This window comes from Arachis hypogaea, chromosome 1 (genome assembly GCF_003086295.3).
Source record: "Arachis hypogaea cultivar Tifrunner chromosome 1, arahy.Tifrunner.gnm2.J5K5, whole genome shotgun sequence".
NCBI classification, from domain to species: Eukaryota; Viridiplantae; Streptophyta; class Magnoliopsida; order Fabales; family Fabaceae; genus Arachis; species Arachis hypogaea.
In genome coordinates this window covers 2,893,772-2,965,860 of record NC_092036.1, presented here as the reverse complement: position 1 = coordinate 2,965,860, position 72,089 = coordinate 2,893,772, and the positions used below count along the sequence as shown (strand labels likewise).

The 72,089-nt window shown below is 27.8% G+C and overlaps 7 protein-coding genes across 8 annotated transcripts; 3 read left to right on the top strand and 4 right to left on the bottom strand.

The window, feature by feature from the left end:
• Positions 1-20,959: 20,959 nt before the first annotated feature.
• Positions 20,960-27,500, top strand: LOC112790358 (indole-3-acetate O-methyltransferase 1). Its single transcript, XM_025832715.3, has 4 exons — positions 20,960-21,115; positions 21,836-22,255; positions 24,745-25,020; positions 26,963-27,500. The coding sequence occupies exons 1-4, from the start codon at positions 21,002-21,004 to the stop codon at positions 27,320-27,322; spliced, it is 1,170 nt and encodes a 389-aa protein (XP_025688500.1). The 5' UTR covers positions 20,960-21,001; the 3' UTR covers positions 27,323-27,500.
• Positions 27,501-27,825: 325 nt separating this feature from the next.
• LOC112790350 (65-kDa microtubule-associated protein 1) lies at positions 27,826-32,826 on the bottom strand. Its single transcript, XM_025832703.3, has 10 exons — positions 32,631-32,826; positions 31,688-31,781; positions 31,401-31,604; positions 31,019-31,276; positions 30,725-30,940; positions 30,398-30,553; positions 30,007-30,318; positions 29,256-29,343; positions 28,498-28,646; positions 27,826-28,315 (listed from the first exon to the last, which is right to left on the bottom strand). Exons 2-10 carry the CDS (start codon positions 31,757-31,759, stop codon positions 28,019-28,021), a joined length of 1,752 nt encoding a protein of 583 aa, XP_025688488.1. The 5' UTR covers positions 31,760-31,781; positions 32,631-32,826; the 3' UTR covers positions 27,826-28,018.
• A 7,763-nt stretch (positions 32,827-40,589) lies between these two features.
• Positions 40,590-42,972, top strand: LOC112790344 (uncharacterized). Its single transcript, XM_025832691.3, has 3 exons — positions 40,590-41,140; positions 41,910-42,059; positions 42,582-42,972. Exons 1-3 carry the CDS (start codon positions 40,823-40,825, stop codon positions 42,645-42,647), a joined length of 534 nt encoding a protein of 177 aa, XP_025688476.1. The 5' UTR covers positions 40,590-40,822; the 3' UTR covers positions 42,648-42,972.
• Positions 42,973-43,584: 612 nt separating this feature from the next.
• LOC112790337 (grpE protein homolog 2, mitochondrial) lies at positions 43,585-47,112 on the bottom strand. Its single transcript, XM_025832680.2, has 6 exons — positions 46,738-47,112; positions 45,987-46,170; positions 45,714-45,907; positions 45,471-45,638; positions 44,835-44,963; positions 43,585-44,117 (listed from the first exon to the last, which is right to left on the bottom strand). Exons 1-6 carry the CDS (start codon positions 46,879-46,881, stop codon positions 44,046-44,048), a joined length of 891 nt encoding a protein of 296 aa, XP_025688465.1. The 5' UTR covers positions 46,882-47,112; the 3' UTR covers positions 43,585-44,045.
• A 960-nt stretch (positions 47,113-48,072) lies between these two features.
• LOC112790324 (protein transport protein SEC13 homolog B) lies at positions 48,073-62,040 on the top strand. 2 transcript variants are annotated; one of them, XM_025832666.3, is made up of 2 exons: positions 48,073-48,325; positions 60,674-62,040. In XM_025832666.3, exon 2 carries the CDS (start codon positions 60,678-60,680, stop codon positions 61,581-61,583), a length of 906 nt encoding a protein of 301 aa, XP_025688451.1. In that variant the 5' UTR covers positions 48,073-48,325; positions 60,674-60,677; the 3' UTR covers positions 61,584-62,040. The 2 variants fall into 2 exon arrangements, with proteins under 2 accessions (XP_025688451.1, XP_025688447.1); XM_025832662.3 differs by lacking the exon at positions 48,073-48,325 and adding an exon at positions 58,604-59,998.
• Positions 49,416-56,174, bottom strand: LOC112790315 (EH domain-containing protein 1). Its single transcript, XM_025832652.3, has 16 exons — positions 55,905-56,174; positions 55,633-55,712; positions 55,341-55,409; positions 54,601-54,658; positions 54,385-54,443; positions 54,248-54,290; positions 54,101-54,162; positions 53,272-53,385; positions 52,294-52,396; positions 52,134-52,183; positions 51,457-51,585; positions 51,106-51,357; positions 50,915-50,994; positions 50,550-50,676; positions 50,222-50,365; positions 49,416-49,732 (listed from the first exon to the last, which is right to left on the bottom strand). The coding sequence occupies exons 1-16, from the start codon at positions 55,987-55,989 to the stop codon at positions 49,547-49,549; spliced, it is 1,641 nt and encodes a 546-aa protein (XP_025688437.1). The 5' UTR covers positions 55,990-56,174; the 3' UTR covers positions 49,416-49,546.
• Positions 62,041-63,398: 1,358 nt separating the features above from the next.
• LOC112790310 (uncharacterized) lies at positions 63,399-70,127 on the bottom strand. The gene is made up of 4 exons (XM_025832644.3): positions 69,463-70,127; positions 67,676-68,125; positions 65,683-66,007; positions 63,399-63,792 (listed from the first exon to the last, which is right to left on the bottom strand). The coding sequence occupies exons 1-4, from the start codon at positions 69,901-69,903 to the stop codon at positions 63,659-63,661; spliced, it is 1,350 nt and encodes a 449-aa protein (XP_025688429.1). The 5' UTR covers positions 69,904-70,127; the 3' UTR covers positions 63,399-63,658.
• Between the last annotated feature and the right edge of the window lie 1,962 nt (positions 70,128-72,089).

The window sequence follows — 72,089 nt, the reverse complement described above, 5'->3', positions numbered from 1 at the left end:
AAAAAAATATATGAATATAAATTATTCGTTATTTTAAGAGTTCTCTCAAAAACAAATTTTTGAATATCTTTATAAATACTTTTGAATTTTTTTATCTATTATATTTAATATTTTTTATTTTTTAATTTCAAGTTCTAATAATTCAACCACTATTTGAAATTTATCTGAACTTTTATTTATAAAAATATAAATTTTGAGATTTGATTTTTAATAAAATCTTATTATTAGAGTGCACATAATACATAATAGAGTAAAACAAACATGGTATTAATTTGGTGTCCTTTAAATTTTTTATTAAGTCTTTATTTTTATATGATATATACATTCTTAATTTATCATTTTGAATGAGAGTAGATAATAGAAGAAATTTATATAAACGTGAGTGAATATTACTATTAAAACTATCTCTAAAGAAGCTACTAGAGTTGGCAATCTATACCCTATCCGCGCAGGTACTAAATTCGGACTAATCCGTTTGGGTAGGATTGTCTACCCGACCCGTTGCGAGTAGGATAGGGTGCAATGCGATTTACCCGCGGGTAGGGTAAGGTACCGGTTCAGGTATACCCTACCCGCACCCTCTAATATATTATAATATATATGTAAAAGTTATGTATGTAGTAAAGAAAGTGAATATTGAACCCACAATCTTCCTCTTATAAAAACTTGAAATAACCACTAAATTAGTTGATGATCATATTATTTGTAATTTTATGTTAAATTTCTATAAGATTTTTAATTTTAATTTGAACTTAATTTTTTTTATTTTATTAATATCTATGAAATTTGAAATGATTGAATTTTATATTTGCTTAATTTTTTTTATTTTTTGCAGATAGATTCGGGCAGGATCGGGTTTAGAACTTTAGGGTGCACGTAGGATTAGGGTTGATAAATTCTCAACCCGCGGACAGAATATAGTAGAATTTTAAAATATTTTTTAACCCGCAAATAGGATTGGAGTAGAACCCAAACCTTACCCTATTCTATCTATTGCAAACCCTAGAAGCCACACTTGAGATTATTTTTTTTTTAATTTAAGAAAAATTAATTAATTAGCTCTTAATTGATTCTGATAAACTTTTCGGATAATCGATCTAAAACCCAAAAAAACTAAGTATACTCAATTATAAATATTTATACTCCAACTAATAATTCAAGAAAATAAAAGATATATATATATATATATATATATATATATATATATATATATATATATATATATGAATATGAATATTAGTTATTCATTATTGTAAGAGTTCTCAGTAAGTGACATAAGCACTCAAAAACAGAGATTTTCAGTAATGTATTTATTAATCAATTGAAATAGTATTTTAGTATAAATGCGCAAATAAGTTCATACACATATTTTTGTATAGTCTTTTGAAAATTTCATTTGTATAAAAGGATTCTTTTCTTCGCGCAAAAGAAAAGGTCGTCAACTCCATTTATTAAAACAGCTTTCATTGAATCTCTGCACCTATTCCTTTTAATTTTTATTCTCGCTTTATTTCTTAATGATTATTTACTTTTCGAAATTATTCGTGAGTATCTTTATAAATACTTTTAAATTTTTTAATCTATTATATTTAACATCTTTCTGATTTTTAAATTCAAGTTCCAACATTCCAATCACTGCATGAAATTTATCTGAACTTTTATTTACAAGAATTATAAATTTTGTGGTTAATTTCTATGACTATGAAATAAAAAAAAATAAAATTATGAAATATTATCGTTACAGCACAGATGATAGAGTAACGCAAAAATATTGTATTATTGTGCTACCTTTGGGTTTTAAAGTTTTTTTAATAGGTCTTCACTTTTACATGACGTATTACACTCTTATTTTATCATTTAAAATGGGAATAGAGAAAAAAAAAGAAATTTATATAAAAATTGATTAATATTACTATTATATCAGAGCCATAATTAAGATTATTATTTTTTTATTTAAGATAAATTAATTAGCTCTTAATTTATTATAATAAATTTTTTGAATAAGCTACCTAAAATTTGAGAAAACTAAGCATACTTAGTTATAAATATTTACATTCTAAATAATAATTTAAAACGATAAAAAAACATATGAATATAAATTATTCATTAAATTTGAGAAAACTAAGCATACTTAGTTATAAATATTTACACTCTAAATAGTAAGTCAAGACAATAAAAAAATATATGAATATAAATTATTCATTATTTTAAGAGTTCTCTCAAAAACTAATTTTTGAGTAATTTTATAAAATATTTTTGAATTTTTTTATCTATTATATTTTTTATTTTTTATTTTTAAATCCCAAGTTTCAATAATTCAACCACCATTTGAAGTTTATCTGAACTTTTATTTATAAAAATATAATTTTAAGATTTGGTTTTCAATGGAATTTTAACATTAGTGCACATGATAGAATAACATAAACATTGTACTATCTTTGATATTCTTTGAATTTTTTATTAGGCCTTTATTTTTATATGATATATACATTCTTAATTTATTATTTAGAATGAGAGTAAATAATAGAAAAAATTTATATAGATATGAGTAAATATTACTATTGAAACTATCTGTGGAGAAGCCACACTTAATATTATTATATTTTTTTTAATCTAAAAAAACTTAATTAATTAGCTCTTAATTAATTCTGATAAAGGTCTCAATTAACCAATTTAAAACCCAAGAAACTAAGTATACTTAATTATAAATATTTACATTCTAAATAATAATTCAAGAAAATAAAAGAGATATATATAAATATTAGTTATTTATTATTGTAAGAGTTTGTTAGTAAGTAATATAAAGATTCAAAAATAAAGATTTCGAGTAGTATATTTATTAATCAATTGAAATAATATTTTAATATAGATACATAAATAAATCTATATACATATTTCTGTATAATTTTTTGAGAATTTTATTTGTACAAAAGAATTCGTTTTTCGCCCAAAAAAGGTCGTCAACTCTATTTATTATAACAGCTCTCACTGAGTTTCTGCATCTATCCCTTTTTTATTCTCGCTTTCTTAATGATTATTTTCTTTCCGAAATTATTAGCGAGTATCTTATAAATATTTTTAAATTTTTTTATCTATTATATTTAATATCTCCTTGGTTTTTAAATTCAAGTCCCAACATTTCAACCGCTACATGAAGTTTATTTGAACTTTTATTTAAAAAAATTATAAGTTTTGAGGTTTAATTTCCATGACTATGAGATAAGAGAGAACAAAATTATGAAATATTATCGTCAGAGTACACATGATAGAGTAACACAAAAGTACTGGGTTACCATTGAATTTTTAAAGTTTTTTACTAGTCTTCATTTCTATATGAGATATACATTCTTATTTTATCATTTAGAATGAGAATAAACAATAAAAGAAATTCATATGAGAATGGATGAATATTACTATTGGATCCACCAGTATCAGTATCAATATCAGAGCCATAATCAATATTATTATCTTTTTCTATTTAAGTTAAATTAATTAGCTCCTAATTGGTTCTAATAAATATTTTGAATAACCGATCTAAAACGTGAGAAAGCTAAGTATATTTAGTTATAAATATTTACACTCTAAATAATAATTCAAGACAATAAAAAAATATGAATATAAATTATTCATTATTTTAAGAGTTTTCTCAAAAAATAATTTTTGAACATCTTTATAAATACTTTTGAATTTTTTTATCTATTATATTTAATATTTTTCTGATTTTTAAATCCCAATTTTCAATAATTCAACCACTATTTGAAGTTTATATGAACTTTTATTTATAAAAATATAAATTTTGAGATTTGATTTTCAATGTAATCTTATGGTTAGAGTGCATATGATAGAGTAACACAAACATTGTATTATCTTTGGTGTCCTTTAAATTTTTTATTAGGGCTTTATTTTTACATGATATATACATTCTTAATTTATCATTTAAAATGGAAATAAATTATAAAACAAATTTATATAAACGTGAGTAAATATTACTGTTGAAACTATCCGTAAAAAAGCTACACTTGAGATACATGATATATACATTCTTAATTTATCATTTAAAATGGAAATAAATTATAAAACAAATTTATATAAACGTGAGTAAATATTACTGTTGAAACTATCCGTAAAAAAGCTACACTTGAGATACATGATATATACATTCTTAATTTATCATTTAAAATGGAAATAAATTATAAAACAAATTTATATAAACGTTAGTAAATATTACTGTTGAAACTATCCGTAAAAAAGCTACACTTGAGATACTATCAGTATCAGAGCCATAATCAAGATTATTTTTTTTCGTTTAAGTTAAATTAATTAGTTCTTAATTGATTCTAATAAATTTTTTGAATAAGCTATCTAAAATTTGAGAAAACTAAGCATACTTAATTATAATTATTTACACTCTAAATAATAATTCAAGACAATAAAAAAATATATGAATATAAATTATTCATTAAATTTGAGAAAACTAATTATACTTAGTTATAAATATTTACACTCTAAATAATAATTCAAGACAATAAAAAATATGAATATAAATTATTTATTATTTTAAGAGTTCTCTCAAAAATTAATTTTTGAGTAATTTTATAAAATATTTTTGAATTTTTTTATCTATTATATTTAATATTTTTTATTTTTAAATTTCAAATTTCAATAATTTTGAAGTATAAAAATATAATTTTAAGATTTGATTTTCAATAGGATTTTAACGTTAATTCACATGATAAAGTAACACAAACATTGTACTACCTTTGATACCCTTTAAATTTTTTATTAGGTTTTTATTTTTATATGATATATACATTCTTAATTTATTATTTAGAATGAGAGTAGATAATAGAAAAAATTTATATAGATACGAATAAATATTACTATTGAAACTAAGTGTGAGAAGCCACACTTGGTATTATTATATTTTTTTAATTCAAAAAAAGTTAATTAATTAGCTCTTAATTGATTCTGGTAAAGGTCTCAGATATATAAATATTTATAAACTAAATAATAATTCAAGAAAATAAAAGAGATATATATGAATATTACTTATTCATTATTGTAAGAGTTTGTTAGTAAGTGATATAAAGATCCAAAAATAAAGATTTTGAGTAGTGTATTTATTAATCAATTGAAATAATATTTCATTATAAATACATAAATAAATCTATATACATATTTTTGTATTATTTTTTGAGAAATTTATTTGTACAGAAGAATTCTTTTCCTCACCCAAAAGAAAAAGTCGTCAACTCTATTTATTATAACAGCTCTCTCACTAAGTCTCTGCATCTATTCCTTTTTTATTCTTGCTTTTTTAATGATTATTTTCTTTTCGAAATTATTCGCAATTATCTTTATAAATATTTTTGAATTTTTTATTTATTATTTAATATCTTCCTGATTTTTAAATTCAAGTCCCAACATTTCAATCGCTACATAAAATTTATCAGAACTTTTATTTAAAAATTTATAAGTTTTGAGGTTTAATTTTCATGATTATGAGATAAGAGAGAACAAAATTATGAAATATTATCGTCAGAGTACACATGATAGAGTGATGCAAAAATATTGGGTTACCATTGGATTTTTAAAGTTTTTTACTAGGTCTTCATTTCTATATGAGGTATACATTCTTATTTTATTATTTAGAATGAGAATAAACAATAAAAGAAATTCATATGAGAATGGATGAATATTACTATTGGATCATCAGTATCAGTATCAGAACCATAATCAAGATTATTATATTTTTTTATTTAAGTTAAATTAATTAGCTCCTAATTTGTTCTAATAAATATTTTGGATAACTGATCTAAAACGTGAAAAAGCTGAGTATACTTAGTTATAAATATTTAAACTCTAAATAATAATTCAAGACAAAAAAATATATGAATATAAATTATTCATGATTTTAAGAGTTTTTTCAAAAAATAATTTTTGAGCATCTTTATAAATACTTTTGAATTTTTTTTATCTATTATATTTAATATTTTTTTGACTTTTAAATCATAATTTTCAATAATTCAACCACTATTTAAAGTTTATCTGAACTTTTATTTATAAAAATATGAATTTGAGATTTGATTTTCAATAGAATTTTATCGGTAGAGTGCACATGACAGAATAACGCAAATATTGTACTACCTTTAGTGCCTTTTAAATTTTTTATTAGATCTTTATTTTTATACAATATATAAACTCTTAATTTATCATTTAAAATGAGAATAGATAATAGAAGAAATTTATATAAATGTGAGTAAATATTACTGTTAAAACTATCTGTAAAAAAGCCACATTTGAGATTATGATATATTTTTTTAATTTAAAAAAAATTAATTAATTATCTCTTAATTGATTCTGATAAATTTTAACTTTCAGATAACGACCTAAAATCCAAGATAACTTAGTATACTCCATTATAAATATTTACACTCCAAATAATAATTTAAGAAAATAATAGAGAGATATATGGATCTTAGTTATTCATTGTTGTAATAGTTCTGTCAGTAAATGATATAAAAATTTAAAAATAAAAATTTTGAGTAGTATATTTATTAATCAATTGAAATAGTATTTCAGTACAAATACATAAAAAAGTTTATATACATATTTTTATATAGCCTTTTGAAAATTTCATTTATATAAAAGAATTCTTTTCCTAGCATGAAAGAAAAGATCGTCAACTCTATTTATTAGAACAACTTCCATTAAATCTCTCTACCTATCCCTTTTTTATCCTCGCTTTGTTAATGATTATTTTCTTTCCTAAATCATTCGTGAGTATTTTTGTAAATACTTTTGAATTTTTTTAATTTATTATATTTAATATCTTTCTGATTTTTAAATTCAAGTCCCAACATTCTAACTCTTACATAAATTTTTTAATGATTACTTGATTTTAAAAATTTACACTTGAAACAATAATTCAGGATAATAAAAAAGATATATATAGATATAAAATTATTTATTATTTAAAGAGTTCTGTCCGTAAATAATTTTTGAATATTTTAAAATTTTTAATCTATTATATTTAATATTTTTTTAAAATTTCAAGTTCCAACCGTCTAATTACTCTTTGAAGTTATCTGAATTCTTATTTGCATAACAATATAAATTTTGAAGTTTGATTTCCTTGACTAAAGATAAAAGAGAATAAAATTATGAAATCTTATAATTAGAATACACATAATAGAATAACACAAAAAATATTATACTACTTTTAAAATTTTTAAAATTTTTTATTAGATCTTTATTTTTATATGACATATACACTCTTAATTTATCACTTAAAATAAAAATAAACAATAAAAAAATTCAATATAAAAATTGATGAATATTACTATTGAAAGCATCAGTATGTAGAAAAATTTCAATCAAAATTATTATATTTCTTTTTATTTAAAGGAAGTTAATTAGCTCTTAGTTGGTTCTAATAATTTGTTTGGATAACCACTTATAACTCAAGAAAACTAAATATACTTAGTTTTAAAAATTTACATTCCAAATAATAATTATTCAAGAAAACAAAGAAGATATATATGAATTTAAAATTATGCATTATTTTTAAGAGTTTTATCAATAAATAATTTATGAGTATTTTTATATATATTTTTAATTTTTGAATTTATTATATTTAATATTTTTATTTTTAAATTTCAAGTTCCAAGTTTCAACAATACAACTACTTTGTGAAGTTTATCTAAACTTTTACTTTTTAAAAATTATAAATTTTAAGATTTAATTTTCTTGACCAGAAGATAAAAGAAAAAAAATCATCAAATCTTATCGCTACTAGAGTGAGCACATGATAGAGTAATATAAAAATATTGTATTATTTTTGTGCTCTTTAAAATTTTCATTAAGTCTTTACTTTTATATGACATACACACTCAGTTTATTATTTAGAATGAGAATAGACAATAAAAAAAATTCATATAAGCGTGGGTGAATATTACTATTAGAATCATTCAAAAAAAATTCACAATTAAGATTACTATGTTTTTTTAATTAAAAAAAGTTAATTAATTAACTCTTAATTAGTTCTAATAAATTTGTTCGACCTAAAACTCAAGAATACTAAGTACAGCCAATTATAAATATTTACACTTTAAGTAATAATACAAAAAAAAATAAAATAGACACAAATTTTAGTTATTTGTTATGATAAGAATTTTGTCGGTAAATTATCAGTGTGTATTTTTATAAATATTTTTAAATTTTTTAATCTATTATATTTAACATCTTTTCGTTAAATAAAGTTTAAGAGTTTAAGAGTAGTTTTAAATGGGACTGCTCCTCTATTTAAGCAGTTCTTTATTTTGTTTGTTTTATTTTTTTTTGTTTAATTTATTTCAGTCACTAAAAAAAAATTATCTTAACTTTTATTTGAAAAAAATATAAGTTTTGAAGTTTGATTTTCATGGCTAAAAAATAAAAGAGAATAAAATCATGAATCTTATGATTAAAGTACACGTTATAAAATAATACAAAAATATTGTACTACGTTTGGAACTTTTAAAATTTTTTATTAGATCTTTATTTTTATATGATATATATACTCTTAATTTATTATTTAAAATGAAAATAGACAATAAAAAAATTCATACAATAATGAATGAATATTATTATTGGGACTTTTTGTATCAGCGTATGTAGAGAAGCCACAAATCCATGATCAAGATTATTATGTTTTTTTATTTAAAAGAAATCAATGAACTGTAATAATTTTTTTGAATAACCGACTTATAACTCAAAAAATTAAGTATAGTTAGTTCTAGATATTTGCGCTCCAAATAATAATTCAAAAAACGAAAGAAGATATATATGAATCTAAAATTATTTATTATTTTGAGGTTCTATAAGTGAATGATTTGTGAATATCTTTATAAATATTTTTAAATTTTTTAATTTGTTATATTTAATATTTTTTATTTTTAAATTTCAAGTTCTAACCATCCAACTACTTTGTGAAGTTTATCTGAACCTTTGTTTTTAAAAAATATAAATGTTGAAATTTCATTTTCATGATTAAAAAATAAAAAAAGAACAAAATCATAAAATTTTAGTTAGAATATACATGATAGAGTAACGTAAAAATATGTACAATCTTTGTATTTTTTAATGTTTTTTACAAGGTCTTTATTTTTATATGACACATAAATTCTTAATTTATCATTTAAAATCAGAGTAGACAATAGAAGAAATTCATATGAACGTAGGTTGAAATTATTAGTGAAAAAGCCACAATTAAGATTATTATATTTTTTATTAGGTCTTTATTTTTATATGATATATATACTCTTAATTTATTATTTAAAATAGAAATAGACAATAAAAAAATACATACAATAATGAATGAATATTATTATTGGGACTTTTTGTATCAGCGTATGTAGAGAAGCCACAAATTCACGATCAAGATTATTATGTTTTTTTATTTAAAAGAAATCAATGAACTGTAATAATTTTTTTGAATAACCAACTTATAACTCAACAAATTAAGTATAGTTAGTTCTAGATATTTGCGCTCCAAATAATAATTCAAAAAACCAAAGAAGATATATATGAATCTAAAATTATTCATTATTTTGAACTTCTATAAGTGAATGATTTGTGAATATCTTTATAAATATTTTTAAATTTTTTAATTTGTTATATTTAATATTTTTTTATTTTTAAATTTCAAGTTCCAACCATCCAACTACTTTGTGAAGTTTATCTGAACCTTTGTTTTTAAAAAATATAAATGTTGAGATTTCATTTTCATGATTAAAAAATAAAAAAAGAACAAAATCATAAAATTTTATTGTTAGAATATACATGATATAGAGTAACGTAAAAATATGTACTATCTTTGTGTTCTTTAATGTTTTTTACAAGGTCTTTATTTTTATATGACACATAAACTCTTAATTTATCATTTAAAATCAGAGTTTTAATTATCAGTGAAAAAGCCACAATCAAGATTATTATATTTTTTATTAGGTCTTTATTTTTATATGATATATATACTCTTAATTTATTATTTAAAATGGAAATAGACAATAAAAAAAATTCATACAATAATGAATGAATATTACTATTGGACTTTTTGTATCAGCGTATGTAGAGAAGTCACAAATCCACGATCAAGATTATTATATTTTTTTATTTAAAAGAAATCAATAAACTGTAATAATTTTTTTGAATAACCGACTTATAACTCAAAAAATTAAGTATAGTTAGTTCTAGATATTTGCGCTCCAAATAATAATTCAAAAAACCAAAGAAGATATATATGAATCTAAAATTATTCATTATTTTGAGGTTCTATGAGTGAATGATTTGTGAATATCTTTATAAATATTTTTAAATTTTTTAATTTGTTATATTTAATATTTTTTATTTTTAATTCAAGTTCCAACCATCCAACTACTTTGTGAAGTTTATCTGAACCTTTGTTTTTAAAAAATATAAATGTTGAGATTTCATTTTCATGATTAAAAAATAAAAAAAGAACAAAATCATAAAATTTTATTGTTAGAATATATATGATAGAGTAACGTAAAAATATGTACTATCTTTTTATTCTTTAATATTTTTTACAAGGTCTTTATTTTTATATGACACATAAACTCTTAATTTATCATTTAAAATTAGAGTAGACAATAGAAGAAATCCATATGAGCGTAAGTTGAAATTATCAGTGAAAAAAACCACAATCAAGATTATTATATTTTTTAGTTTAAGGAAAGTTAATTAATTAGCACTTAATTGGTTCTAATAATCTTTTTCAATATTCCACCTAAAATTAAAAAAAAAACTAAGTATACTCAATTATAAATATTTACACTCCAAATAATAATTTTAAAAAAATAAAAGATATATATTAATCTTAGTTATTTATTATTGTAAGAGTTCTATCCCCAAGTGATTAGTGATATTTTTATAAATATTTTTGAATTTATTTATTTATTATATTTAACATCTTTTTTATTTTTAAATTCAAGTTTCGACAGTCTAACAGCTATATGAAGTTTATCTAAACTTTTATTTATAAAAGATATAAGTTTTAAGGTTTGATTTCTATGACTAAGAGATACAAAAAAATCATAAAATTTTATCGTTAGACTTAATTAGAGTACACATGATAGAATAACAAAAAAATATTATGCTATCTTCGTGGCCTTTAAATTTTTTTTATTAAATTTTTATTTCTATATGATATATACATTCTTAATTTATTATTTAAAATAAGAGTAAACAATAAAAGAAAAGAAAAGTATAGGGTACCAACATATTATCTGTCAATTTCTGCCAACTCTTATTTATATTTGTGTTTTATAAAAGTGTGTTCGTAGATGTGTCTAATAATTAATATATTTTAAATATATATCTAAAGAGACACATCCAGAAAATATATCTATAAAGACACTTCTATTAAACACAATTATAAAAAGATATTTTTATTAGACACATCCACAAACACACTTCCATAAAACACAATTATAAATAAGAGTTGGCAGAAGTTAGCTGTTGATAACATAGCTGAATCGAGAAAAAAAATTCATATGAGCATAGATGAATATTACTCGTGAAATTATCTCTGTCACCCTATGTGGAGAAGCCACATATTACTCAGTTATAAATATTTTCACTCTAAATAATAATTTAAGAAAATAAATGATATATATAGATTTTAATTATTTATTATTGTAAGAATTCTATTGATAAATCATCTGTAAGTATCTTTATAAATACTTTTGAATCTTTTATTTTATTATAGTTAACATCTTTCTAATTTTTTAAATTCCAAATTTCAACCGTTTAACTATTAGTTGAAGTTTATTTGAACTTTTATTTATAGAAAACATAAATTTTGAGGTTAGATTCGTGCCATGACTAGGTACTCAACACTAACCTAATAATTTATATTCTCGAAAGACAAGATAAAAGAGAACAAAATCATAAAATTGTACATATGATAGAGTAATACAAAAATAGTATGTTATTTTTGTGGCCTTTAAATTTTTTTACTAAAAGTTTTAATTTTTAGTTGACATATACATTCTTAGTTTATCATTTAAAGTGGAAGTAAATAAAAAAAAATTCATTTAAAATGGAGAAGTTAGTGTTCAAGGGATTAAATTGGAAAAAAAAATTTACTATGTCACTCAAATAAAATAATTATTAAATTTAGATAATAATTGAGTTAGTTGAATTTGTCATCTCAATACTTTTTATTATCAGATCAGTATTTTTTATTTTATGTGATGTCATGCTTTTACGTTTGAATACTTGGTCAAATTTTAAAATTTGTTAGATTATTTGTCTTTTGTGTTTTTTAGGATTCTTTTCGCATCAAAATTTTTCAAGTATCATATTAATAGTTCACTCTTTAAGTAAAAATTTTGCTTATGTTTGTTAGACAAATTCATATTCATCATTTCCATATATAAATTCATAATATATATATAGTTTTCAAAATTATTTTGTACACAACAAATTAGTCTTATATTAATCACAATATATTTGTATATAAATATATATATATATATTATTTAATTTATTTTTAATATATATTTTATTTGAATAATTAATTTAATAATTGATTTTTTTGTGTATTGTAAGATGATTGATTTTTTTACTTTATTTTCATGTGATAAACTGATGTTTTTATACAAGGGAAGAGAGAGAGGTAGGTAGAATTGGACTACAAAATAAAAATTGGCGACACAATAGTGCTTCAAACTGTTTTCTGTCACCTTTTCATTAAGGGAAAGTATAAGGAGCCAATAAAATATTTATACAATGTGTACAATGGAGGTTTATGGAGTATTAGAGATATAATTATTAGTGTTATATTTTTCTATCAGCTGAATCTTTTGAGATGAGTGGTATCATGACATGGTATTAAAGCGCTAGATTTGAAAAGTCAAGAGTTTGATCCTTGGTGAACCCAAAAATTAAACTAATTTTTCGAGAAGATGTTTATTATCCCTTGTACTTGGATGGTTATTCTAAATAGTATAGGGGATGTTCATTTCATAACTTAATAGCCATTGTACACATTGTACAAATAGTCCATTGTCTCCCTAGCAGGATCCAATCATTAATATAGACAAACCAAAGTTGTTCATAGACATACATAGTCTTAAACATGAAACAGCAAGCATAACTTCGTTACATGAATATTAATCATTAAAGTTATATGTGAAACTATATAACTTAGATATTGTTGGGAAAAAGATCCATGGAAGGTAATAAATTAAAGCACCAAACATGGGGCAACATGTTACAATATATAATATATTATTCAAATTTATAAGGCCCCCTCATACATTTGTCTCCATGTCCATAGTTCATTACCTGAAGCTGGGGGGGTTCATTCAAGCAAAAAATATAGACATTACACATTGCATAAGCTTATACGGAAAATAAAGGTAAATAATGAATACTATCTTTTTGACCATACCACCATTTTTATGAACACTCTTCTGATGAGTCTTCTCTTATTTGTTAAAGGTTTTAATTTTACATTCTCTTTTGGCTTGGATGCCCTCATTTAGTAACCTCCGGTATGGATATCCCCCCAAGCATAATTATTTCAATTCCACTCAGTAAAATAAGTGGTGATGATTATTCTTGAATCTTGACCCACTAATCAAATATCATGTTAAATTTCGATTTACACTGTATCTACTATTAGCTGAGATATATGGACTCATTTCCACCTTAATTAGGTTTGTTGAATATTAAATGAGTAGAAGAAGACACATTAATAATTATAAATATTTTTAATGCGCTCCTTACATAAGAGCTTTTTTTTTTTTTTTACATAAACTTGTTTTGTTTGTCTTTTGTTTAATTTTTTTTTTATTTTTTAGGGTAGATAAGAATCGAATTATAAGATTTTTTGTTAAAGAAATTTTGTTATCATGTTATAAATTATTTTTTATAAAAACTTAAATTAATAAAAAAAGACACATAAATTATTACATCTCTAATAAGGTTATATCCAATTTAATAATAATGAGGGTTTAAATTAACACAATATCATCATATTATTTAGATAGAATAACTACTCGTATAATTCTATTTGATTAATTTTGAAGAGGGGGGAGGGGGGTTTCTTGAGATAGCTCATCAAAATTTCTATAACCAAAATATTTATAATTTAATTCTTGTTATTTTAATTTCATTCTTCCAAATAAAAATAATTTTAGTGCAAGATACATGCAATAAATATGTTTATTATATATCAACACTTCAAGTTAAAAAAAAAAAGAAAAAAAAAGAAAAAATAAACTCTACATGAAGACTAAGAATAAATGTCCTCGTCTTGGAAAAATAATTTGTCGACACTTTTATTCATCCAAACTGAGGATAGTGTGCACACATTGACCGATAATTTTCTTTTCTGTGGTATTTTTGTATTTTTTTTCTTATAATATTTATGAAGCACAAAGGATGTACATACACACTATGTTTTCTACTATTTTTGATCAAATTTTATAATTTACTGAACTTAAAGGTATGGAAAGCATCACAAGAAAAAGGACAAAGGTTGCGGCTACAAGCTATGTCCTCTAGAATTTGCATGGCTAATTGTGGATATGGGCAAATATTATAATGTGTTGCCAATTAAAGGCAGGAAGTATAAGCATTGTGCAATTATAAGGGTAGTTAGGTTGTTGCAGAAAGAGGGTAAAAGAAGATCCAACATAGTTTCACGCCAGTCGCCGAATATCACGCCTGCTTTGGATTTTGAACAACGTTGAGGCGGTTATTAGATATCACGCCTACTTTGAACTTTAAATAACGTCGAGGCGGTTATTAGATAAATTTATCACGATTGAACGATTTAAGATGTGAAAAGATAAACTTAGAATTACATTTATTTATGATAGATATCACGTATTCTTTGAATTTTGAACGATTTAAAATGTGAAAACGACTATTAGATAGACTTAGAATTACAATACAATATTAAATTTAACTTTAATATTATTAAGATGAAATTTTGTCCATTTTTAGATAAAATTTTATATTTGATGTCAATCTTTTTATGTTAGAAAATAAAGAATAGTATTAAGTGATAGAAAGATCAAGAACATTTACAAAAATTATATATATTACAGATATATATAATTTTTTCACTCACATTTTATTTATTACAGATATGAGGTATATTTTACACTTTGAACGACTTTAAAACCTGAAGGTACTCATTAAATAGACTTAGTTAGAATTACAATACAATATTAAATTCAACTTTGATGTTAAGATGAAATTTAGTCCATTTTTTAGTTAAAATTTTATATTTAATGTCAATTTTTTTATTTCATAAGATAGAAAGTATATTAAATAATAGAAGGATCAGGAAAATCTACAAAAATTACATATATTATAGATATCTGTTTGAATTTTTTCATTTACATTTATTTATTACAGATATCAGATATGTTTTGGACTTTGAATGACGTTAAAACGTAGAAGCGACTATTAGATAAACTTAAAATTACAATATAATATTAAATTTCACTTTGATATTAAGATAAAATTTATTCTATTTTTTAGTTAAAATTTTATATTTGATGTCAATCTTTTTATTTTAGAACATAAAGAGTAATATTAAATAATAGAAAAATCAAGAAAATCTACAAAAATTACATATATTATTGATATCTCTGAATCTTATTTATTTACATTTTATTTGTTATAAATATCACACATATTTTTAATTTTGAATGACTTTAAAATATGGAGACTGCTATTAGATAAACTTAGAATTATAATATAATATTAAATTCAACCTTGATATTAAGAAAAAATTGGTCTATTTTTTAGTTAGATATTTGATGTCAATCTTTTCATTTTGAAAAATAGAAAGTGGTATTAAATGATAGAAGGTTGAAGAATATCTATAAAAAACATATTACAAATAGAGTTTTTTCCACTCATATTTTATTTGATATAATTAATAAAGGTTAATTTTACCGGAGAATTTGCAACTAAACCTTTATTTTTTACGTGACATTTTTTATATGTACTAAATTTGTGCAATATGTTGAGGGTGTGGAAATATCCTTGATAGGTTATAGCTGTTTAAAAAAATTTAACTTCTACACGTAAATCTTATGAAAATATTTAAATTTTATATTCAAATTTAAATATATATATAAATTAAAAAATAATTTTAAATGTTAAAATTTAAATATTAAAAAATATTTAAATTTTAAAAACATAAAGCTTTAAATTAAAGGATAAACAATATATAATTTTTTTCTTCTATTTTATTCAATTAATTGATATTACTTGAAAAAATTGTAACCTTTTTTATGTTATATTAAATTAATTAAACTTTATTTTATAGTTGATATTTATTAATCAATACTACAAATTCATCATGCTAATATGCTATACATATATTTTAGTAGTTAGAACATATGTATAGCATGATGTATTTGTTATGTTTATTGATAAATATTAACTATAAATTTTTTTAGCACAAATTTAATAACAAAATCAAAATAAATCTTAAAAAGAGACGATTATATTATAACTTACACAGTATTTATAACAATATAACTTTTTATAACTCTTATAAACTTAAGAATTATTTCTTGATACATTTTAATGTTACTATTTTTGTTGTGAATAATTAACAATGAATATAATTAATTTTTACTGTTATAATTTAATTACTGATTTATATGTAATTATTTATTTGTTTGTTGTATATGTATTTATTTGTGTGTTATAATCTTTGTTAAATTTATTTTTTATTATTATAGCATGTTATATATACTTATATAACTAAATATATTAATACTAATATATTAATATTAAATATAATATTAACAATTAGATATATATATATATATATATATATATATATATATATATATATTTAAAAAAATCCTTTCTCGCTAAAAGCTATATGCTTTTTTGAATTTTTAAAAAATAGAAAAAACTCTTCTCGCTGGCGAATTGCGTTTGGAGTAATTAAAAACACTAAAAAAATTTCTTACGGGCCGGGTGAACCCATCAGCCTAAAATTTAACACTAATACAAGAAGTAAAACAAGATTTCTAACAAGCAAAACTATGCTGAAATTATCACATACAAAAAATTGTTGGTGCCACATTTTGAGAAACACCAAGCTCCTCAGCCAACAATTTTTGCACCCAAAGGACCTCAGCTTCTGCATCTAAACTTAGTAGAGGAACAGCTCACTGTTGTATGTTTCCTACTGCTCTAAAATATTGGTAGGGCTGCACACCGATCGGATCGGATATAGCCTAAAATTCTATTCGATCCGCATTGTACTCATCGGATCGGATCGGATACGATATTCGCAATTTTTTAAACTGGATCCAATCGGATCTCGGGTATATCCGCATAATTTAAAAAAAAACTATTTTAAGATTCTGTTTGACTGTTTTTACAAAAAAATATCCAGAAAATTCATTTTTTATCTGTTTAAGCCTATTACTCCTAAAATATTATTAATAACAAAATAATAACACAAGATTTAAGTTTAATTATTCTAAGTTGAAGTACAACATAAACAATTAAAAACAAAATATCATAAAATTCATAAAATAACACACTAAAATTCATATCACATTAGGGTTTACTTTCTTAAACTATGCTATTTATATGTGATGTGCGGATATACAGATTTGCGGATCAAATCTGCGGATATCATTGCTGAATCCGCAATCCGATCCGACCATAGTGCAGATCTAATCCGATCCGATAACTCTGCAGATCGGATAATATCCGCAAAATTTAGATCGAATGCAGATAATTACCACGGATATGCAGATATTATCTGATTCATGTGCAACTCTAAATATTGGATTGCCACCTAAAAAAACACAATATTCAGATCCTCCAAGTTTTAAGGTAAAAAGCATTTGAGGTGGTAATGGTTTTGCTCCATTCATCCTTGTAAGAGTTAAAAGATCTAGAATATAATTGAATTGTGGAATGTGTAAGTCACCATTGCAAAACAAATTAAACTCAAGTCCAAGAAAGTAATTTATAAAATATTAACAAATAACTCTCAAACTATTCACATAAATTTATTAGAGACAAATAAAAAATATACTATATTTAAAATATTATATAAAAAAGAATAAAAAAGTATTTAAAAAATATATAATATTCATAGAGATGTAAAAAAGAATCAAAATAATTATTAAAAAAATATAATATAGAATATTATAATTATTGATAAATCTCATTATAATTAAACATTAAATATTAACAAATTTAATTATTTAAAATAAATAATATTTTTTAAAAATAACATTAATATGTATTGGTACAAGAACTGTCATGTTAGTATATTTAGCTCTAAAATTTATGTTCATGCGCGATAAAAGAAAATACTATATATATAACATTCACAGAAATATAAGAAAAAATTGTAAAAAATTTTAAAAAATATATAAAATAAAATATTAAAATTATTAATCTATAAAAATATAAAAAAATAATGATAATTATTAATAAAAAATAAAAATAATATTAAAATTGTTAATAAATTTAATATAATTAATCATTAAATATTAATTTGTGTATAATTGCTTACGCAATTCCTTACTGAAAATTGGATGAAAAGAAAGAGGTAACTGGCATTAAATGCTTCGGTGTCATAATGTAACATATTATATTGCGTCAATTTTATGGTATTTATGAGTTTTTGTCTAAATTTTGTTTAATTTATTTTTGTAGTAAATTTTGATTTTTTTAAATTATTTATTTTTATATATTTTAAATTAAATAATAATTTTTAACTTTTTTTAATAAATAGACACTATTTTTTAAACACCATAACATTTACCATTATAGTATTAGAATTACAGATTATTGATGATTGATTCTTTAAAATATAAATAAAAAACATAATAATAATTAATAAAAAATATAAAATAAAATATTAGAATTATTGACAAATTTTAATCTAAATAATTTAATGTTAATTTATATATAATTGATTATATAATATTTTTTAAAAAATAATTAAAAAAAAACGTATGCAAACTGATGTGCGGCACGTTAGCGTGTTTGGGCTAGAACTTGATTTTTTTTTTTCAGTTTTACAAAATATCCTCAAGAGACTCGTTGTATAGGCTTATCCAATTAATTATAGGTTGTACACCGCAGAGATTAATAATAATAATAATAATAATAAGTTTATGTATAATTGTATGCTGCAAAATTAGGTCCATAATTATCGCTTTTTTTTTAACCATTTAACTATGCATGCATCGTTTGTTCCCTTATTATACGTATCATTAATTAGTTAATAATTTCAGTTACATCTATTATATATTATTAAAATCAAATTTTTTAATTAATAATATAACTAATGTGACATATTTTTAAAAATATATTTTATTTTTAATTTAATTATTTAAATACATTAATTAATTAATTTATTTGATCAAATTAAGTATAATTAATTCATTATATTAATTATTTAATTTTATTGAAATAAATAAATTGATTTTATTTTAATTTGCATTAATATTTTTGTTTTATATATTTTTATTGATAGTTTTTAAAACTGCTATAATTAATTATTTATTTTATTTGACTATATTAACTATGAGTCTATAACTAATAAATTATATTAATCATATTTCTTCGATCTTAAAATTTTTATTTTTAAATTTTAGATTTCTAGTCATTTTTTTTTCTAAAATTAAGATAGCATTTAAAGAGAGTGATATAAAGTTTAATGTGAGATCAAAGAAATAGTAGAAGAGTTTTTTTAATTGAAGTTATAAATGGCTACCGTAATAAACAATAAACTAAAAAAGAGAAATACATTAAAAAATTAAAAAAATTATTTTTATTCATCTCTTGACAAATCTTCACTAACTATCTTATAGTCATAGAGTAGAGTTAGAATATTAACACATGAATCTTTTGATACTTTACCGAATAAAATGGAGTCATTTGTAAAGAGAAGTTAGGATCTTAAAATATTTTTTAGTCATTGTTTATAATTTAGTAATTGTGCAGTTATACAAGGAAAAGTTTAGGGAATAAACAATTTTATTAAATATTAAATAAGATAAATTTTAACTATTTTTTTTTCATAGTATTATCAATCTTTTTTCAATTCTCCTAAGATTTTATATATACTCGTTACAAATGATACTTTGGTTGAGAACCACCACCTGAAGAGAATTATCTATGGAAGATTGTTGCTACATAAAGTTTCCCTGGTTGTATATGATAAAAAAATATTTCTTTAAAAGAAGACCTAAAAGAAATGGTTGTATATAATTTTTTTTATATAATTTCTATTATATATGTTGTAAATAATGAATAATAGATAATAAATAATTGATAAAGAAGTAATTGAAAAATTCACACACCGTTGTCATTTAAAAGTTCTATACAAATTAATTTCTTATATATATTCATTTATCTGTTAAGAAAAGTGAGTAATTTTACACTATTAGATAAAATTTCACACTATTAAAAACATACCACTCATTCTAAAAGTTTCGACCGATGAAAAAAGATAACACTATACAAATATTCTATTGGCTCCTTGTACTTTTTTTTAAATAAATAATGAATTTAAATTTTTTAACGAAGTATATATATAAAAAAAATTCATTGTACATGGCACAGATATCTACACAGGCTACACACGAATTGCTTAGTAATTGTAAAAATAAAAATCCGGCGCCAATCTTGGTCCTTCGTTGATGCATGTGAGGCCCATATTTTATGATTCAACTTTTTATATTTTTGTATTTTCCCTTTTGAATTGGTAACTAATCCATAATAATTGTTGCTCCTTTCTTGTCCTTTGTATACATAGCGGCAAAGAGTATATAAAATAAATATATATTTATTTAGCAGCTATAATTATTGATATACGTACTACTCTTGTCTCCACTCCTTTGTCTATATATATCAACCCTCTTCCTCCCTCATCACCATCTACACACACATACATAGCCTCTTCTTCCTTTTATTATAGATGTTGCCCGCCATGGGAGACAATGTTGTAGTGTCCAATATGGAGCTAGAGAAGTTGCTTAGCATGAAAGGAGGCAGAGGAGAAGCCAGCTATGTCAACAATTCCCAAGCACAGGTACGTACCCTACTCTAATCTATTTTCTTTCATCATTTTCTACCTCACTTGCTACTAGATCTTTAATTTCTCATCACCTACACCAAACAAAAATACGTTTTTTTTTTTCCATCAGTTTGATATATTTATTTAGCTTTATTAAAATTTTAAAATGAAAAATATTATGTAGCAAGAAAGTAGTAGTCATATGTTTCTAACTGTATAAACAATACACCAACTTAAATGAAAAATATGAGCCATGATAGTATAATAATATATGGTAAATTATATGTGGTGGCCGTTCTATTGATTATTAGATTGAGGGGCATGTGTCCCCAACTAAGAGTCTAAGACTTGAGACTTGCTACTTTAGAACTACGTAATATGTATATATTTTATTCGGATGATTTTTTTATACATCTTTAAATGTTGCATTAACCCAAAATATTTGTGCATTGAATTATTTTTTCTAAATTTTTTTATATTAATTTTTTGAAAAAATTGAAGTGAAATAGGTTTAGGTGAATACTCACATAGTCACGTGCAATTAACTTAATGTGAAGTTGATAGATGAGATTTGAGAGTCGTTAGATGATAATTTAGTTAAACCTGTTAAATTATTTAACGACTCTCAACTATCAACTTTACATGAAGTTAACTGCACCTGAATTTTCACCATAAATTTATCTGTATCAACTAAATTTTCTAGATCGGTTACTGATTACACGATATTATATGCAGGCCATGCATGCGAAGTCAATGCTTCACCTTCTAAAAGAAACCCTAGACAGAGTTGAAGTAGATGCATCAAGAGAGATGCCATTTGTGGTGGTGGATTTGGGTTGTTCATGTGGGATCAACACAATAAACGTTGTGGATGTGATGATAAAGCACATTACGAAGCGCTATGAGGGTTTGGGATTGGATCCACCCGAATTCACAGCTTTCTTCTCCGATCTTCCTAGCAATGACTTCAACACTCTCTTTCAGCTCCTTCCACCCATGCCTAACTATGGAGTCAGCATGGAAGAGTGCCTCGCCGCCAAAAACCACCGTTCTTACTTTGCCGCCGGAGTCCCCGGCTCTTTCTACCGGAGGCTTTTTCCGGCCAGGTCCATCAATGTTTTCCACTCTGCCTTCTCTTTACATTGGTTATCTCAGGTACTCTGTTATTTATTTTTTGCTTATTTTTCTGATATCTATTACTTCATGTCTAATTTTTGTTGAATTTATTTTTTTTATAATAAAATTTAAATATTTAAAGTTCATTAATCTTTAACATGTTTTGTTACTCTTTACATTTTTGTGGTTTCTACTTCCTTTTTTTTTGTTAGTGGTGTATTTAAACTTTAAAGTCATTCTTGTCATTGTTTTGGTGTTCCCAAAATTAGTAGACAAATTATTTTCTCAAAAAATGATACGACAAATTAATTAGATGTTCAAACTTTTTTTAGTTTGAAATACCCTTTAAAAAAAGTTTAGGAGTCAACACTTTTATTAAATGTAATTTCATACTATTAAAAATATTAATAATAATTAATTAATAAATATAAATCACAAAAGTTACAAATAGTAATATTTTTCATATTTTTATTTTAGACTAATAATATAACATTTATTAGAATATATTAGTATCCATTAGAATTATTTAACATATCTATATATTTATTATAAAATATTATATTTTTATTATTTTAATTTTTTTAATATCTTTATATACTTTTATATATTATTGGGGCCATTCAATAATACAGAATACTTTGAATATAAATAGTTAATTAGTAACTGAAATTGAATATCAAGGAAGCATTCTTCATTTCTCCTTTTTGTGATGACTTTTCTAAAGAAAACTCTTCACCTGTGAGTCAATGCAGTAATTTGATTTCTACGACATAATTAATATGAATAGTTTGCCACTTCCCGAGTCGAGAATTTATTTTGAAGGACAAGTCCTAAATTATGGTCAAATTTAAAGTATAGTTGATGCCACAGCACCATAGGGTCACAACAGTAGATTTGAAAAAATGACCTTATTTTCAGGGACATCGTGAGTAGTGACGTATATTTGGATTGGTTCTCAATTCATGCATATACTATAGCAACAATAATGCAACAACATAATATAATGTTTCTTTAACTCCACTCTCAAACTTATATATATCTCTACCTATCTTGAGGCCGGCTTTATTTGATTTCCAAAAGAGACACATAATACTGATTATTAGTAGTAATGTGCTGACAAAGGCGGCTCCATTTAAGGTAAAGAGAAAACTCACGTTACAGTCGTAAAATTGATAGTTGAGAATTGTTAGGTAAAAATTTAGTCAAATCAATCAAATTATTTAACAACTCTTAGCTATCTACTTCACGTGAAGTCGACTGCACTAAATTTTTATCTTAAATTAACTAAAGAAATTTTTTATATATTTTGACCACGGTTGATTTGGTTGGCCATATGCGCTCGTTAATTTTTTTTCTTAATAATATTATAAGATGAGCATAATTATTATTTTTAATTAGTAATTAATCTATAATATTTAAAAATATTGATTAGAAATATGATACTAAAATGCTAGAATAAAAATATTAGATTACTGAGTAATTAAAGAATTAGTTAATATAAATCAAATTGTTGAATCTTAAATTTTTTTTAGATATCTTTTTTTAAAAATATACAAGTATATACATATTTATTCAGATATATTGTTCAAAAATATATGTGTACGTTTTTTATATGTTAAAATGTTGGTGCAGTTTAAACAAAATAATATTTATATTTTTACGTGTTGAAAATTATGTGTATTTTGAGCTCAAAATTAAATGGATTCTTTTAAATACTTTATTTTAAAATATATGTGTACATATAAATTGTAAAAATATGTGTATCTTGTTTTTAAATAATATATATTTGTGTATTTGTATTAAAAATATTATATATTTAGTTTGACTATAAATATTGACAAAAAATTTTCACCATGTAACAAAGTTCCTCATTATTTTTTCTGTACATCTTTCTTCTTTGTACACTTTTTTAGTTTTTTTTATGATATAATTTTTTTATCTTCTTATCATCTTTTATCAATTATTTCTTAATATCTCAAATAAAAAATTTATAAAAAAAGAATACATATATATAACCTTTTTAGTAACTTATTAAGTTATTATATATAAATAAAATAATTATATTAAGTATATACTAAAAAATTAAAAATTAGTTATTTTAAAATATATATTTAAATATAAAATAAAATATTAAATATAAACTAACAAATATATATTTATATGTAAATTAAAAAAAATTAAAAAATAACAAAATTTATTATTTTTTTTATCAATAATCAACCAATAATTTTTTAAAAATATAAATTAAAAATATTGATAAAAAATAATAAATTCTAATCCCCTTAAACTTTTTTCGTATATAAATATATAAGATGGTAAAAACTCAAGTACAGTTGACTTCACGTGAAATTGAAAATTGAGAGTCGCTTACATGAAAATTTAGTCAAATCAGTCAAATTATCTAACGGTTCTCAGGTATCAACTTCACGTGAAGTCGAATGTATTTGAGTTTCTACCATACAAGATTGATTTAGCGGTGAAATCATATTGTGAATTTGGTGGTGTTTTGGTGAACGATGCATGCATAGGTGCCAGAAGCAGTAACGGAGAAGAGGTCAAGTGCATACAACAAAGGGAGAGTGTTCATCCATGGAGCCAATGAGATAACAGCAATTGCATACAAGAAACAGTTCCAATCAGACTTGGCAGCGTTCCTGAGGTCAAGATCTGTGGAGATGAAGAGAGGTGGGTCCATGTTCTTGGTTTGCTTGGGTAGAACCTCTGTGGACCCCACCGACCAGGGTGGTGCTGGTCTCCTCTTTGGGACCCACTTTCAGGATGCTTGGGATGATCTTGTCCTTCAGGTAATTATTCTCTGTTCTACTCCTACACTACATTTTTATGCAACAGTGTCTTGCACTTGCACACTACTTATTAGAGCATGTTTTTCTCATTGCCAAACCCAAAAGAATTTATAAAGGCTTCCTTAATCATGTGTTTTTTTAGGTGTATTTCTGAGTTGTTTAATTTAGTGTAGGTATGTAGATTCTAATGAATTAAAATAACTACTGCATATAACAAATGTGACTCAAAATAAATATATAATTCGTGATATAGATTAATTTGAATCATATGAATAATAATTTTATGATGGAAACTCAGGTGTAGTCAACTTCACGTAAAGTTGATAATTGAGAGCGGTTAAATGATTTGACTGATTTGACTAAATTTTTATCTAACGACTCTCAATTATCAACTTCACGTAAAGTCGACTGCAACTGAATTTTCATCTAATTTGACGTATATTAGAATTGAAATGATTTGAACTTAATTCAACTCTAAAAATGAACTTATAGAATGAAAAATATCTTATATTTATAAATCATTTAAACACCTTATCTTTAAAAGATATGAGATTCCATATATAAAACTATTTTAATTTATTTAACTTACAAAACACTCATACGTCTAGTCACTGACAAAACTATATATAAGTTTTAACCCAAAGAAAAAATATATATACAAGAAGCTAATTCATAAGATCATTAGAAGAGGAAAAAAAAACAAGAAACTTTAGATATTGTGAAAAATCATTTAGAATAAAGTCACTAAAATTAGTCAATCAAACAGTATACGTCGGAATGTCGGATGTTAGAGGTTTAATCTAAAAATTTATTATTTTATTTTATTAAAACCTTTCATTTTAAATGTTTTTCCAACAAATATATTAATAACCTTTGAGAAACATTGGATATTCTCTCTCCAAATAGTAAATCTTGAATAATTTTATATTAAAAAAGACTTTGAAATATTTAATCATTTAATTAGAACTTCTTATACTAAACATTCTATTAAGTGTTTTTAGAAATAGAACACTTGCTTAACAATAATGACTAAAATAATGATCAAGAATTACTATAAGTGATACAAAAACTTATCTTATTGTCATCATTAAAATAAGTTGATCTCATATGTCTGTTGCCCACCCTCAATTTCATCATCATGCCGGGCAAAAATAATAAATAATAATTAACTGTTGGATGCTGGCTAAGGTCCATGATATTGACAAACGATTAGGTTTTGGATGTTTAGAACACATGTAATCATCATCTATCATCATATCATCAAGATAGACAAGTTGGATATATATGTTTGTAGTTTTTTAACATCTATTTTAAAATATCTGTCGAATTGAAATTTTGATTAACAAAACTTTGATTAAGAGATATAAGAATTAAGAGTAAATAACATATCTTAGACATGTACTAATCTTTTATTTATAGCATTTAAAAAAATTAATTAAAAAAAATCCATACTAATATATTGATTTTAGAGTAGAGGACCCACATTTCTATTTGATACATTAAATTTTTTTTATCTATTTATATCGATCTAATAATGATTTTAGAGTAGAGGACCCACAAGCACTAATAACAAATACTAATGCACGCACCAATTACTTACTTGAACTTGTACCGTAACATGTTAATCAAGATAGTACGGAATGTAATGAGACCCTTATACTTAAAACCTTTGTCCTAGCATACGCACATCGTACTAATTTAACTTAAAGGATAATAATTCATGTACTTTTTTGGCCCACAATTGGAACAGGACGACCCTCAATTTCTGTAGCTAGTGATGAACTTAATTATGTAGATGGAGCACGTGAATAATCTCACACCATTAAAAATACTAATAATAACTAATTGATAACTACAAATCACAAAACCTGCTGCTTCTAAAACTCTTCTTGAAATAATAGTATGGACAGTGATTTTGATGGTTGATGAGCACCACATGCAGGGGTTAATTAGCAGTGAGAAACGTGACAGTTTCAACATTCCAGTTTATGCACCAAGCCTACAAGACTTCAAGGAGGTGGTTGAAGGTGACGGGTCATTCGCCATCCACAAGCTGGAGGTTTTCAAAGGAGGAAGCCCTCTTGTGGTTGACCAACCGGACAACGCCAGCCAAGTCGGAAAGGCCCTGGCCAACACCTGCCGGAGTGTCTCCGGCGTCCTTGTTGACGCCCACATCGGAGAAGACCTTAGCCACGAGCTCTTTCTTAGAGTGGAGCACAGAGCTACCTGCCATGGCAAAGACTTGTTAGAACAACTTCAGTTCTATCACATAGTTGCATCCCTTTCTTTTCTTCAATCATAATTTACAATTCACTTAGAACAAAAAGGGAGGGGGCAAAATGTTATGTGTACTTATTTTGTATTATATACTAATTAAGTTTCCATATATATGTTTCTTTACTATTAAAGTACTGTTGAACTTATGTATCCCAGCGAATGATATTAGCCTATGAAATAGAAATAAATACATTAAAAAAAAATGTGTTGTTCACTTCTTTCCCGTTCAAGAAAAGAGAGAGGACCCTTTGTTTGATTGTCAGAAATTATAATAGATTATTTTAAAATTTTATTAGATTAAAACCAAATTATAAAAAAGATAAATATAAAAAATACATTATACGAGAGTATTTGATAACTCGGTTAAATTGTATATTTTAAAAATTTAACGAGTAAATTACTCATGAATTAAAGTTAAAAAAGAGTATTGCTAAACATTTTCCAATGTTAAAAACTTGTATCTTCTATAATTGAGTAAGGACTTTGCTTTGTAAAGTTCATGCAATAATACCACCATGCACCCAACTCTTTTACGAACCAGCACCAAAGGATAAAGCAACATGTATTAAGAAAACCTTTAAATGACAGATACAACATACACATCTCAGAACAGTTCCTCTCTAGTTGCTTGTAAACTGAAAGATTATATTCCTACAGCAATAACTAGTGAAGTGATAATGCTACAAAGATGAAAACTATGGTTGAAAATACATCTCTATTATTAGGGTGATGCGGGGACTGGTTCAGAACCAGAAACATGGGAAGCAGCATCTTCTTTTGATATGGAAACATAATTCAGGGGAGCAGATTGTCTATCCCTTTTCCCATCTTTTGATGTAGACTTGCTTCCATTCTGATGGGCATTCAGAGAGAGTCGTCGGTTAGGAGTGCCGTTAGCTCCTCCGTTAGCACGAGGGCCAACTACCTTCTTGCTGCCAACCGGCCGAGCAGGGCTGGGTTTTGTGCCAAAAGGAGAATCCTGTTCTGTGTTTTGCTGTTCATGATACTTCTTTTGGTCCTACAACATGTCAAGGTATGGGTGGTCAAATACTCATTCCATTTGTGTTACTAGTTACTAACCAACTTTTTGGGAGAGCTAAAAGTTCATAATTCAACAAATATAATGGTGACAGAAATAGGGAAATCTGGTAGTTTACTTTGACCAACTGACTAATCAATTATCTCACTAGAAAAACTTACCCTCATCCTTCGTTTTTCCTCTTCTCTTTCATGCCTGAGCATGGCGTATTCATCTAACATAGCAAGAAGGGGAACACCGTCGTATGCGAATGACATGTCATGAACTTCTTCCCATGCTCGAGTTCTAGCAACCAATGTGTCAACCAAAGCTGCATGTTTTCGTGTAAAGAACCAAACTTAATTATTCTGGGCTCATGTATGCCAAGAAACTAGTAAAGTATCACTCACCAAACAAATAGAAGTTAAATGCAATACACTCAGTTGTAAATAGAAAGAGTTTTGTGTTTGATTGCATTCATGTCTACCAACCAACAATAACAGCATTCCATGTAAGACTTGTATACTATAAAATAAGTCAAAAGAATTTATAGTTATAATAAAAATATTAATGTATTCTTCCAGAGTGATGATATTGCTACTACTTTTGATAATGATACTCCACATATTATGTTTTTTGCATTGTATATTTGCATGAATTTGTAAAAAAAAAAAAGGAGTGACATTATTGAAATAGGAGTGACAATATTCATTCCCAATTTTCAATCAAAAATAATATCACAGAATTTCATCTAGACCAAGTTATCTTATTGTTTCTGATCAGACAAAGCCCACATTACATATTTAATTGAAAGAAAGCTTTAAGTTACTTCAATAATGTGGCACATTCTTTATTACTATTAGTGTAAGGGTTTCTATGCTGATGATGCATAAAATTACGAATAATTTCTGATGGATGTCAAGTCTTGACCTACAAATACCTGGAATTTTGTTGACTAGTATCCTAGCTTTCTCTGCACGTTTCAGGTTTAAGTGTGCACCTCTGCTTGCATTATACCTGTTATCATCCTGCTTCGCAATGCAGTGTTAGAATCATATGGGTAAAATAACAAATTAACAATCCATATAAAGAACATTGACTGGTACTCTAGTTTTCTACGTGGCAACAGGACAAGGCATATTGCTACATCATAGCATAATGAGCTATGAATGATCTGATACCAAATATTAATTAATAATAATGAAAATGAAAACATAACATCAAAGATACACAGTTCTACAATAGTCATTAGTGACGATAAATTGGTCAGCACAAAAACATTATGGTTGATTACTGCTTATATTAGGCAAAACAAAAGTCATTAAAAAATACAAGGGAATATGCAAGTCAAACGATCAAAGTATTCTTGAAAAAGAATCACATGATAGCGAGATGACAGTATGTAATTTCCAAGAGACAACATTGAAGTTTCATTTATCCTTTTTGATGCATGAATTGACATCATGCTGTTAATCTAATAACATTAGCATGTCTTATAATGTAATTTCTGTGTTATAGTGATATTTGTCAGTATTATAGCTTTATGCTAATGATATATTAGCTGGAATTCTCACCAAATGATGCTAGTTTCAAGAATTTCAGTTTAAATTAGTAATTTAGTACTGAGAAAAAATAGTGCAACATCAACCAGAGAGAGACAGATAAAACAACAAAAAGGTTCTTATTCGTACCCGATTATAGTCCTCAAGCCAGCTCTCTTCCTCACATGCTGACATCCACTTCTCAACCTTGTCCAATATTTCTTTTCGGCTTAAAGCTTCTTCTTTCGCCTTTGCTATTTGATTGTCCATGTCAGCCAGCAATTCAGTTGGTTCGATGTTTCCAGAATCAATCAGCGACATAATCTTCTCTCGAGCAGCTTCTGGCTCTATTTCAATATGAGCACGGGCAAATATCTCTTCAAGTTCTGCTTGCTTCTTGAAAGCAATTTCTTTCATCCTGCTGGCTTTCAGCTGATCGAGCCTCTCTACTTCCACTTCAGCCTTAAAAACAAAACAATAAACAATCAGAGACCATAACATTTGGAACCCGAATCCATAGCTTTCAGGTGGTCACCAATACCTGCTCAATCAGATCCAAAGCAAGAGCACCAGGAACAGTGACTTCATCCACAGAAGTTGACATATTGCAGGTAACATGGTCAAATAGACTTCTCTCCTCCGGAGGAGTATCCATTAGATTCCACAGGTCAACCAACTGGGAAGCCAATTCTTGGAGCTGCAAGGGTGAATATATAGATCACAAAAAGAGTAACGAAGATTGAACACACCGCTTTTCCTTGTAAACATGAATGAAAATCTTGTATAACTAGCAACCATATAAGTAACAAACACCGGTACATTAAATAAAGTATCACAAAACTAACATACAGTATTATAAACTCATTACCTTGTGTAGCCTTTTCTGTTTTTCTTCATTCAGTGTTGATACTGTATTAGCCAGCCGAGCTAGTGTGCCGTTGCTTATGCTTTTGGAGTTAACACTGGTAGAATCATCTAAGCTCGGATGAACCTCAGTCACAGTACTCAAGAAATCCATACTAAGGACCGAACAAAGATCATGCACAGTACTCACAAATTCATGAACCTTGTGCAACCTCTCACTCTGCAAGGGAAAGCAACCAATTCTCAACCTGTTTATAAGTGAATAATTGAATTTCTCAAATGTATAACCATTATATACCTTTTCCTTTTGAAGTTCTTGTAGTTGGGATTGAAATTCATCTAATTTCTTCAAGGACAGATTAGACTCATCAACTGCGGGCGGTCCTGTCTGATCACTAGGGCTCAAGTCGCCGGCAATCTCTCCACATATCTTTTCAATCTGCGACTGCACATCCGAAAACTCCTTTACTCTTTCATCCTTTTGTTGCCATAACTTTTCAAGTATTGGTGCTATAGCTGCAAGCTGTTCCTTGATAGTGCCCGAAGTTTTTTCCGGCTGGGGGCCAAAAAATACACATGGGAAATCAGTTTGCCACTTTAATATCTAAAAACATATAAAACAATTCTATTTGCAGTTTCTATTGATGCCAATATAAATGCATATTTAAGTAGTTACTAACCATTCCAGCAAAGCCCTTCTCTCCAAGAGCCGATAGAAGATTACAAAGCTCAATCTTAGCATCAGATAAAGATTGAAGAAGGCATGCCCTTGACTTAGCAGCCTGTTCAACCTTTCTCTTGTACACATCCAAGCACTCTTGCTCTATTTGAAGAAGCATCTTGTCTCGCTCCTCATCGCTCTCACCAACTTCATCCCATATTTCCTGCAGCAAAAGAAAATAATCTCAATAACACATAGACCATGCACAACGGCTGTCACACGAATGAAGAGCTGAAATAAAGTTACCTGCAGCTTATTTAACAAGGAACCACAGGTGTCTTCTCCAAGAAGAGGATTTTGTGAATCTGTCACTGCCATTGAAGTTCCAGCACACCCTAGTCTGCACAGAACAGAAAAAATAAATCAATAAACAAATAAAGAGAAAAAGAGAATCATATGGAATTTCTTTCCCCTTCCCTCAAACATAAGAAATTCAAATATCTCTTTATTTAATTGAAAAAAAAAAACTTGATATGCCAAAAAGTATCCAATTTATATATGTAGATATGTGTTGCTGTCGAATTCAATGAACTACATATGCTAAGATCTCTTGGCAGATATAGCAACTATGGACATCATTTAGCATTGAATCATAATATATAATGTAATACCTAAATAAACACAATGCAGAAATAATCACAACAAAATAACAAACAGAACGGGACAGGAATGAGCAAGCAAAACCTATTTTCTCAACCTTAAAAATTAAAATGCTTTTGACTCATTAATGATATTTTCTCCAGTGACGGAAGAAAAATTGAAAGAATAAAATATAAGAAAAAAGAGATAATTAGTCTCAGAATGGAAAGAGAAACGAGAAGGATCATCATATTCAACAAAGTATAGTAGAAGCGGAAGCATCAAATTCATCCTAAGAACTAAAATCAACAACACACTTTTGACTCACAATAACTACAAAGAACCAAACACAACAACATTTTGCAAGTAAAAAAAAAAAATCCTGAACATGAAGCTACAGTGAAATTCCAGTGAAAACACAATGAATAACAAAATCGATAACAGCAATAACAGTAAAATAATGTTGCAAAGGCAGAATGCATAGAAAGGGAAACAAGTGGTATTAGTAAATAGATCAGGAGCAAGAAGTGGAACACATTGTGAGAGATGAAAAAGAAGAAGAATGAGGTGAAGGCGGTGGAAGGTGAAAGAGTTGTGTTGGTTTGCTTACCGAGTTGGATCGTCGCTTTGAGAGTTTCTTTGGTTTTCAGATCTAAGCAGTACACTCTTGTCACAGACACAGACACAGTGCGTGGATTATGCGAGAGAGAGAGAGAGAAGAGAGAGAATGGGAGTGTGTTTTGATTGTCCGAGTTAGCATATTGGGCGGGGTTGTAGAAGGTAATTACGAATATGCCACTGTGTCTGTCACCTCACCTACGCTACACGCTCTTTAAATCATGGTCGCTCCTTGTTGACTTATACGGAAACAACATTTTCGTCATTGACTTAGTGTCGTTATTATTCATCATTCAACAATAATCGCTATATGGATTCGAAATTGAATATTATTACACTTTAAGATTATGGTGTGAAAACTAAATTGGTCAAAATTCAGGTGAAGTTGAACGAAAGTTTATATTTAAGAGTCGTTAAATGAAAGTTTAATTAAATCAGTTAATTGTATTTGAATTTTCATTAACTAAATATTATTTTTCTTATACAAAATTAAAAATTATAAAATAAAGAGAAATTTTAGGTGGTCAATATTTTTTATTATTTTTAAATTATATTTACCTCTGTAATATTTGGAAATAAATTAAGGGATCGATTATTAAATAAAACTAATGTATCTTTTAAACTGATGATTATTTATGAAAACAATAGAGGGTAAACCAGAGCATTTGTCACCGTAACTAGTACAATTGTCATAAGAACTTTCTGGAAATGTAACAAAAGTACAAAACTAGCTTTGTTTCCAAGATTTAAAGATCGAAGTCGCAGCCACATGATTGAAGAAAGAGATAAAAAGTTACCACCATATCGCGACTGATTGTTAACATTGGTTGTTTTCAAAGCAAGTAACTGAAATGTAACTTTTTCCCATGGGTTCTTGTGGAAAAAAAATAAATTGTTTTGAATATCTTATTATGTGTGCCTTCTGCCAACGGGATTAGGTTAAGAAATTAATTAAGAAAGGTGAAATTCTTAGTTCAATGAGTAAATGACCAAATAATTATTGTATAAAGTGGAAAAGACAACAGCCTAATGACATATTTGGCCTCTACTAAGAGTATGGGATAAAATTGGATCGCCATTATTGAGAATGGGCTACGACAATATTTGTGACGCACAAGTACGTTGTACGTTTACTAGCTATAGTACTTTTAATTCCTATGGCAACAACTAATTATGTTGTGAACCCTAAGTAAAGAACTAGAGACTCGTTTTGACTAATCCCTTCATAAGTTCTGGCTTAAATTCTGAAAATACTAAGATTTTCAATCTTGCGATTTGCACGAAGATGCTAACTCTCAATGGGTTAAAGGAGAGTCATGGTGGATAAATTTTGAAAATATGGTGAATATTGATAATAAATCGATTTTGGAGTTCACCAAAAATCGAACTCTTAACTTTTCAGATTTAGCGTTTTAATATCATGTCATGATACCACTCATCCCAAAAGTTTCAGCTAATGAAAAAAGGTAACATTGATGGTTATATCTCTAATACTTTATAAACCTCCATTGTACACATTGTATAAGTATTCCATTGACTCCTCATACTTTTCCTTTTGTTATACATACAAATTTTTTTGACAATTAAATTTAATCAAATTGGTCCAAAATCAATAAAAACTAATCTCAGATTAAAGTGCGTGTAAACATGCGCTCTCGCAACTGTTAAATAGCGCGAACGTTATTATGAAAAATGTTTTTTCTTCCTCGATCAAAACTACAATGCTCAAAATTCAAACGACACTCAAAATCTCTCAAAATTGTTGCAAAAAGTTAAGGAAATTTTAAAGTTAAACCCGAGATTAAGAGAAAGAAGCAAAGAAAAAAAATACGAATACAACTTGGATAAGCCTTGAAGGTATCACAACTACACTCCACTACAAATTTTTCTTATTGACATCTACAGAGAGATTTGCCACACAGAGAAACTTTCACCTCCTCAGACTATTAAAAACAAAAAAAGTAGAAGTTGAACAAAATATTGTGAATACCACAAGATATACAATCATTCTAACAATGATTGCTATGACTTAAAAAATATGATAGAAAAATTGGCCAAGAAATATCAGTTGAAAAGATACTTGATAGAAAGATCGGACGGTCAAGAAAAAAAAAAGAGAGGAAGAAGACAAGAGTCGGCTAAATAAACCACCATAAACCCCTAAAAGACACGTCCACATGATTGCAAGAGAATTTGTAGAAAGTGGAATAACTAAATCCCCCCACAAGAGACATTTGAAAGAAGTTTATCAAGTTGGGGAGGAGGATCAAGCTCCCGATCTACCTACTATTATCTTCACAAAAGAAGATGTCCACTGGACATGACGACCCTATCGTACGTGATCACAATCATACTTGCGTTTACATTATAAACGAAATATATGCATTTTTTTAAATTTTATATATCTCATTTTAAATGAAATAAAACCAAATAAAATAATATTTTATTTTGTTTATAGTATAAATGAGATATAAGTAATATTAATTTGTTTACATTATAAATAAAATATATAAAAGATTATAAATTAGTAAATATGCCACGAATGATTTATATCTATAAATAAAATATTTAAATTATTTATTTAAAAAATAAATGTTAAGGTTGATGTATATAAAAATTAAATTTCCGCATATGGCATTATTGTTACAACAACTATATTTATTAATTGTATATAAAAATTCAGCTATTACTCTATTAGTTATTTGTTATTTATATAAATATATATTCTATTTTTGATGTATATATAATATTTTTGTTAAATAAAATTTTTAAATATATAAATCTAATAAAAATAAAAAAGCTTTCTTCAAGTATCATTTTTCACTTCTAACCTCTACTAACTAACGGAGGCTTGAAAATTATAATATTTTAAATAAAATTAAATTACATCAAAAAATGAATTAATAATTATTATTTAAATCGTAATAAATTATATTAATTTTATCTCTTAAATATATTTAATCTATAAATATAACTTGTCAATAATAACGAGATATAATTTTGGAAATAAAAGTAGACAATAACAATAGACATGTATTATTATCTCATTGGCACAACATTAGATAAGTAATAGAAAAATATAAACATTTTTAAAAACATATAACGATAAATAATAATTTTATTTTATTTAGTTTGAAAAATTTTAGATATAATAAAAAATATTTTAAAAAACTACATCAACACAGGCTAAAATCACCTAAACAAAGGGCGGTAAAATATTTTCCAACAACATTTAGGTAGAGAAAAAAAGAAATAAAAAAGAATTAGGGATTTGTTAGAATAGAAATAAGCATTTTTCTTTTTTGAAAAAACCCAAACTATTTTTTATTATTATCTTAAAAGACAAATGAGACTTTTAGCAAAAAGGAAAAACAAAATTGGCCCTTAATTTTTACTTTCATGAGATTAATTAATTTTTTTATTAATTTTTTTGAGCTAACAAAATATATTTACATGATACACTAAACTATTAATTTGTCCATTAAATATTAATTAGATTTGACAAAATTTTTTATTAAAAATTTTATTGTCTTTTTGAAATAATTATCAGGATTATTTAGAATTTTTTTAATTATTTTTTTATATACATTAGTTAATTTTACGGTATAAGAATTAAATAATATTGATAATTTTTTATTTTTTTACTTAAAAAAATTGAATAGAGAATATAGATTTTTTATTCTTTTAACTGTTGCTTAAAAAAATTGTTAAGATATTATATTACTAGAATTATGTTAATAAGTTTTAGGTGTATTCAATTTAAATTAACCATTATAATTTACAAAAATTCATTATTATTAGGACCTAGGACCGTGCCTATAACAAAGTCATAGGCACAGACATCAACTTAAAAGGTAAAGAACAGTCAGATAGAATAATTATTAGTGCAGAAACAAGTTTAATTTTAAGAGTTTTAAAGACATACAAGTATTCTTTGTCAAAAACAAATTGAGTATCTATAGTTAACAGATTACTCAATGATTTTGTAATTTTTGAAAAAAAAATTATAAACCTTTATATAGAATCTTACATGTGCTAAAAATTTTTTAATTGCTTTCACATTTACAGAAGGTGATAATTTTTCAAATATCTCTACTTTAACTTGATCAATCTTTATGCCTTAAGTTAAGATTTGGTACCCAAGAACAATGTCCTCAGTTATCATAAAATGATATTTTTTTAATTCAAAATAAAATTTGTTTCTTGGCACCTTCTCAGAACTAAAGCTAGGTTTAGGCATGTGTCAAAAGTGTCACCAAACACAAAAAAATCATGCATAAATACCTTGATGAACTTTTTTATCATATTAAAAAAAATGAAAAGCATGCACATTTAAAAAGTGGCAGATACATTACACAACCCGAAAAGCATTCGACAGTATGTAAAAACACCGTAGGAGCATGTAAAGGCTACTTTTTCTTGATCCACAAGGTCAACTGCAATTTCATCGTACCCTAAGTATCCATTCAAGAAGCAGTAGGAAGTACGCCCTGCTAACCTCTCAAGTATTTAATCAATGAATGGTAAAAAAAAGTGATCATTTCTAATTGCCGAGTTGAGTCTTCGGTAGTTAATACACATCCTCAAACTAGTAACAGTTTTTGTAGAAATCAGTTTATTTTTCTCATTGGGGACCACTGTGATCCCTCTTTTCTTGGGCACGCCTTATACCTAGCTCACCCAAGAACTGTGAAAGATGGAATAGATGATTTTTGTATCCCACAACTTCATTACCTCCTTATGAATAACTTCCTTTAATTTATTGATGGATTAATCCTTCTTTGTACTTGCACTACAGAATTATAATCCTCTTCTAATAAAATTTTTTGCATGCATATAGTAGGACTTATTCTCTTTAGGTCACTGATGGTCTACCCGATAGCAATCTTGTGATCTCTCAGCATCTTAAGTAACCCTTCCTCTTTTAACTTGTTCAATGATGCATTTATAATTAATGGATAAGCCTCACTAGTTCCAATAAATGCATATTTGAGAGTTGGAGGTAAGAATGTTAGATCCAATTTAGGGAATTCAACTTCTTTTTTTTTCTCAATGGTGTTGGTTCTTCTTAGCATGGAAAAGTGAGGCTTAAATTTTTCTTTAGATAGGTTCACTTCCATCAACTCTTCTTTTGCTTCCAAGAGTAGATGTTGAGGAACCTCCAGGAAATTGATGAGAGATTCTTCTTCAATAACCTTTTGTACTAATGGATTAATCAGGTCAACCTTCATATATTTTTCTGAATCACCAAAGTATGGACCCCTTACATTGATTGTCTCATATTCTTTCACAGGATTTGGAATTGTCTTACTCAGGAAGAATTTTTTTTCTCCTTTATCAATTGCTTGGCAATTTGCTTTATTTTTACTTTTAAATTTTTTATGAAAATTTCTTAGTTTTTAAAGTTTGTTTTTGTCTCTTGCATGAAGTCTTGGGTCTATTGAACAAATTTAGCAGCGGATTGAAATAGTTTCTCTACAACAAGTTCAAGAAAATTTTGAGATTGTATCTGGTGCTCTTGCAATTGGTATAAAATGTTAAAGTATCCTTACTTTTGGCTCCCCCAACCAACATTAGGATAATTCTTCTGTTCAGAAAAATATGGATCATTCCCTCCTTGTTCAGTGGTGGACTGGAGTAGCTCACTTTTCATTCTTGTATGCGCCTCTACATAAGTCACACTTAAAAACTTGTAAACCTTGCATTTGTTCTATTTGTGTTGTGAGTAAGGAAATTTGTTGTAACTGAAGTTATTGAATGTTAGGATCATATCTGTCTCTTTCTATCACTCCCTTGAAAAAATAAAAATGAAATGAATAAAGGAGAAGAATAGAGAAGAATTAAAATAGAATAAAAAAATAAAATAAAATAAAACAAGATCTAAGTTAGTGATTTAATCAGACGTATGTTGTCAATCTCAATTAATTTTCGACAACAATATCAAAAACTTGATGAGCAGAAAACTATACTCTTAAATATTGGCAAGTGCACCAAATCGCATCAAGTAATACTATGGTGAGTGAATATCATTTACACGAGGATTAAGGAATTGAGCAAGTAGAAATTCGATTGAATCGCTAATTAAATTAATTAAACCTGGATTATCGAGGGTTGGAACCGTGTCTTGCTTAAAACTTTGAATGGTTATGGACTTCGAATGAATCTTGAATGCTGGATGCTTGTGAAGGCAATGATGAACGTATATTTGATTGGAGAATGCAGTGATTGAGAATGTTAAGAGTTTTAGAGATGTTTATTTTTTAGAAAGATTAATTCTTATGTATATTTATTTTGATGCATGCAAAGATTTTTTCACGATAAATCATATATAATTGAATTCCAATTCCTTGACAATTTAATTTCTCTTTAATTATTCTAATCGTCAATTTCTTAGTGAACCAATTAAGAAAAGAGGTTTAGCACAATTCTGATTTGATTTCACACAATATTCAAAGATAGTTCTAGTTCAAATCATATGTCACATATCTAAACTAGTCATAAACAGTTGAAATTCGTAAGAAAGAAAATGTCGCACACTTTTTTAAATACTATCCTTAGTCAAGTTAAAAAGTCATGAGAAAGGGTTTTCAAGTTAATTCCGATAATAAATTTTTTAAAGTAATAATTGAATCCAAAATAGAATTAGAATATTTTTCAATATTTTTAACCTTTAAAGAATAAAGAACAAAAATTTAATCTTAAAAATAGATCAATGCATAACTTCAAAGTAAAATAAAACACTTAGATCAATAATTTATGAAAAAATAAACAGAGTTTCTAATCCTCAACAAAAATAAATTAGTTACTCATAGAAAAAGATAAAAACAAAAAATGAAAACTATACTAGAAAGACTCCCCTCTATTTCCTTCGAAATTATTCAAATACCTAAGTCCATGGAATATAATCATGCTGCTATTAACAACCAGCTTTCAATAGAACTTTTTATTAATTCAATTTTCTCCACTAAAAGCAACTCCTTTTACGATCAATGGAGTGCTTTGGAAAATAAGTAAAAGTAATAAGCTCTTGAAAGAAAAACAAAGCAAAATAAGAAAATAGACACATAATGCAAACGAAAGAAAAAGAAAGGAAAATGATAAAATAAAAGAAACGAAAGAAAAAAGAATTGTCCACCACACACAACTCTTACCAGAGTCATTATTTATCTTACCCAAATTACTTACACAAATTTCTTGTAGAGTTGTTATAAGTCAACCTCTTGAGTTTGATGTTGACTAGTTCTTACTTGAAACTCTAATGTAGGAGGAGGAAGAGGTTGTCATTATGGTTCTTCATGAGCTTGCTCCTGAAGGTACCTTCTTATTCTCTTCATGCTTGTTGCAGTGATTGGTTTGTCTCTTGAAATAGGAATGTTTTGCTCAATCATTACTCTCGTGGCTTGATAGAAATAGTGAATTAGGCTTGAAAAGTTAAACATTGAAAATGCATATTTCATGAAAATTATAAAATCAATAATGATAAACTTTTACTTTATCCTTTTATCAACTTAATCACTTCAAAAAATCTAAATTCATGAAAAAAATAATAAAAAATAAAAAAAATCCTAAAAACCCTAATTATTTTTCTAAAAGATAACGAGATCCCAACAAAATTTTTTCTCAATTTTAATTTGAACTTAACATATAGATCACGTAGTTAACGTGTAACATAGACCTATTTCGTTAATTAATCATTAATGCTATGTTTGTTTGAAAGAAAAATAGAAAAAAAATAAAAAAAATAAAAAAATTATTATTTTTTTTCTCTCTAATATTAAAAAAAATAAAAAAAACTAATTCTCTCTTTATTTTTAATATTATCGTTATTTTTTTAATATATTTTATAATATAAAAATAAAATTATCTTTTTATAACATTTTTTTTTATTTTTCTTCCAACCAAACACATTTAAAAAAAATAAAAATCCACTCAATTTTCTTAACTTTTTTTTTTTCTATTTCCTTCCTCCCAATTTTTTTGCTTTCAACTAAAACTAATCAGTCTCACTCGCATAATTAAAGATCCAAAACCAAAAAGAGTTTTTTTTTTCTCGTCCTTAAAAAAAAATTCCGGGGGCGTGATGGGTATTCCACCTAAAAAAACAAATAGTGATCATTTGGGTGTTTGACTTTTTGTTATCACTTATCAGTATCGCGAAACGCAGCAAACCGAAACCCTCCGGAAATGGAAGCGGTGGGTTCAAGGCTAGGCCGAGCCTCCTCCCGCTACGGCGCACCCACCGTGTTCAGCGGCCCCGTCAGGAAGTGGAAGAAGAAGTGGGTCCACGTCTCTTCTTCCTCTTTACACACCACCAATACCACTAACACTCACTCTCACTCCACCACAACCAACACTACCACCAACAACAACGTCAACAGCGCTTCCTCTCGCCTCCTTCTCCGCCGTTGGACACCCATCACTGCCTCCTCTGCTGCCGAAGACGATGGCGACCCACGCGATGTCTCTGACGAGCCACCGCGAAGGAAGTTCCGCTATACTCCTGTAAGTTCATGCTGTATTTCTTTTCTTCTTTTAAAATTGGATTTCTTGCCTTTTGATTCAAAGTCCTAAACTTTTTTTAATGTGCACTTTGAGGGATTTTGGCCTTTTGTGTAACACTTTTTTAATATATATGTTTTCCCATTGTTCTAGTGTTTGCATGTTTGCGAGAATTGGAATTTGGGGTTTAGGGTTTAGGATTAGGGTTCAGTCCCACCTCGAAATTCAGGTTGCACAAGATCCGTGTGATTTCACAGCCCATCACAGGGGCCGTGTGACGATTTCACATGTAGTTTTTTAATGTGGGTTGTTGAAATAGAGTTCAGTAGTGCTACGTTACCATCTTTTTATCTGCCAAAATCTGCCAACTTGAGTTGGGCTGGACATGAAGTCCATCTACTAAATAAAGCCACATCTAAGTTAATCATGGTTTAATCCTAATTTATCACGTGTTGGTAATAGTTGGCAGACTTTCTCTTTGGTAACGTATACTTTTCCAATAGAGTTTCTTTTCATGAATCATGACCCTTCCTTATTTATTTATTTATTTATTTATTTATTTTTTGCTTCCATGGTTGTTTGGGTTTCTTGTGTTGGCAGTTTTATTTTTTTGGTAACTGTAGATACAGGATCATGAGCTTATGAAGCTTGAATAAACATAAATTGACAATAGAAAAACCTGTTTGTGCACTAACTTGTCGGTTAAATCCCATTGTTTCATTAGAATGTTGATCATAATTATGAGTGAAGCGTGGTCAATGTGATTATGTAGATTGCTGTGCTTGAAGAACAGAAGGCTGTTATTGAAAAGGTTGAAGATGAACTCATAGCTGATCGTGACCAATTGCCCGAAGATCAGAGAAATGTGAATCATGAGATCCACGGAATGCTGAATATGAATGAAATGTCAGAGGAGAGCAAGGTAACGTAACTGGCTATTTTATTGATCTGCTTTCTATATAACAGTATATGAAAAAGAATGAAACACATTTCTTGTGAGTTGCATATAAATCCTAGGCTAAATTAGACATCCATTTATCTGTGTAACATCTTACAAAATACAAAGGTGTCAAGTGTAATGTCACCAAGTGTTATCATGTGAAATTTCACTTTAGGGATGTTAATGTAATTTACCCTTTATTCAACCTATTAATGTGGATCAACTCTCTGGTAGAGTGGTTGTGTAGTTTTTCCATTTAAGATTTGTGGACAAATCAATCTATAAAATAATACACCGCCAAAGCAGAGGGTTGATCTTTTGTGTGTTCATGCGCTAAACGTTGCTGTTACTGTAAGTGCTATTTATGGACTGTTATCTTATTATCCATTCTGAAGGTACCAAAATCTTTGTGGTCAATTAAGTCTCATCCAAGAAATGATTGTTAAACAGACTGAGTTTTACACAAACCCCTTGCTTTAATTCCGTAACAAATTTTTGTTGCAGGATTCTAACATTGGTGAGTTGGATCTCGGTTTGAGCTATCCTGGCATCAACAGCAAAACACAGTGATGTCCAATTGGAGAAAACATACCCAGTGGTGGGTGGACCATGAACTGAAAGAAAAACCCTATTTAAGTATTACTTAAAGAAATACCATCTAGCTAAATATATGACCATGTGATGTACCATCCTATCTTGACATGATTGCAGTTAGTTAGAATCTCGTGTGCGGAGTTGGTACTGTTTAACTAGTGCTAGTAGTAGTATAAAAATCAGGAACTAGTGTAGATAAGCTTAGGTTGATAGATATATTGCTAAATGCATCATACATGGATACATCATACGTGGTGTGAGTCTTAGTTTATGTAGATATAAAATCTTAGGTTGCTCTAAATATCTAAATCCAATTATGCATTATTATGTGCAATAGTAGATACTAATGTGGCATTGGTTAATATGATAGGTATCCGAGTCAGAAAAATCTTTACACCCTTAACCTATTTCTCGTGATCAAATCCTAGCAGAGAAGAAAAAAGCCAGTAGTTTGTTAACTTTGCCCAAGTCCAATCGTTTAAACTTTTGAATAAGCTAGACTGTCCTATCTTATATATTTTTAAACGGAGGAGCCGCAATTTTGTTAGGTCGAATGTAATTGATTTAAGCTCTCAAAACTTATTTTTTATTTTGGATGCTTGTTCACTTGGTAAATTAATCTCGTTAGTCACTTTACTAATAACTCAGAATTTGATGTATTTACTAAGGACAAGAAGAATGTAAGAACTCCGATTTATAGAGGTGTACAGATATATTAATAAAATTATGATTGTCATTAATTATATATTTAAAATTTTTTTAATTAACAAAATAAAAAATATGTATTAATTATTAAAAATACTAATACTGAAATAATATCTATTATAAAAGGTGTTCGTTTAACGCAATTGATCTCCAATATACCAAGAGTTAAAGTAACAATTAATTTGAAGCAGATTGTAAAACACAAAAATAAGCATGAACACGGCTGCATAATTTCTAAATTTTAATTACCCATTCGACTTTACCGAAACCGTATCCGTAACTTTACATAATATCCATGTATACGGTTGATCTTCCAAAGAGATAAATAAAAAATTCTTACATGGACTACAACAGAATAATTTTCAGGCAATCAATGTAGAGGTGAGAGGTCCCACTTCAAAATATTTTACTGGACTGAGTTCCTATATAAAGAATAGCACAGAACAAACCAACCAAAATCCCTGGGAATCGAAACCTTAGTATGGAATCTTATTATAAAAAAATTATAAATAAAACTCCGAACCTAGGAGAAAAAGAATAGTATTTTGTGAGTGATTAATATTGTATGGTATAATTCAAAAGATTAGTGGACGTTGTCCACACCAAAAAATAAAAAACTCACTATTCAGGCATTCCCTTTTCTTATATGCCAAATCACTAAACTGCTTGTTAATCCTCTGCTTGTTGGGTAACACCAACTTCTGCCGGACGAAGAACTCTTTCATGAAGCATATAACCTGCCTGCAAAGGGCAAAAATAACAAGAAAATAATTTCATTAGCGAACTGTGACTTTCCAATCTCATATTATTATTGCTATTCAAAAAATAGGAGCATATTTATTCAAACAAAAAATTGCTACAGAAAAAGAATTAAGAAAGAAAATGCCTTGACAGTCAGTCATCTTTGCATTTCTCTATATGGTTTACCCTTTTTTGTTACATTGACAATAACAAAATTTGAATCTCATATCTCATGCATACCACTCAAACATTCAAACCTCAGCATTTCTTTTAGAAGTTAATCCAAACAAGTTGTGCAGACCAGACTTCAAGAAAGTTCAATTAAAAAAAAAAAAGCTATTTAAAAAAAATACATAAATAATCACCTTCCCCTGGGTTCCTTTTTCGTTTTTGAGAAGATGATTAACAGTTATGTTATATCAGTACAATAATATTTGAACCAATTTTCAAGTAACTTAGAAGTATTTCTTTTTACCTCAAAGGTACAATTTTAAAAGCTTATCCAAATGGCCCCATAAAATGAGATGATGAGTATGATCAATCTTATATATGAGTAGTTTACTATGCAACACAAATACATCAACTAAACTTTTAATAATGCGTATTTGGGCTCGAAGAGCATCTACCAAATAGAACACATCAACCATTTTGAGGGTCAAATCAAGGGGGAAAAGAAAATCAAATCACGATTCTGCAACAGAAAATACTGAAAAGTACCTTCAGAACAACTCCAACAGTGCCTGGGGGCTTGGAAGCATCAGGCATCTGGAAGATGGCATTATGCCTGTGAGGATTGAATGCCTCATTTGTGGGATCAAATTTTTCTACACCAAACTTCTTGAATACCTGCAAAAATATATTGTTAAACCTAAAGAATATGTTTAAGCACTAGCCAGAAGTTCTGTCATATGGTAGCACAAAGTCTGAGCACATAACTGCATAATAATAAGACCTTAGGCTTATATTTTTTACTTGGTCAATATTTATGACATTAAGGGGCTACTTGTAATTCTTGTAAGGCAAGTAATTGGAAAAGCTTTTTATAAAATAGAAGGATCATATTGTCAAATTGGTACAGCAAAATTCCTATCTTCTTGATGCATGGTGCAATTAAACCTTTTTTGTGGTCCCTTAGTTTTCTTCATTTGTCTCTACTCTGTTTTCTTTAATGCGCCCTAAAACCTGAGCTAAAACATCCTACATATTTCCTCTAATTGCAAACCATATAAATGTGGAACAATGCAGAATGAAGTAAGAATGTAAATTTACATAACCATTTAAATAATACATTGGATAATGTAACAGCTTTGACATTGCAACTAAACAGCCATAGAATCAAGTTAAGCAGTCTACCTCTACAAGCTGTTTTTCAGTCATTTCAACACCCTCAAGAAGTGTTTTCAGAAGTTGTGCAGCTTCAACAGAGTCATTTGGTGCTTCAATCTTTGAAAAACTCTCCTTTACAACAGAGGAAGCTCTTCCCAAGTTATCAGCAACATCTAGTAAACTCTTCGCAAAATTCTACACCACATTTGAAAATAGTCAGCACAGAGTTGAGGAATAAACAACCGTAGGAAAAAAGGTCAGATCTGACACCTGTATAGCAAATTTTTTCGAATTCTCTGCTTCACGTCTAGTCCTATCCATGACATTCTCCATCTCGGCATAAGTACGTAGAACTTTATCCTGCATTTTCTCAATCTCTTTTTGCTTTACCTTCAAAAGTCCTTCTTTCTCAGCTGCAAGCTTTATTAAATCATCCCTTGATAGGTCACATTCACTCCCTATATCTGAATCAGAAAATGCAGGGTATTTAAAATCTCCATTCTTGTTCTTTTAGTAGATTAATTAAATTTGATACTGAAGTACCTGATTCTTTCGTCTGATCCATAGACTTCGCTTGATTACTGTGATCAGTTACATTAGCTTCTTCAGTTGTCTTTGCAGGGTCATCACTTGCAGGTTCAGGGGAAGCCGATGAAGAAAAACCAAATCTTGGATTTGAAAATGAATTTATTGGTAGGTTCAATAACTTGGATTGAATTGGAATCAGCTGGAATATAAGTAAGCACACACGGAAGTAATCAGAATTTTACAATTCGTGAATAAAACAAATTTTACTCAATAGAGAATTTTAAGGGACAACATTAGATACTAGAGTACACAAGAACAGTGAAAAAACAGTTAGGAGATATACATAACTAGCAGATTATAGAGTTCTAATCAATCACTATTTCTTCCATAATCATCAGGTACAACATGACTTCTCAAAACATTTGCAGAACAACTAACAAACAATATTTTTATAATGGAAAAACAAATTAAATTGTTCCAAAGAGCTCTGGTTAACCTTCAAGAAGATTAAAAGGTTTAGAACAGAAAAAGCCCAGCGAGAAGAGATTGATTAATAGCCAACTTGTTGCAAGCTAAAAATTGAAGATTCACAAATACGTTACATCAATAGATAATACAAAAAGAAAAAAAAAAGTCTCAGATTGAAAACAATGCGTAAACCCATCGAATTTCTAGTAAGTTCTAAAACCCTAGCAAAACCCTACAACACAAATACAAAAAACGCACAGAAAAAACCACATTCTTCAACCGATTCTGATTAATTTACCTTGTTTGGCGATTGATGCACGAGGGAATGAAAGTGATTGGAGAGCGTTGTGGGCATGGATTGGGGCTTTGCGGAAGCATATAGAAGCGTAAAGCTTCGACACAAGGACCTTGAAGAACGAGAGAAGACCCTGTATAGCGACATCGCTGAAGAGTAAGAAGAAGAAGAGGAACAGAAGTGATGATTTGGAGGGAAAATGGGTAATTGAAGAAATTGGAATGAGAGGGTTTGGGTTTGCAGACGGAGAAATAACTATGAATGTTTATGAGGGAAAAGTAAGGGAAAGAAAAATGAATGGAAAATTTGCTTGGGAAGAAAGAAAACTAGACAAGTGTTCCAGCATTTGTTTTATTTTATTTTATTTTATTCTCAATTAACAACACAAATAACAACTTTGCACTGGATTTATAGATTTAAAAAAAAAAAAGTTCTTCAGAAAATTCTAAGATAGACTTAATACTAAGGAGAAAATAGTCACCAAAAAAAATATTAAGGAGAAAATATGTATAAAGTAAATTTGGAATTATAAAATCAGAATTTGTAAGTTGTCGAATGATAATGCAAAATAATTTTTTTTATTTAAATTAAATAAATATAGTATTTATCAAAATAAATAAATATTAAAAAAATTATTAAAATATATTTTTAGTTACATCTCAGATATTAAAGATCATTTTTTAAAATAATCACATTTCAAATGCATCAACTCCGTATTGTGATAAGGTGTTTGCAAATTATATCTCGGATGTAATATAAACATAAGCATATCTCAGATACACTACAATTGAGATACACGCGTTATCTCTGATTCGAGTGAGTGTATTCAGATAAAAAAAATTTAAATATTTCCTTCAACATCTGAAATAAAGTGAATCCATGAGTTTTACAAAAAAAAAAATATTCCATTAATAATTTTACCAAAATAACATTTAAACTTATTAAGTGCAAATAAATTTTAAACTTCCATTTTTTTCTTTTTGAAGTAAAATGTTTAATAATAAATTTAATTAGATATTTGTATTTAGTTTTATATAATTTTTTAGACAATAAATAATTAAATTAAATATTTCTATTGATATAATAATATATAATTAAAGAGATTATATCTGATTATATTTACATGCATATTAAAATGTTAGAAAAAATTTTAAGTGTACCGAAAATACTAATATTTCAGTTATTTTAATTGTTGATGTAAATTATAAAAAATATATATAATATATATTAATTAAAAACACTGAGCCGGTTGGTTGGGTCGGATGGGGAACCGACCGGTTTATCTAAAACGACGCCGTTTAATTTTGTTTTAAAAAAAAAAAAAACAAAACCCCCACCCACCTCGCGTGAGTTACCCCCACCCCACCAAACATCCCCTCCTTCGAAAGACACATCCCAACCCAAAAATCCAGCTTCGAACCACCGCCGCCGTCCGTCTGTGTCGGAGTCTCCGCGGCCTCTTCCTTCGCCTTCTCCACGGCTTCTCCCCCTTCTAGCTCGGCACGTCGTCCATTCCCAGGTGAAATCGCTGGTCGAGGCCTCCAGCTGGTGCGCCGTGGTGTCGCCGTCGTCTTCCTGCTGTCAGTGGAAGGTTAGTGAAACTGTGATTTACTGATTTCTGTTGATTTACTGGTTTGTGGTTGAATTTGTGATTTGTGATTTCCGTCGTCTTTTGTAATGCTGCTGTTATTGTTACTTGTTATGCTGCTCAGTGTTTTGAATTTGGAATTTGTTATGCTGCTGTTCTTGTTGCTTTGTTATGCTGCTCAGTGTTACTTGTTATGCTGTCGTCTGTTACTGATCAGGTTTTGATCATTGTTACTTGTTATGCTGCTCAGTGGAATTTGTGATTAGTGACTTGTTAAGCTGCTGTTGTTGTTATGCTGCTGTTTTGTTATGGTACTGTGATTCTGTGATCACTTATCAGTGTTTCGAATTTGGAATTTGTGATTAGTCAAGAAGCAGTTGCTGATAACAATGCATCTTGTTAGTAATAATTTGCCTGCCAATCCTCCTAATTCGAATGATGCGACTTCGGAGTTACCTTGTATTGACTTGCATTGTAGGGGTGATCAAGATGGAATTTTGGTTCAACACAGTGAGATAGCTTTTTGATTAACATCAAATCCTAAACTTTAATCGTATAAGCCTAATTTCTGTCACCAAGAAATAATCGAATTAGGTTACTGATTCCTTTCTTTCTAAGTTACTTGTTAGCAATTACAACCTCAATTGCTTCTTGAACCTCCAAAGTTTCTTTCAATGTAAATAGTTTTTCGAAGAAGCTCCTCATTACAAACTCAATTTGATCTTCCTCCTCAACTCCTCATATTTGATACCCAATTCGTCTAGAATATAGTCCACCCAATTTCTCTTCTTCCTTTGTGACCTTTTTTGATGGAAGAAATTTGAATTTTTGTCTCCATTCTTTAGCCAATTCGTCCTAGACCTTTGATACCACCAAATCTCTTCCATCTTGGTCTAATTCAACTTCTTCAACTCTTTGTTTTCTCAACATCTCTTCACTTTGTGACTGGGAGTTGAAGCAATTGTTTTTAACCGACATTAGCGCGCTGTTAAACAAATATGATTAACCTTAAATTAGGCGTTAATTGAACAACGCTTATTTACTCATTGACCTCTCAATATTGGTATAATATGCAACATTGGCCACCGAAGACTTAACCATAAAACAATGCCATATCATTAATTATTAATACAACACACTAGGATGATTCACAAAAAAGATCACATGACTCATGCACTTGTGTGCTTATAAAAACATACTACAATGCCAAAATTGCCATGAAACTTAACCATAGGGGTTTCTAAAAGTCTTCAAGAGGTTAGGAATATCATAACCTAGCATGTCATCCACAGCGTCAATCAATTTTGGTCTCAATCTCTCAAACTTGTCGATGTTATAGCCACGCAGTTTCTCTCTAAATTCCTCAACATTTGGAAAGTCACCAGGTGGTAAATGGAACTCCCTTTGTACCTATTTCAATTTTCAAATTTTACCACACATTTTAGATCTTCAAACATTATAATATATATTACCACCAACACATAGGTAGCGTTTGTTTTGAGGTACTGAGACAGAGACTAGGAAAGTGAGACTCAGTATCATGTTTGTTGGTTCAGAAACTGATATTAAAATTTCTGTTTCTATTTCCAAAATTTCAGTAGTTCAGTACCTCCAAAAAGTAGAGACACAGGGGACTAAAATTTTTAGAAATGGAGACTGAATCTTTAACATTTTATACCTAAAATACATTCATTTCAATTAATTTCAATTTTACCCTTTGTACAAATTAAATTAGAATTTCATTCTTGTTTCAATTTCTGTCTCTCACTTTGCATCAAACAGAATATTGAAATTTATTTTAATCTCTGTTTCTTAGTCTCAGTTTCGGTCTTTCCGTCTCAGTCTCTTCGCCAAACGCTACCATAAGTAACAACTTTTACAGGAATTTTATAATATTACCTTGGCGAATTCTCCTTCCAAATTTGCAATGAGTTTTTCTTGTGCTTTAGTTTTGCCCATTATTGAAGGCATTTGCTTTTTAAGATGACTAATAATGTAAGCATGTATCTTAGCAGCTCGAGCTCGTTTCACGAATTCGTTGATCTACATACATAACATACACAAATTTAGTATGCATAAAAGTACTCTCAAATTAATAGGATGAATTATAAACTAGTTCATAAAATAGTTCACCAATTAATTTAAACATATATATATTGAAACTAATTCCTTTTTATACTTCTCTCCAAAATTAAATTTTAGGCAAAATATATAAAAAAAAACTCACTTTTCTATCACAAGCTTTTCTTGGTATATCTTTTAGATCTAAAAGAAGGTCATCTTGTTCCTTCTCAAAAAGTTCACCACCAAGAGGCCCATTGTCTGCATAATCTATTGGCTTGTCATTGAAGGAGCTACAAAAATAAATTAAATTTTTTATTATCAAATATTTTCGATACGAATAAAGATATAAATGGATAGGTGAAAACTCAGGTGCAGTCGACTTCACGTGAAGTTTATAACTGAGAGCTGTTAGATGATTTGACTGATTTGACTAAATTTTCATCTAACGACTCTCAGCTATCAACTTCACGTGAAATCGACTGCACCTGAGTTTTTACCAAATAGATAAGATAAAAGACATGATGGTACCCAATATAGACACGCATAACCTCCGGAGTATTTAGAACCTTCCCAAGTGACCACATTAGTGCTCCATAAATCCTCATTAACTACAACACATACATGGTTATAACAAAAACAATTTAGCCTGTTTTATTTAATATTTATTAATTACTGCAACAATTAATGAATATTAAATAAAATAAGTTGTTTTAATTTACTTGTTGAGTATCAACTTGGTGTGCCTTATTTAGAACGACTCGAATCTTGTCATCATGACCACGTAGGGATGAAATGACACGCTTGAATTCATCACTAACATCAAGCTTATGAGGATCAAATAGAAGCAGTATTAAATCACATTTAGCAGCAAACCATGATGTTACTCCAGTAAAATCATATGCTCTTTGTGTCCTTTGTTTTTCTCCAGATAGAACTCCAGGGCTATCTACAAATGTAATTTCCTCTAGTAGCTTTTTTATTGCATAATCAAAATAATAATAATTAATTAGTTGCTTTCAAATAGTACCAAGAAATTAAATAATCTCATTATTATTAATTATTATACTTACAGGATGAGGCATTTGAGAGCACTCAAATTTTGACAAAAATGCTGAACCAAAACTTGATAGACCACTAAATGGCATGTCTGCGTGAACAGCAATTGTATTCCCAGGAATGCTTCTTTCATCTGGTCCAGCCTGACCAATTTATTCTATTAATATTTAAATATATTATTTTTTGAAAATATGAAAATTTTAAAAAGTAATTAAAAAAATGAATTAGGTTTTGTCACCAAATTTCAACTACCTTTAATAACCTTACAACTTAGAAGTAATTAATCTTGGTAAGAAAATAAAAAATGATAAAATGTTTGAAGATTAATTATATTGAAACTCAGTAAAAGTAGATATGTTTAATTATTATGTTGGTCTTTATAGTTTTACAAAATTTTTAATTAAGTCTCTATATTTTTTTTCTTTTAATTGAGTCTTTGCACCAAATTTTTTTTATTGGTCCTTATATTTTTTTTATTTTATTTGGGTTTCTGCACCAATTTTTTTTTAATTGGGTCTCTATTCAATTAAACTAATTACTATGAAGATGGATCTAATTGAAAAAAAATTTAGTGCAAGAACCAAATTAAAAGGAAAAAAGTATATAGACCTAATTAAAAATTTTTTAAAATTATAGAAACCAATAGAGTAATTAAACCTAGTAGACGTTAATATAAGAGGTGAGTACATACCATAACAACAACAAACCTATCTGTTGTAGGTTCAGGTCCAATGTGAGCTCCTACAAAAATGCATGTGAAAATATTAGCATGTTGTTATGATAAATTTTAGCATATATATATATATATATATATATATATATATATATATTGAGAGTAGAGAACTACTTGCCTGGATAATTAGTATTTAGCATATGTTTGATAAATGTTGTTTTGCCAGTTGAGTATTGACCCAAAAGTAGAACCATAGGTTTGGCATCAAAGTCACTATTTGTCTGCAGTATATACAAATATTATTGGAGTAACAATTAGCTAGGTATCTTTCTCTATATTTTTTATTTGAAGGATTTAGTTTAGACTTTGTTTGATTTATATTTTCAATATTTTTTCTTTTTAATATTTTATCAAAGAAAAAATAAAAATAAAAATTGAGATTTTATTATTTTTTTATATTTACTATTTTTTATGAAATTTTAAAAATAGAAAATACTAAAAATTAAAGTTAAAGTAAAAACCTTTTTTCAAATCAAATAAAACCCTGCTTTATCTTATTAAAATTTTCTATCTTTTTATAGTATCTTTAATGCTCTTAAAATATTTTTCAATAAGATCTGAAATTTAAGTTATCAATATACATTCAATGCATTGACATCTTCAAAAGCTTTCATTATAGAGTTTAGATTAAACATTCAAATTGACCTCTTAAAATTTTATATAAGATATTTTATTTTCTAAAAAAAATTATTCTTTAAAAATCTTCAAAATTTGCTTCCAATCAAAAAAATTGGTCTATTCAGTATTCTGAAAGATAAAATAATTTATTTTATAATAATATTTTTTTAGAGACTTAATTATCTTATAACAAAATTTATCAAAATTTATTTGTCTAATATATATATATATATATATGTTAAAAATTTAATTAAAAACAATAAAATAATTAATTTATTTAATCAAAATAATTTTTAAAGACTTCTGGCGATTAAAAATTTATTGCAAATCAAAGCATTTGACCTAAAATTCGTCGAAAATCAGATTTGCTGTACACTATAATTTATTAACAATATATTAGAGTCAGAGAATTGGTTAATAAAACTCTTAATACATGAAATAAGACGAATTCTATAAACAAAAAAGGTGCAGTACTAACCAATAAAGGAGAAACAAAATCATTAAAGCGGTAAATGGCTTCTAAAGGCCTCAACTTTTGTATATACAGTTTCTTCAAACCATCAATAATTGATGTCACGGCCGAAGCAGGTATCTAAAATCACAAACACTTAGTCAAATTTCTATATACATTTGGCTATCTAACTAAAAATTAATAACAAATTTTCAATCAGCAATCAGGTCCTTTTTTATATATATTAATTGAGTTTTTACAATGCTTTTAATTTTGTAATTAGGTCATTTTCATATTAAAAATGTTAAAATTAACAGAATATTTCTCTCAAAATACATATGGTCAAAGATTTAATTAGGTTTTTAATTATGAATAATTGAATACCTTTCATTTACGAAAAAATATTCAGGTAACTTTAACATTTTTTATACTATAAAAGATCTACTTATAAAATTAAAACCAATATAGAGACTCAATTAAAAAGAAAAAGATACAAAGACCTAATTGTAAATTTAATAAAACTATAAGGATCAATAAAATAATTAAATCATAATAATATTGTACCTAAATTCCTGAAGGTTATTTGGTGTATTTCTTAAGTCAAGAATGGGGTGAGTTCAATTTAAAAGAACCTTAGAGAATTGTTCTTTGTATTTTCCATTTTTTTTTTCAAAAATCATGGGAACTCATCACATAAACATACCTCTAAACTAATTTTGCAAGAAAATTATTTAGGTTATAATTAGTCATAATTTAAAATGTAGAACATATATACATCATTTTACCTCTTAATTAATAGATAAGGATAATAATGCACACCTTAAACTAATATACAAGAATAACAAGATATATCTACCTTTTGTGACGACTTTGATGCAAACCATTTACTTGATATTGATGGAGAGGGAGAGGGAGGAACTGCATTAATTACTACCAATTAGTGAAAACCTTTCTTTAAAAAAAAAATTTTTTTTTCCAACAACATGAGAAGTACATTACATACCATTACTAATTGTATCATTTTCTTTGTGTTTATTCCTTTTTTTCTACACAACAAAACCCCAAGTGTTGATACTTTTGCTACCAAATAAACATAATAGCTTGACATGATTAAATAAAGATTGAAAAGTAAATACTTACTGCTAGCAATTTATCTAAACCTTCCATTTTGGGAGGTTTTAGGTTTTTCAAATAATGACCTAAAACAAAAGTTAAGCTTCTCTTAATTAACAATATATCAATATATCCTCAAAATTAACTCAAGTAGATAACATGAACAAAATGTGCATTGCAAAATATTTAATTGTTGGGAATTTTAAAGTTATTTAATCAACAATAATAAAAGACTAAACTTACAATCACTAGAGATCAAGTCATGTGTAATTGGTTCCCCAGATTGGGCTGCTGACATTAGCTAGAATCAAATTAAAATAACTAAGTTAGACCTAAAAATTTATTAGCATTGATTAATCTTTAGGATAAAGTACTAAATTGGTCCCCTACGTGTTTGGGTGTAATCCTGTTTTGGTTCTTAAAGTTTAAAATGTCCTATTTGAATATAAAAAAAATTCATTCAGTTTCAATGTAGTTCTACCGTGAGATCAAAGTTAATTAATTAATAGAATGTCATACATGATAGTAGTACAAGAATAAGGTCGATAATCTGGAGATCAAATACAAGTTCCAAAGGCACAAAATCAATCGTGGATGCATCAATATATTTATTTATCATTCTCTTTAGTTTTATAGAAAATATTTTATTTAAATTGTAAGAAAAATGATAAATAAATATATTGATATATCCACAATTGATTTTGTGCCTCTGGAGCTTTTATTTGTTTTCTAAATTATCGACTTTGTTCTTGTACTACTGTCATGTAGGATATTTTGTTAATTATTTAACTTTGACCTCACGGTGGGACTACATTAAAACTAAATGCAACTTTTTTGGATTCAAATAGAACATTTTAAACCTTAAAGACCAAAATAAAATTACACCCAAATATAGGAGACAAATTTAGTATTTTATCCTAATCTTTAAAATGAAAATTTTAACTTTTTCTTTTGTATTTGTGTGTGTCTATGTGTTTAATTACCTGCATAGCAATAACAAATTCTTGGAAATCCAGATATCCTTGTCTCTTGGTATCTGCAATAGCCCAAACCTAATTTTGCACCAGAAAAAAAAAAGAATTCAGAAATGATAATTAATAATTAATAATATTTCAATCAAAATATTATTGGAAATTCAAGATAAACATATTATAATGTTTGTTCTACAAGACACTTTCAAAGAAATGAAAAATCCTCCTAGCTAACCATTATGATTGAAATTAACAATCTACAAAGACATTATTCTTATAAAATTGAAATAAATAAAATACAAACCTGCCTAAGATCTTGTCGTGACAAGTTAGACATGGCAAAAAATTTGGTGGCATCACTCCCTGTAAAGCGGCCATCACCATCTGAAAAATGATACCATTTATGTGGTTAATTAATTGTTCAAGAGCATTTGGAATTGAAAAAAACAAGTACTTATTAATTAATTAAATACTTCACAAAATTAAGGGTTAATACCAAACCCACCAAATATTTTCAATTAATGAAATAGAAATAACATAAAAGGATATATAAAATTATAATTCAAAGAATGAAACCTGAATCTGCATAGTTGAACCACTCTTGATAAAGCATTTGTTGATCTTTGGGGAATGAATCAAATGGGACAATGGCAAGATCCATGATGTGAATTTAAATATTTAATTTTTAATATTTTTTGGTGAAGACTAAATGCAAGGAATGAAGGTTTGAGAGGTTTTGTCACCAGACAAGGATCCTGGATTCCATTATTTTGGCATTGTGTTCTTGTTGGAAAAGATTATTGAAAATTGTTGCTTTTATCATTTATATTGATTTCGGATATAGCGCATGAGTTAATTTGAATTCTCAGTAACAAAAAAGATAAAATAAGAAATTAGTGGTGTTTTCTTAAAATTGGTCATTGGTGAAAAGAAGGCATAGTCAGAATTAGTATATATGTGATGACTCATTATCATCATAATGTAAAACAAAAGTCCTTGCCTAAATTGAACTTCAATCCAATTCACTCAGTCATAATTTTTCCCATGAGTTCATTTTATTCACAAAAAAAAAAAAGAATTCCAAATGGGTGGTTATTGTATTTATTTAATAATTTACTAAAATATATGCATAATCTATCTGGGCCACTTTATATAAGGTATTCATTTGATTTCATGAAAATATTTTTTATTAATATATATATTATCTTGAGAATAAAATTATATTTCTTATTTTATATGTATATGATATTTTACTTGCAATAAAGAATACGTGGTTGTTAAATGAGGTGAAATAATTTCTTTTAGGCATTGTGATATGAAAAAATATAGGTGATACATTTTACTTTATGTCATTGGAATAAAGATTTATCTGATAACTATAAAGATATGTCTCAAAAAGTCTACATTAATAATGTATTTGAAAAATTTATAATGCAAAGTTGTTCACCCGTATTGCACATACGGTAAAAAGTGATAAGTTCTACTTAGAATCATATCTCAAAAATAAACTTAAAAAAAATAGATATAAAATATTTTTTTTTATGTTGCATGACTTTTGTTGTTGACATATTAAAAAGATATCAAAGTAATCTATGTATTTTTATTGAAAAGTTTTAAAAAAAGTTTTAAGGTATCTTTAAGAGACCAAAAACATAAAATATTAAATTCTAAATCATTAAATTCTGAAAATATATTGTGATATTTAGACGTTGTATTTATGGATAAGAATAATAAAATTAGTATAGTCAAAATAAGCATATCAACATTAAATACGTAGCCATTAAAAATTTAATTAGGTCTAATTAAATCTAATAAGCATATGATGATAGTTAATGAAGACCTAGGTTATGATTAATGTAATTTGTCTTAACTATTTGAACATGATAGGTATTTAGAAGCCGATATATCATTGACAACCTTAGAGGTCAGTCACCAATGTTAGACCAATAAGTAGGGAGAATTATAGAAAGTTTTTTTATCCTATTTGTAATCCAATTCATTAAATAGAAATTAATCTGTGTAGTATTATTGATTATTGAGTAAATATCTTTTGATTAACTTTATTAGCAGTTAATAACAGTTAATTTATTTATTTGTTCTTTGATGAAGAGGATCTATATAAGACAAAATTTAGGTCACCAATTTTAGCTATCGAAACACTCTAGTTCCATCTTTTTTAGTGGTTAATGAATTGTAAGTTCCTAAATTAGGTCAAGAACAAGAATAAGAGTGAACAAGATTAAACATGTTGCGGTTAAAAGTACTTGAATTATTGGTATTTAAAGAAATTAAAATATTAACACCACATATTTACTGTATATTCATGCTCCAAATCTATTATGTGCACATTAGAAAATAAAATTTGCAATGCATTATTCTAGGTTTAAAGGACAAAGTCAAATGATATGGCAGTAGAAGAAGATTAAAATATATTGTGAACCGTATTCTTTGTTTGTGCCTTTTTTTAGATTTGGCTATGATAATATACCTAAAGGAAGAACCTAAAGTTCTACCATAGTCTCTAGTTGAAAGAAATTTTCTCTCACCACTATAGAGTGAAAATAGACTAAGTAATTGTATTCACAAATTCATACACCCATTCACACAAACAACTATATTGGTTCTTATACTTTACCACGTGGGTTAAACCCATGTTTCGAACCATGTTGCAGTTTTATCGAGGCGAATAAATCTACCATTTATATCAAGCCTTATCTACAAAAATTTAATTTTAATGTATTGTCAGTGTAAAATTGTATTACACATGTATTTAATTACATAATATTACATTAGTAAAAATAACTACTTTTTATATTTATCGTATAAATAATTATTCCAAAAAACAGTTGTAATTGTACGACTATGTAAAATATTTTACACTATCAATTCATTAAAATTAAACTCTATCTACAAATATTTAATTGAAAACGTTGTAAAACGCAGCAGCCCAAAATAGTTACTTATTATGGAAAAGATAAAGCCCCAAAATTACAAAAAGAGAAAGAGCCCAACAAATTCAAAAAAATGAAAAATAATATGAAAACGACAAGAGTTTCGCACGTTTTCTTTCTTCCTTTCTGTTTCATGGTGGATTTTAGCCCGCGCCCGTCGAATTTGAGGCTAATGGAACGCTTCGTACGGTCTGTGTTCGTGTCAGTCCAAAAAGTCGACAAGTGTATTGTTGTGGTAATTCTGACCTTTAGACAGGTCTATTTGGTCTTTTAGTAATTATATTTTTTTATGTTACTTTTACACTTTGTTTGGATGTAAGATAAAAAATGTGAGGAAAGAAAATGGAAAGAAAAAAAATAAAAGGAAAGAAAATGAGAAAAAAAGTTAGTTTTTTTATATTATTTGGATGAAAAGAAAATGAATGAAAAAAAAATAGAAATTTTTTTTAATTTGAATAGAAGAAAAAATAAAGAGGAAGAAAATTATAACCAAATAAAATTACATTAATACCCTTATTTATATTATATGTAAATTATAATATATTAAAATATTTAAAAAAATTTAATAAAAAAGTGATCCTAATTGTATTTTAAAATTTTAATGTATTATCATTGTTAATAATAATATTTTTTTAAATTGATCTTTTTTATTTTCAATTAAATGTTATAAATTTTGCTTTATATTATAACTATAGGCATATTAGTAATTTTACGTTTATTTTAGAACTTTCGGCGGTTTTCTTGCAGGTTTGGAAAGAAAACTTAAATGTGGGCTCCACGCCATTGTTTTCCTTTTCTATCCATTTTCTATGCTCTTCCAATCAAAGAAAAACTTCATTTTCCATCAATTTTCTCTCGATGCATTTTCTTTCCTTCTCATTTCTATGGATCCAAACACAGTGTTAGGGTCGATATGTGATATATAAGGGTGTTATCGGTTTGATTTGGTATGGTTTTGGAGTAAAAATCAATCGAATCGATATGTTCGGTTCTTACAGACAAACAATCGTTCGGTTTGCTGTTTTTACAACAACCAATTCGAACCAACAGCGGTTTGGTTCGGTCGATTTTTTCGATTTTTAATTTCTAATGAGTAAAACATTGAAATGGTTAGGGGTTGGAGATTTTTGTTGTTAGGTTAAAAATTAAAATGGTTAAAATATTGAAATGGATGCATATGTTCGGTTCGGTTTCTATCGAGCCAATCGAAAACCGAACCGAACCGATCGATTTTTTTGTTGTCCACGATATCCCCCAACCCGACAGGTCAAAGACTAATCTGTCGTGGATCGGAGCTTCATTTAAGAGTCTGCCGCTGGCCAATGGGTTGCTGCATGCACAAGACAGACCTTCAAATGGAATTCAGATCTGCGATGGATTAGTCATTGACCTGTGGCTGTCGGGTTGGAGAATACCGTGGACAAAAAAAAAAGTCCAACAATTTATTAAATCCTATACCACCTTTGGAAACACTATTTGGTGCCTTTTTCAAAACCTAAATCTTTTAGGGGTCAAAACGCAATTTCATGATAAACCTGAAAACCCATATTAGAGTGTGTCAGACTGTACGCGGGTTAAAATCCACCCTGTTTCATCTTCTCTTTTCTCAAATTGGATCTCGTTTCATCTCACACTTCTCGCTAATTGAAATTCACGCCGCCCTCAACGGCTGCTCCGGCCACCGCCACCCCCTCCTTCTCCCTCTCTTCTACTTAACAGGTACCTTTTCTCTCTGTTTTTTAGGGAATAGTAGATCGGTTGAAATTCGAACCTAGATCTTCAGATTTCGTCTCCATTTTATGTTTTCTTTGCATTGTATCGAAGATCCGTCCTTTTTTTTTTCTCGGATTTGGTTTGATGTTTTTCTTGCTCGTTTTTGTAATCCCGCCCCCACTTTGTTCGATTTGTCTACGTTTGCTAATTGCCTGCGATCCTGTGATCCCCTTTCCATAAGCCCTGACACGAAATTCTCTCTCACTTGTTGTTTCAATTTTATGCCAAATCTAAACCCTTGTTGCATTGTGTTGATTGCTGTCATAACAGTTATTCTGTTCTGTTCTTTTTTTGTGGGTTGTGGTAATTAGCTATTATGTTTTTGTTGAGGGGTTAGTGATGCAAAGTAAATTGATATTTGAAGCATGAATAGTTGCTTGGATAAACTTGTACATAATATTTATGTACATTGTGTTGAATCTTATATGTATGGTTTGTTTGATGTATGTTGGCTTTACGCTGTAGTGTGCTTAATATTGTTGATGACAAAAACAAAAAGATAGAAACAACATTGAAATCAAACAGGCACATTGCGGGGTGGCAAGTTAAATAGAATTAGTTTTAGTTTAGTTTCATGGGCAAATTATTTACTCAACTTTTTTTTTTGTGTCTTGATACCAGAAACATGCCTGCCCAGAAGGTTGAAACGGGTCATCAAGACACAGTCCATGATGTTGCAATGGATTACTACGGTAAGAGGCTCGCTACAGCCTCATCTGATCACACAATTAAGATAATTGGGGTTAGCAACTCGGCCTCTCAGCATTTAGCAACTTTGGCTGGTCACCAGGGTCCTGTATGGCAGGTGGTATGGGCCCACCCAAAATTCGGCTCTTTACTTGCTTCATGTTCCTATGATGGGCGTGTCATTATTTGGAAGGAGGGTAACCCGAATGAATGGACTCAAGCTCATGTCTTCGATGACCACAAGTCATCGGTAAATTCGGTCGCATGGGCACCTCATGAGTTGGGTCTGTGTTTGGCTTGTGGTTCATCTGATGGTAATATATCTGTTTTTACAGCAAGAGCAGATGGTGGATGGGACACCTCGAGGATTGACCAAGCTCATCCAGTTGGTGTAACTTCTGTGTCATGGGCACCGTCAACGGCACCAGGTGCACTTGTTGGTGCCGGGTTGCTTGATCCTGTACAGAAGCTGTGTTCTGGTGGTTGTGACAATACTGTGAAGGTATGGAAGCTCAACAACGGACTTTGGAAGATGGACTGCTTCCCGGCTCTTCAGATGCATACAGATTGGGTTCGAGATGTTGCTTGGGCACCTAATTTGGGACTTCCTAAATCTACTATTGCGAGTGCATCCCAGGATGGAAAAGTGATTATGTGGACTGTGGGCAAGGAGGGAGATCAGTGGGAAGGCAAGATCTTGTCCGATTTTAAGACACCGGTTTGGAGGGTTTCATGGTCGTTGACTGGAAATATTTTGGCTGTGGCTGATGGTAATAACAATGTGACATTATGGAAAGAAGCAGTAGATGGGGAATGGCAACAGGTGACAACGGTAGAGCCTTAAAATCATCAATATAGAATTATGGAGACTTTTTCATTTTGGAATATCATTGACATCTTGTTCCTTTGCATATTATACAGTTAAGTAATTGTGCTTGATAATCCCTTCCTTGAATTCCATTTGATAATTTGTGCTTGCAAGAATGAAGTTGATTAGTGTGAGCTTATCTCCTTTGATGAGTTAGAAGGATATGATTCAGGTATATAATGAGACATTTCATAAGAATTTTGGAATTTTGTCCTGGCAGTAGTGTAAATTATGACTGTTGTGTTAAATTTTAGACGTGCATTTGTAAGCATTACTACATGTGCTATGTTTTATTTGCAATTCATAAAGTTAGCAGTGGCATAAATGTATTGGTCCTCACATATCTGTCATGCTTGCCAACGAAATTTATGTTTGTTCCTCAAGGACTCCTGTTATTCTTAATGGCAAGACTTTTTACCCTTCTTGTACTGCATCAGATGGAGCTTCTTTGTTGTTCATTCCGTTGATCCATTTTGTAATCTTGATCCGCTTACTTGATTAGGAGGTAACATGTAACTAAACTATTTCAAGTATCATATTGGAGTGAGAAACTTGAAATATCGTGTTTTAAATGAGAATGAAAGGTGACGTGATCACAATTGCCCCTTGATAAAGATGTAGATTCAAATTCATCTTCAACTGCGATGGAACTTGATGTTGTTTTTGGCAACTGTTGTGATCACTTATCTGGTGGCTTGACATTTGCAATAGTTCTGAGTTCTTTTGATTGCAGTAGGTCTTCTTTTATCTAAAAAGATTATAAAATAAAAGCCTCCGTAGCTGGATGCTGTTAAGAAAGGAAAACTTTTTGCTATAGTTAATGGGTAAAGTTGTCAAAGCCTCCTGGTGTTTGTGGTTATGGGTAAGTTTGTGAGGTGGAGTCTTAAAAAGCAAGGTTAAGAAAAGAGATGGACTTGAAGAGTGAAGTGGAGGGTAATTTATTTTTCAAGCCAATTTTTCTTCCCTCTTTTAACATCGTGACTCAAAAAACACAACCGAGGATAGAGGTCGATGTTGTTTGTTTAGGGAATTAGATCACTTAGTTGTGTCAGTTAGATCACTTAGCTGAACAAAATCTGAATAGATGTAAGGGTCTCACAATGAATAAATTCTAATTCAGTCTCCATTCTAATTCTATCCACAAGTTTAAAATATTTTTAAAACTCAATTATATTCTATTTGTGATTTGAGAATCTTTTAATTCTAACACTATTTAGGACATAAAGTTTTTATTCGATTCTATCGTAACAAAATCCTTTTTTTTTTCCAATCAAACACTTTAATTATTTTATGTTACATAAATATACTAATAAAATAGAAAATACAAAATTAAGTTTATATTAAAAGCAACAAATTTCTAATAAAATCTATGTATTATTTATCTCAAGTAATATTTGTGAAATAAAAGAAGTGTTATAGTATCAATTAAAGTGGTTGGTGTTAAGTGGTTTGATGAAATTATTAGAGGGAGGAGATGTGGGTTTGATCCACCATTGATATATACTAATTTTTAACTACATACTATAACATATAAAGGGTTCGAGTAGGTCGAATTAAGTTAGGCCTAAACATGTACACGACCCTATCTGTAGCGTTGAGTTAGAAACATGTATAATTGGAGTTCTTGCATTTAGGCCTTTAGTAATCAAATAGTAAGTTTTCTTCTTAAAATATTTTAACATTATCAACCATCACAATCCCTTCCCCATCTCACATCCATTATCACACTTCACACCACCATCTTGTCTTGCCTTTTATTTATTTAAAAAAAAAAAAAGAAAACATGAAAAATTTAAATAAATAAAAATTTAATAGAGGAACATATAATTACAAGAAGTCGTGGATAGAGAGAATAATACTCGGAAAACATGAAAGAAAACATTTAAATAATAAAAAAAAGATTTCACATCAAAATTTGAAACCTATAGAAATAATCTCTTCCAATTTGTAGCCGCCAGCGAGAGGAGAAGCAGAGCAAAGAAAGTAGGTTATTCATGAAGTATAAATAAACAACTCATTTTCTTATTATTTTATTTAGCAATTAAAGTGAGTTAGAGAAAAATGGTTTTGCCAAGCAACCAAAGAACCAGCGACATCTCAATACCGAATATGGTGTTAAGCGTTCCCCTATCTAACATCACTCCGAACATCGTAATCCCTGCTCCATTGTTCTCAAAATAATTCACTGCAAAAATAACCAACATTATTATATTATTATTCATGACTAGTCATCACAAATATAAGAAACAATAAATGATTTTAGAGACATTATATATATGAGAATTTGTTGGGTACATAATAAAGAATATATACAGCTTAATTATTGATCAGATCTGTGTTCCAATAAAAAAAATTGGTCCAAGCTTGAAGAATAAGGGAAAGGACGATGAGCTGTTCTTTTTAAAGGATAAACTTATGTTGGATCTGAATTGCTAATTGATGATTAGTTAAGTTCAATAAAGAAATCATCCATGATAGATCATAATCTTTTCTATGCTTATATTTATGTAATATGTTAAATATTAATGTAAATAACATCTCATATTAATATTTAACAAAAAAACAATCTAATGGTGGAAACCAAAATGAAAAGCTTTTAATTTTACAAGGAGTAAAAGTAAAAAAAAAAAAACCTACTAGGACAAATTAAATAATTTATTTAAGAGAAAATTTCACTCTCTTTCTCTAATAGATACTAAAATAACACTCTTCTCTCATTTTTTTTAAAAATATACACGTTTCTTCTTTATAATTTTTTAAAAAATATCTTCTTTAGCTTATTTTAAAATTTGTTTTAATTAATATCAATTTTACCTATTTTTAAAAAAAAATAAATTATATTTTACAAAAATATCCTTTATCAAAAATTTTTATTTTTTGTGATTAAATTTTGTGTACCAAAATATCTTTTAACAAATTATTTTTTTAGCGTTTAAATTGTATTTTTACCAAAATATCTTTCAAAATATTTTGTAATGATTAAAATAATTTTTTTACTAAGATACCCTTCAATATTATTTTTTTAGTGATTAAATTGTGATATCAATACATATTATTTTAACATTAAATTAAAAAATTCTTTTCTGTGAGACTAATAGAAAAATATAAAAAAATATTAAATCAAACTTGTAAAACCATCTTTAATAATATGTATTTGATATTATGAGATTAACAGTAAAATATACAAAAAAAATTATTGTTAAAAAACTGTTTGATAAAATTATAATTTAGGGTAAAGTACTAAATTGGTCCTCTATGTTTGGGCGTAATTTTGCTTTAGTTCTTAAGGTTTAAAGTGTCTCATTTGAATCTAAAAAGGTTTCATTTAGCATCAATTTAGTCACACAATAAGGTTAAACTTAAACAATTAATGGAATGTCCCACATAACAACAGTACGAGAACAAAATCGATAATTTGAAAAACAAGTACAAGCTCCAGAGGCACAAAATCAACTGTTGATGTATCAATACATTTATTTATTATTTTTCTTATAATATAAATAAAATATTTTCTATAAAATTAAAGAGAATTACGCCCGAACATAGATGACCAATTTAGTACTTTACCCTATAATTTAATAACTAAAAAAATATTGAAGAGTATCTTAATAAAAAATAATTTAATCATTAAAAAATATTTTGAAGAATATTTTGGTAAAAATATAATTTAATTACTAAAAAATAAATTTGTTAAAGAATATATTAGTAAAAAATATTTAATTGCAAAAAATTAAATTTTTGTTAAAAAATATTTTTGTAAAAGAATAATTTATTTTTTTTAAAAAATAGTTAAAGTTAACTATAATTAACATAAAAAATTTAAAATGAATTAAAGAGAAGTGTTTTAAAAATTATAAAAAAAAGAATATACATTTTATAAATAAAGATATCATTTTAACATTTTTTAAAAGAGGGGAGTGGAATTTGTTCGAAATTTAAACATTAAATTTTATACTACTCCTAACAATATGTAATAGTTAATAATCTATGTACTGAATTATTATAACAATATGCAAATTAAACTGTTGTAAAAAGGGGCAGTGCAATATATAGCAAAGAGATTAAGAGAACATACCAAGGGCTTGTCTCTTTTGATATGAAATAGTGCTGTAAGCATAAGACGGGATTAACTTGGTAGAATTAATGTCATCTTCTTCGTCACCACCATCATCAGTATCTGATGAATCTCCATCCGTACCAACGTGAGGGAAGATTCTCTCTGTGGAATTCTCAGCCGCTGCCACTAGTCCATCACCGGCGCCTGCTCCGTCGAACGAATCCAACGTCGCACAAACATGCCACTTGGCAGCCAGCCCTGTGATCGCCTGTGCTCTATGTGTGATCTTTGTTGCACTACGTAACAATATGCACAATGCAGAAAGAAGTGTAACGGAACACAACTGCGCCATTAAAATAAAAAAAATGTAATACTAATTTATTATCTAAATATTAGGGATAATAAACATCTCATGTCAAAAGTTTAAGTTGATTTTAGAGTTTATCAAAGATCAAACTCTTGATCATTCGGATTTAAAACTCTCATATCATGTCAGCTGATGGAAAAAAGTAACACTAATGATTATATTTTTAATATTGAATCGGACATTCCTAAACTTCCAGTGTACACATTATACAAATATTTTGTTGGCTCTCTATACTTCCTCTACGAAAAATAATAAATCTACCTAAAAAGAAAATATCATAAAATATTTTACCCCTGTTTATTTTAGTGTTGTCATCATTTGTTATTTTTCCCAGTTTTGTAATGGACAATCATGAAGAACAAGATCTAGCACTACGAATAAAAGGAACATGGAGGCAACACAATTGCACAAAATAACGGACACGTCTTCATTTAAATAAAATTATTATGATCTCGATCACGAACACTTATTCTTATATATAGAATAATTTATAATTCAAATGAAATCAATGTTATATACTATGTAGTATGTACAGCTAATAATCGGGGTCCACAAGTGCGCATCCTTAAGATTATTCATCAAATAATTCAATTAAGATAGTAAACCAAATCTTGTTTGAAAAATGATAATAGGAATTAAGATAAAATTGAAAGGGAATGATGGACGTCTGGACGAGGAAGATTAAAAAGTAGAGGAAGAAACCAAACTATATTCATCTTTGGTGGTTATTTAATTTAAAGAATTCTGCTTTTTTTAATTTGTCTTACACTACTCATTAAACAAAAGGCATACCGTAAAAGTTTGGAAATAACTTTGATTACCTAATCAACAATATTAAATTGAAACCAGAAACTTTCTCCTATAGATATAACCCACGGTTGAAGTTTACGTTAGCTGTGAGATGTACAAATAATCAAATTTGTTCAACCACTATCCATTAGTTTACCACTCTTTTCAATATAATTTTACTGATAAACTATAAAAAATACATTCGAAAATATTTTTAAATTAATTAAAAATATGGCAAAAATATACTCATATGAACTAAAATGTCTTAGGTAATGAAAATTCAGAGGACATTTTTATCATATTTAAAAATATTTTTATCGATAATAAAAATTAAAGACATTTTTGTCTACACTAAAATATTTTTTGGTGGTAATTTTACGATTTTACCAAAAGATATTCCTAGGTGCATATTTTGGTATAAAAGAGACCAGAATCAAATTCACAACTAATTTGCTGATGGGAAAAAAAATTTTAGTTACAAATTATTATATAATAATTTAGTTAAATATATTAAATTATTTAATAATTTTTAACTATCACTTTTAGATAAAAATAATTACATGTAATTCTTTATCTATCATTCTAAATTTGTAACTTGTAAATTGTTTTTAAAATTTAATTTTAATTCACTAATAGCATTAAACATTTTACATACGTGTTTATTTAAATTTATTTTTTTAGATGAATCAACTTATAAGATAGTTATTTTTAATAATTATTACATAATTAGACGCAGATATAAAACTATTTATCAAAAATTAAATTCTTGTTTTCGAGCTTAAAAATTAATTTATTCATAAATAAATAAAACTGAAAGAGTAAGAAAAGGGGTAACAAACAAAAGTGCATACATACCGCAAGCTCCCCGGCTTTGTAGATATTGACTTGATTTCTGGCTTTGGTAGTGACAAGAAGACACATGAGCTGGCTTCCAGTGACCAATACGATAGCGAGTATAATGAACGCGCGGTACCTGTGGCTGATGATTCGCAGGTGCCTCCTGATCCTCAAGTGCTCCAAGAGCACAGTAGCCACGTCCGAGTCCACGTGGAACACCGTGGCAAAGTCCTTCAGCCGTAGGATCTGGAGATAGCAGATCAGACGGAACAGAATGCACACGAGAAATATTACGGTGGTTCGGTACAGCCAGGAACAGAGTTCTAATATGCACAACACTGTACCGGTGACGTACACGCTACCAAAGAAGGGTATCTGTGACGATGCTGATGCGTACCACCATATTTTGTATGCACTCTCCGCAGCGAAGCACGGCACAACAAATACCGATATGATCTTCAGTGACCTCTGTGTTTGTTAACACAAATTTAAGAAAATTAGTTAATTTTAATTTAAATATGAGGTAAAAATAAGAAAAATATTACTCACTTAAAATTTCTCCTAATTCTCCTATCATACACACACATATAGTGTTTTTATAATTAGTGCTAGAGAATATGTACGTAATTCATCAGAATAATGTTTATTTAAATTATTAGAGAACATATGCTTAGTTCTTCATAGCATGTTTCTAGTTTGAATAAATGAACAGTAAGAACCACTATGGATTATTCTCTTGAATTTTTGATAATGATGAGGACATCTGTATCTTCTCCAGTAAATGCGGTGATCAATATTTCAAACAAAATATTATTTGTACGTTAAAACTAATCACTAAAATTAATCGTAAAAAAGGATTGTATGTAATAATACGTCCTTTAAAATTGTTCATAATTGTTCATTTATACATTTATATTTAAAATATATTTATAAATGATTATTTATAAAATAAAGAAAAATATAAACATTTTTAAAATATGCATTAAATATATTTTTTATAAAAATTTAACATTTTTCACCAAATTTATAGTCTCCATAGGTGTTTTCCTTTGTGTTGTTTATTTTTCCCGGAGGTTTCATCATCTAATACTTAAATGACAAAGTGAGAGTCTTTAAAGCGTGCTCTTACTCATTATAACAACTACAAAGTTGACAAATATGCAACATTCTACAAAAACAAATGATTATACTACTACAAAGTCAAAACAAGATACAGAGAATTACGGATTAAGGTTTCTACTCTGAGCTATCTCAATCTTTTTCAATCGCTTTAGAAATTTCCAGCTGTTTCCTTTTGTAATACAGTAGTAATCTAGCTAATATTCTTTCAAACTTAAGTTAAATTAAACTAAAGCTATGGTTTTCTTCACTTCATCATATCTCCGTCTAAGTTAAACCTTTACCAATATTATTGACGATAAAAAATACACAAAAAGATTTACGAAATTGCATTACTACTAACTATAAATGGGGGTCTGCCTTTCTAGATGGTTCTCTGACTTTAGCAACATTACAGCGCAAAAGTAGCAAGAATCTCACGCTAAGAAATGTTAAAAATAGCACTCGTGTTAGAGAAGTTATTCTTAGGTGCTCTCAGAGTAGAAGAGTCTTAACTGCAATTATCTTCTAATTGGATTAATGTCTAAACAGACATAAACACGCTAATTAGAGAAAGAAAGTGAATGAATGAATGAATGAAAAAAAGACAGATCAATTTGAAACGGATGAAAAATGCTCTGTTTTATTGTGTTGAGCTCTTTTTAAAAAAAAAATGCAAAGTAAAAGAGAGAGGGAGAGAGACGTACGTTGAGTTCGAACATGTAGTTATTCCTAACGGTTTCGCTCTCATCGCGGAGCTTATCAAAGAAAAGGAACCTTCTGAGTCCGTACTGTTTAACGAACCCGGTGAGGCAGAGGAACGAAACTGCCGCCATGCCGCTCAGTGACACCTGCACGACGCTGTCGTAAGGGCGGGAGTGGTGGGAGTCACAGGAAGGGCAGGACAGGAGGAAGTGTGACACGGCGGGTACGGCCACCGTGAAGAGGAGGAACACCAGCCACGACAGCGCCGCCGTGAATTTGTTGGACTGGTCCATGCACATCCACCGGAGGTAGGAGCGGAACGTGCGGAACTCGTCGTTCACGTTGGAGACGCAGCGGTTGTATTGTTTCCTCCGGTCCAGGAGCGGTTCCTTCTTGGAAGAAGAATTATCGGCATCGGTGATGTTGGTGGTGCTATCCGCCATGGCCACCGGGGAGGTGATCGACGGTGGTGGAGGAAGATTAACTAGAATTTAGAAATTAGAAGAGATGGTTTTGTTTGGATCGAGAATGGGTTTAATTTTCGATTTATTAGGATGGCAATCAACTGCGGGAACTTATTTTCGGCCTTTCCTGTATGGAACTCTGGATTATATATATTTGTGAGTTGTGTCTATTAATTTTATTTTGAATAAAGTATGTTTGTCGGGTAAATTCTATTTGTGTCCTGACGTTTAAATAATCCTATGATTTAATGTTATCTTGCCGTCAATTACACATCATGAACGCTTTAGTTTGAGTTTTAAAAATATCTTTTTGAAGTTAGAATACAAATATTTGAAATAAAATCGATGATCCACTCCCAAAAATATCTTTTCAAAAGTTGAAACTAATTCCTACAACATTTACATAATTCACTTTTTTAGGGACATAATTGAATCTAAACACAAATAGTGGGTATAATATTAAAATCGAACACATCCAAGTGAGACCTAATTGAAAAATATAATCTTATTTGTTAGTATAATTGATAGTAGAATAACATTGAATCACTTTTATAAACGTTAGGAATACAAATAGGATGACTTAAACGTTAAGGACACAAATAGGACTTACCCCAAATGTTAAGGACAAAAACGATACTTTACTCTTTTATTTTTTATTTTTTGTTCTAAATTTACGTGTTATAATTTGAAAATAATCAATACAGTTGTTACATGGGTAACCTGAGGTTTATGGATTGAGCTTGACGGATTGGTCCAAACGTTAAGAGGAGGTGGCCTCCGACTTGTTGTGTGTCTAGGAGTCGTCGTCCGACTTGTGTATATGAAAGAATAAGGTGGTATCTGCAAAAACACTCTGATGCCTAAGTCAGCAAGGGGCTAAACAGATTTAGAGAGTATTGAGACTTAGTGATACTTGAAGGGTGTCAGTGTATTTATAGTGGTGATCGAATAACCACCGTTGGAGTAGTTCCACTTTTCAGGTTGGATAATCGTCCCTTTATCTTAGAGTAGTTGAGATATGGATTCGGGAAGCGGGTTGAGGGATTTTAGGGGCAGTTACTTATTTAAATAATTGTTATCTGCCAGCTATTTTTCAAACCCAACTTCTTTGGAGTGAAGTCTGCTGAGTCCAACCTCTTCTAAGGAGGTCGGTAGGTAGCGAAGGCCAATCTTTATTAAATTAGGTCTTTTTAGTTTATTTAGACTTGAGTCCTAGTGTTGGGTTAGGGTATGAACAACACTATATATAAAATATTTAGAGTTAATAATTTTTAATATTTTTTATTATTATTTGATTAGTATAAATATTAAATTATTTTTAATAAAAAAATTTTATTAATTTATGTATGTTAAACTCTTAATAAATATATGTATAAATTAAATTATATATTTTTTATGTATAAAATGTCTATAAATATAATTACAAATTATTGTTAATAAAAAATAATAATATTTGTTAGTTATGTAACATTTTTCTATTATAATACAAGTAAATAACTAAAAATGTCTCTAAAAGATTTTAGGTGCGTGTAAAATTATTTCTATATAAAAGATCAAACAGACAAAAATGTCTCTAAACAAATTTGAAATTTCACAAAATAACAAAAATAATATATTTTCACAAGTGATAAACAATTTTGTATTTAAAAAATGACTTTTATATTTTGTTTAAAATTATAAAATATTTTGATAACTATGTAAAAGGAGAATACAAAAAGTTATAGTAAAACTCAATTTCATTTTTTTGTATTTTTTATAAGATTTTTTACCATTCAAAAGATAAACAATTATGAAACAAAATACATAAAATTATTAAATTTTAAAGAGAAATGTATCATTTTTTAATTAAACTTATAAAATATTATATTAAAATTTAATTTTTAAAATCTTTCATGGAAATATATATGTATAATATTTAGTTATGTTTTTTAATTTTTTTAATGTTATTTTTTGTATGGAAATATATATGTATAATATTTAGTTATGTTTTTTAATTTTTTTATGTTATTTTTTGTGTTTTGATCTTTTGGTAATACTTTTTGTAGTATATTCTATTCATATTGATAAATATAGATTTAGTTAAGGTGATAAGATATATATTAAGTTTTATAATCAATGGTTGTGGGTTTCAATTTTATAAATGTAAAAAAATATTTTTTTTTCTT

What these genes read in the sequence shown, in the direction of transcription:
- LOC112790350 (XM_025832703.3), bottom strand. Translation starts at nt 31,759, where the DNA reads ATGGCAGTGACAGATTCACAAAATCCTCTTCTTGGAGAAGACACCTGT. An exon ending in CTTTGGATCTGATTGAGCAG is followed by an intron (nt 30,319 to 30,397) that starts GTATTGGTGACC and finishes TTTGTTTTTAAG; the next exon opens with GCTGAAGTGGAAGTAGAGAG. An exon ending in GGCTTGAGGACTATAATCGG is followed by an intron (nt 29,344 to 30,006) that starts GTACGAATAAGA and finishes ATTGCGAAGCAG; the next exon opens with GATGATAACAGGTATAATGC.
- LOC112790358 (XM_025832715.3), top strand. Translation starts at nt 21,002, where the DNA reads ATGTTGCCCGCCATGGGAGACAATGTTGTAGTGTCCAATATGGAGCTA. An exon ending in TCAACAATTCCCAAGCACAG is followed by an intron (nt 21,116 to 21,835) that starts GTACGTACCCTA and finishes TATTATATGCAG; the next exon opens with GCCATGCATGCGAAGTCAAT. An exon ending in GGGATGATCTTGTCCTTCAG is followed by an intron (nt 25,021 to 26,962) that starts GTAATTATTCTC and finishes CACCACATGCAG; the next exon opens with GGGTTAATTAGCAGTGAGAA.
- LOC112790310 (XM_025832644.3), bottom strand. Translation starts at nt 69,903, where the DNA reads ATGGCGGATAGCACCACCAACATCACCGATGCCGATAATTCTTCTTCC. An exon ending in ACAAAGCCGGGGAGCTTGCG is followed by an intron (nt 66,008 to 67,675) that starts GTATGTATGCAC and finishes TTAATGGCGCAG; the next exon opens with TTGTGTTCCGTTACACTTCT. An exon ending in TCAAAAGAGACAAGCCCTTG is followed by an intron (nt 63,793 to 65,682) that starts GTATGTTCTCTT and finishes TTATTTTTGCAG; the next exon opens with TGAATTATTTTGAGAACAAT.
- LOC112790315 (XM_025832652.3), bottom strand. Translation starts at nt 55,989, where the DNA reads ATGGATCTTGCCATTGTCCCATTTGATTCATTCCCCAAAGATCAACAA. An exon ending in ACCAAGTTGATACTCAACAA is followed by an intron (nt 50,995 to 51,105) that starts GTAAATTAAAAC and finishes TATGTGTTGTAG; the next exon opens with TTAATGAGGATTTATGGAGC. An exon ending in GTTATGCGTGTCTATATTGG is followed by an intron (nt 50,677 to 50,914) that starts GTACCATCATGT and finishes TTATTTTTGTAG; the next exon opens with CTCCTTCAATGACAAGCCAA.
- LOC112790337 (XM_025832680.2), bottom strand. Translation starts at nt 46,881, where the DNA reads ATGTCGCTATACAGGGTCTTCTCTCGTTCTTCAAGGTCCTTGTGTCGA. An exon ending in TGCATCAATCGCCAAACAAG is followed by an intron (nt 46,171 to 46,737) that starts GTAAATTAATCA and finishes CTTATATTCCAG; the next exon opens with CTGATTCCAATTCAATCCAA. An exon ending in CGAAAAAATTTGCTATACAG is followed by an intron (nt 45,639 to 45,713) that starts GTGTCAGATCTG and finishes AATGTGGTGTAG; the next exon opens with AATTTTGCGAAGAGTTTACT.
- LOC112790344 (XM_025832691.3), top strand. Translation starts at nt 40,823, where the DNA reads ATGGAAGCGGTGGGTTCAAGGCTAGGCCGAGCCTCCTCCCGCTACGGC. An exon ending in GGAAGTTCCGCTATACTCCT is followed by an intron (nt 41,141 to 41,909) that starts GTAAGTTCATGC and finishes GTGATTATGTAG; the next exon opens with ATTGCTGTGCTTGAAGAACA. An exon ending in AAATGTCAGAGGAGAGCAAG is followed by an intron (nt 42,060 to 42,581) that starts GTAACGTAACTG and finishes TTTTTGTTGCAG; the next exon opens with GATTCTAACATTGGTGAGTT.
- LOC112790324 (XM_025832666.3), top strand. Translation starts at nt 60,678, where the DNA reads ATGCCTGCCCAGAAGGTTGAAACGGGTCATCAAGACACAGTCCATGAT.